This window comes from Mytilus galloprovincialis, chromosome 10 (genome assembly GCF_965363235.1).
Source record: "Mytilus galloprovincialis chromosome 10, xbMytGall1.hap1.1, whole genome shotgun sequence".
NCBI lineage: Eukaryota > Metazoa > Mollusca > Bivalvia > Mytilida > Mytilidae > Mytilus > Mytilus galloprovincialis.
Window position 1 is genome coordinate 37,778,107 of NC_134847.1, and position 72,089 is coordinate 37,850,195.

At 33.8% G+C, this 72,089-nt stretch overlaps 2 protein-coding genes and 1 long non-coding RNA gene across 5 annotated transcripts; 2 read left to right on the forward strand and 1 right to left on the reverse strand.

Moving 5' to 3' along the window:
• Window positions 1-23,668: 23,668 nt before the first annotated feature.
• On the reverse strand, window positions 23,669-40,083 carry LOC143047502 (uncharacterized). Of its 3 annotated transcripts, XR_012969585.1 has the most exons (7): window positions 39,745-40,083; window positions 31,805-31,924; window positions 31,110-31,309; window positions 29,416-29,575; window positions 28,818-28,861; window positions 27,572-27,790; window positions 23,669-23,950 (listed from the first exon to the last, which is right to left on the reverse strand). It is a non-coding gene; the product is annotated as an uncharacterized LOC143047502 (long non-coding RNA). The 3 variants fall into 3 exon arrangements; XR_012969583.1 differs by lacking the exon at window positions 31,805-31,924 and having other exon boundaries at window positions 39,745-40,062; XR_012969584.1 differs by lacking the exon at window positions 39,745-40,083 and having other exon boundaries at window positions 31,805-32,071.
• On the forward strand, window positions 27,370-31,525 carry LOC143047501 (uncharacterized). The gene is made up of 7 exons (XM_076220556.1): window positions 27,370-27,938; window positions 28,669-28,770; window positions 29,125-29,178; window positions 29,528-29,611; window positions 30,338-30,412; window positions 30,535-30,606; window positions 31,125-31,525. Exons 1-7 carry the CDS (start codon window positions 27,491-27,493, stop codon window positions 31,418-31,420), a joined length of 1,131 nt encoding a protein of 376 aa, XP_076076671.1. The 5' UTR covers window positions 27,370-27,490; the 3' UTR covers window positions 31,421-31,525.
• A 24,558-nt stretch (window positions 40,084-64,641) lies between the features above and the next one.
• Window positions 64,642-67,014, forward strand: LOC143049133 (cerebellin-1-like). The gene is made up of 3 exons (XM_076222887.1): window positions 64,642-64,778; window positions 65,805-65,870; window positions 66,567-67,014. The coding sequence occupies exons 1-3, from the start codon at window positions 64,736-64,738 to the stop codon at window positions 66,965-66,967; spliced, it is 510 nt and encodes a 169-aa protein (XP_076079002.1). The 5' UTR covers window positions 64,642-64,735; the 3' UTR covers window positions 66,968-67,014.
• The last annotated feature ends 5,075 nt before the right edge of the window (window positions 67,015-72,089 follow it).

A 72,089-nucleotide genomic window follows, 5' to 3' on the forward strand; every position in this document is an offset into this window, starting at 1 on the left:
CTGATGAGTCTTATGTAGACGAAACGCGCGTCTGGCGTACTAAATTATAATCCTGGTACCTTTGATAAATATTAAATTTAATTTGGTGATCAAAACTAAATATAGTGCAGTTTTTGTTTTAAATCAAGATTAAAGGGCAACCACCACTTTCCATACAAAATTGCAATGAATATTTAATAAAACTTAAATGCCTTTATGGCGAGAAAAAATTTAGCAAAACAGCATGGCCTGTTTTCTCATAAAATGCTCTATCCAAAAAATTGAAATTTATCATTAATTAAACTGTACCGATCAGGTAAAACATTTAAAAAAAAATGTTGGCTTTAATCTAAAAAAATTTTTTTTTAAACAAGGCATAAAAACCATAATAAATGAATAGATAATACGAAAAACATGTATCCTTGAAGATGAATATCTGTAATTGCCCAAAATTAATTGTACATTTAAATTCTGTATACTTGTGGTAGGATTGGTACACGTCAAAGTTGCAATACAGAACATGCGAACAACTGAAATAAGTATTTTGGATAAATAGAAACTTTCAAATTTTAATAAAGGTCTTAGTAATACAATGTCAGAAATACACATTCAATTTGCAAATCGCACCAAAAGCCTTACTGACATTTAAAATGTAGTTCTTAAACCTCTTCTGTAAGGGTATGTGTATAAACGTTCTTGCAGGAAGCTCATCTTTAGCCGGAACATAAGTCGGAACTTGAAAGATTTAATTTGTTCGACACAATCACCAGACCTTTTACATTGTGTTTTTCCCTTACACGAACACACAAGACCATGAAGAAAAACTGCTGACATGGACCTTCAAAGTAAACAGGATGCAATGAATCTTTGATTGAACTCCATTCGTATTCCACTGATGAAAGCAGGGGTAGTTTTGCAAGGCAGGAAACATGCCAAATTTTGGTCTGAAATGAGACACAAAGGATATGCTGTCGAAGTGCCGCTTCCGTGGGTGGCAAACTGACTAGACTTGCTTGATCCTTGCTTGTAGCAATCGTAACTCGCAGTTTTTTAATGTCCTGATGGCAGGCGGCATACTTTATCTGTTATCCGTTAAGCCTTACAACACCATGAACACACAACTGTGACAGAATCTCCTAAATTGTCCAATCACTGAAATACTGTACTGCATCTTTCAACTCGGTATACATTGACTTTTTAATAATAGTAGTTCCAAATTAGGAAGATGTAGTGTCACACCGGTAACGTGTGAGAGCATGTGCCGCTGGAAGATTTCTGCAAATGATTTCAGTGAGAGAAGTTATGATATAAGAAGGAATAGTGTAAGTGCTAAACGCCTTTTCGTCCGTATTCCAACTACATGTAAGTAGTTTGAAAAAAAGAATCGAGCATTGACTGTAAATAATTTTTGAATGATACATGTACCTCCTTCGAAGTTCGGAGTGTTCTTTAAAAAATCTTAAGAAATCCGAATTATACTTGCTACTGATTAAAGGAGGTGGTTCATTTGGTCGCTATATATATAGAACCTATGTTGATACAATAGTATACAGAAACACATAGACATACATAATAATATAATATTATAAGGCGCATGGTGTGGTAACAGCAAATAGAGAAGAAAAGAATGCATATATTTGAAGGCTTACATTTTATCTGAAAGAATCTATTTAATTTTCAATTTACGATTCTAATGAGGTTACACAGCTTTTTAAGTTTTGATTGTTTTGGAATATTCATAATTGCTTTAAACTTTTAGAGTATTAATGTTGGCACAGAATTTTTCATCTAGTATACATTCTTTTCTTTCTCTGAAAAATATGTACATTCTAAAATAAAATGAAATTTATCTCCAATTTTATTTCTAATTACACAAGTTACATGACTGTTCAATTTTCTCTGGGTATGTTTTTCTATCTACCAAATCCAATTGGGAGCTTGTGATTTACGGTTCTAAATCTACAAAGATTGAAAACGTCTTTATCTTTAAGCTTGTTGAAATAGTTCTCAAGAGTAAAACTTTCTTTATAAATGCAATAGTTAACCGTTTTAGGACTGTTACTATTCCAGAAACGTTTGCAGACGAGTACATCAAGCTTCAGGAAATTATTGAAACTTTCAGGGGCTGGTCCACGTAATCGTTATTTGCTTTATTCATTAATTAAACACAAGTCATACTCTGATTTATTTCTTTTTATACTATTCCCTATTCAATGGGGACTTGGACACCCTTTTTAAACAACAAAAACGGTAAGTAAATCTATACATGAAATGGTTGTTTTGTGGGACACTTCACCCATGGCCATTTTACTTGTACCTGGGGGATACTCACTATATATATATATATATATATGATACCGGGACGGGTATGTTCCCAAAGACAGGGTTGCATTTTCAGCTCATTTGTTTGAAATGGGGTTAAGTTTTTTTTCTCTCTGCATTTGAAGGGGTCAGATTTCACCATCTAGAACGGGGTTTTATAAATACAATGTTACACGATTGTTTCAGATAAAGGTGAATGTTAGATACAATTAAAACTTTTAAACTCGCTGCAATTGTTTGCACCTGTCCCAAGTCAGGAATCTGTTCAGTAGTTGTATTTTGTTGATGTGGTTCATAAGTGTTTCTCATCTTTATATAGATTAGACAGCGTTTTTTTTCCCCTTTTGAGTGGTTTTACACTAGTAATTTGTGGGCCATTTATATCTTGCTGATCGGTATGAGCCAGGACTCCATGTTGAATACTGTACTTTGACCTATGATGGTTTACTTTTATAAAATGTGACTTGGATGGAGAGCTGTCTCATTGGCATTCATACCACATCTTTTTATATCCACTAAATTCAAAACAACGTTCAGAAATGCCTAAATAACAAATTTTATATCATATATTTGGGAACCATTCAAGTGACTGACAAATGAAAATATTATTTGAAATTACTGAGGTATACATAATAATTATATAGACGTAAGAAAAACATTTTTATTTTTCAGCGTTTCCCTTCATCAAGGTTCACAAACAAAATACTGGAAAAAGGGGGGGGGGGGGGGGGAGTAATGTTTTTCTTTAAAACAATGGTTCTTAGGAAAATTTGTGGCAGCTTTTGCGACTGAGATTTAAAAAAAAAAAAACCCTATTCAATGATTGATCATGTGGTGTGGAAAATTAACTCCCTTCTTTCAAGGATAGGTTATTGTAATAAGAATTTCCTTTTTGTCTTTTTGAAACATACTAAATTCTATTCTGTATCTTAAATCTAGAAATTACGTTTACAAACTTTGAAACCAATCGTCGTTTAACGATGCATTTTTTTTCATTTGGATTTTATATTCCGAAAATTATTCAAATGTCGGCGCCATGTTTAAACTGGTGTTATTGAGCTCCGACTCGAGAATAAAATTATCTTAAAGTGATGGATTATCTATTTCTTTAGCACAAGTAAGTACTTTTTTAAATAGTATTCGTGCAAATCAAAATGATATTTGACATAGAAAGAAGATTTAAGCAATTTTGTTCCGACCTGAAATCATCTCGAAAAGTGCTAAAGGAATTTAACGTATCTCGATACGACTTCGCATTCAAAAAAAAAAAAAAAAAAAATGAAAATATCAGTATAAAAACGTTTTTTGGGGGCAGAATTCTTTAACTAACGACGGAAGTGATATCAAAGATGACAGTGGAAGCGATAGGCCACTTAATTCTGTTGTTCGACAAATTTATCAAATTGTTTGAAAACTGAATACCTTTTGATTTCTAAATGTCTATGAAAGTTGTATAATCTATCAGCTTCGTAATGGCAGAAATCACACGAATATCGGTTTTTCTGAGAGAAATGTGATGTATCTACCTTTTGCTTTTCCATATTTATCAATCAAATAAACATCTATAAAAAGCCCAGGTAAAACCGAGAACCAATATTCATTTTCGGAATCCTATTTACAAATTGTGAAACGCAAAGATATTATTATCACATATCATTAATGCTTTATGTATGTTGTATTAATAAAATGACCGAGAGTTAAAATCATTCCTCAGTAAAGGACCTAAATATCGTCCCCCGTCAATTATTAATTAGAATAAGTGTCGTTATTACTAATATCATCGACTTGCTATCGATTAACGTGATTGGAATGAGAATTTGCCGCTCTTCGCTTTTCGCAGTATTATCCCGTATGGTTCACAAGAACGAGCGTTCCTAAAGACTTGCAACTGCAGACGACACGGATATTGACACGATATATCTGAACAGCGCAAAGGAATAAGACTTGACTTTTAGAGATGTTAGAGATTTTGCTAGTAATGTGAAATTATATGTCATTGCAATATGAACTTGGAGCTACTGAAAAGCAAACGTATTGATAATAAAAAATATCTTGAATCAGAGATTAAAATTCACTTCAACACATCCCAGAAATTTAGTAATTTAAAGTCATATTTGACACATATAATTGCAATTTTAATTCTCTACATAAACCGAGATGAGCTTCACTGGCTCTTTGAAATCTCTGTAACAGTTGAAAGTTGTCATGCAATTTATGAAATTTATCATTATCTTCAGGCCTGTCAGCAAACTGATCCTGACCATAGTCAGGCTGATCTGTTTGGTTCAGCAGAGCCAGAGGCACTACAGGATGATATTGATGGGACAGAAAATGGATGTGATTGCAAATGCTGTAAACTAAATTATGGAATGCTGAAAAGGATAGCCACTATAAAAAGAATAATATATTATAGCTAAGCTAGAATACAGACAACATTATACAACGGGTTTCTTTCAAATCAATTGTAACGATATAGTCATTTGTAGTGAGACACAAGATACGCTAACGTCATAGTACACAAATTGTACTGAGTACCTAAATACGTCATAGTACACAAATTGCACTGAGTACCTAAATTGCACCTATAAACAGCTGAGAAATTCTTAAAAGTTTACTTCGAGACTGAACCATTTGTATTTGAATTATTTGACAAAATATATTTTGTTTCAATGTCAGTCCAAATGCTGAACACATGTTTTCTTCTTATAAAACTTATATGCAGAACTGTGGTAATTTTTTGTGTCGTATGTCTTTGCCAATATTTACATAAGGCTATACTCAAAATTTGATAAACAACATGATCAAATTTTGATCATATGAACAACTGAGTAAAAAAGACACTAGAAAATATGTGCAAAAGGCTTATACTATGACAAGCCGCTTTACTATTTATTCCAACTTCAACATGTTCAAGTTACAAGATATCTTATAATTAAAGTGTATAACATAAGATATAACAAGATATCTTATAATTAAAGTGTATAACATAAGATATATAAACTATAAAAGATATCTTTTTTTGTGACAGATATGGTTCAACAAATTCCGCAACAACTGGTAAAAAAGAAGAAACAAATGTCTAAAGTCATTAAATCTGATTTGCTTTTACATAAAGCAATTGACACACAAAACGAAGATTGAAATAATGCAATTTTTGGAAAATATGTAGGGACTTCCCTCTCGGCCATGCTAAAAAATGTAAACAAATTCATTTCAAAGATAAAAATACTAAATTTGTCGTGTGTAAATAAACTCATCATAGATACCACGACTAAATTTAGTATATCGCCAGACGCACGTTTCGTCTACAAGAGACTCATCAGTAACCCAACGTTTAAACCTCAACCAGTAAATTTATAAAAGTTCCTCTAACCAGCAAGTACTACGCAGTAATCACATGTACCTCGCTGTTAATCACAAGTACCTCGCAGTCAAACAAGTGCCAAATGATATTATACCGTACCCAATGAACAATAGCCAATCCCAAAATCAATGCTACACTCAATACAAAGATGAAAACCAGTTATCTCAACCTTTATAAAACCAATGCAAATTTACAATAGATATATGTTGTCTTATTTTTTCAATTAGATTGACCTATGTTATATTATAATAAAATAGTCAGCACTTTATATTTAACTTAAGTTTAATATTATCTTTAGTTTTGAATTATTGTAATATGAAAAGTTTGTGACTTCATATTCCCTTAACGCCTTAGACGTTACGCACAGTATTGGTGAACCCTACTAGTTCCGCATTTTTTTCTCCTAATTTGAGCATGTCTTTTAGAATAAATGAAAACTGGTATGATATGTAATGTCTAAAAGACTATAGTTTTATAGTAATGTCTTTGAAATAATAAAATTTTAACATAAAATTAAATCAAATAACCCTAGTGGAAAAAAAACGTCAAAAGATATGAGCGTAACTTGTAACATGGAAATCGAGTTTTTTTAGTAATTTGAATCAGAAAATCTTATTTTTGCACGCAAATTAGCGGGAAATGCTATGCGAAATTTAGCACAATTCGCTATGACGTCATCCGACGTTTTGGGCATTTTTTTTAAATATGCGAGTTAGAAGATGCATTGAAATGTTCAAAAGATGATGTAACATGACATGAAATAGGGAAAAAAAATTACAATGGATTCTACGGTATGAAATTTTATAGAATGCAATAATATATAAACGAAAAAAAAACAAAAAAAAACATATATTCTTAATGTGCTTTTAATACCGTTTACAAATAGTATAAAAAATATGGTTTGAAAGTGGAATGTTCTAATCGAATTTAAATTTTTGCTTGTCTAGTCCATTTTGTTACCGTGTGCTAAATGCACAAATTATGTACGTTTTCGTAAAGATGATAGCTCCCCTTTTCATGGGAAGAGTTTTGTTATCAATAGACACAAGGATTCGTTTTTGCAGGTTATATATAAGGATAATCCTGATCACATACAAACCGAGCATTCCTTTTTTTGTAACATATTTAAGCGGAAGTCAAACTTACGACAGCGGTACAGGCTACAATAATTTAAATCAGAACCCCCCCCCCCCCCCCAAAAAAAAAATGCCTTCTATAATTATAAATACAAAAAAGCTTCGTAAAAATCATCATGGGTTTATTCAATTGAAATGACCTGTCTTCTTTTTATTCAGATCAATCAAAAAATTGAAACAAGCACTTCCAATAACTCCAAATAAACGAGCGGCTGTACTTTCTGCATACGTTGACTGTAATCGAATTTTAAAATCACCAGGAGTTAAAAAAATTCATGATTCGTTTGAAGAAAGCGTAGAAAAAAATGACGATTCGAAAAAAAAACAAGATGTAATTACGTCGGTAAAACACAAGAGAAATGGAGAAGCTAAAGCTCATTAAATATTCTTACTTCGTCTATTAGCGGTGAAAATATATCCGATAGAAAGAGAGCAACGAAAAGTTTGGCAAATATATTAGGCGTAAATAGTAGAACTTTACAGAAAGGGGAAAAAAATTAGAACCAAAGTCTTGCATTTAGAACACTCGTCATTTTTTTACACGACTCGGAAAACCAGATCCGATGCCCTGACAAAACGAACCAAAAGAATTGTTCACGAACCAAATTTTCTGGCTTCAATCAAATGTCAGCAGACCAGCAAATAACAAAAATGACATCAAACGAGTAAGAATTAGCCCCAATGTATATTCCTCTCATTCGTGATATATTTTAGAAAAAACACAGACCGAAGTATTTCTTCAGTTCAAGAATGAATATCCTGATGAAAAGATGGGACAAAGGGCGTTTGAAAAATGCAAGCCGTATTTTGTAAGAACAGCACAGTTTAAGGACAAAGTTACATGCTGTTGTCGACAGCATGTTGAGATGAAGTCGTTTTTTAAATCATGTATGCAATTTCGTAAAAGATTACTGTCCAGGGAAGGAAGCAAAGAGGTAAATAAAGGCAACAGTAGTATACCGCTGTTCAAACTCATAAATCCATGGACAAAAAACAAAATCGGGGTAACAAACTAAAACTGAGGGAAACGCATAAATATAAGAGAACAACGACACAACACTACAATGTAACTAACACACAGAGAAACGGACCAAGCATCTGACAAAATCCCACGAGAATAACAAATATAACATCAAAACCAAATACATGAATTTGGGATAGACAAGTACCGTGACACGTCTTATCGCCATGTCAATTTACACTCAAAAATAAGAGAAAACAGACGACGCAACGTTAAATTGTAACACACACAGAAACGAACTATAATATAACAATGGCCATATTCCTGACTTGGTACAGGACATTTTTAAAGGAAAAAATGGTGGGTTAAACCTGGTTTTGTGGCATGCCAAACCTCGCACTTTAATGGCAATGTTAAATATAACATAGAAATGACAACATAATATTACAGGACTACAATACAAATAAATAGGAAAACGTATTAGACAAAGAAACACATGATTAATGAATAACAAAAAGCATCAGGTTTAAAATTTAATACGCCAAAACACGTAAAATTGTATGAATCTTTGAGTGAGCTTACTTTATGTACTCGTTCAGCAAATACACATCAACATAAGATATCGTGGTTAGATAGGCTGTGCTCTGAATGTGGCGTCTGTAAATTTTTCAAAATATGTTGCCAGGAGAATTAGATGAAAGTGATGTCTAAATTTCTTGGGAACGATACGAATACAAAAATGTTAAAGTTAAAGGTGATAAAATGATAAGGAAATTGGTTCTTGTGAGAAAAAGTTCTTCCCCTGCTGAAATGTTTCAATACTTAAAAAAACTTTTAGAGACATTTCCTGCACATTAATTCCGTGCATGCTGGCAATCTAAGCAAATCAAATCATTGGTTGAAAATCTGCCGATAGGTCATTGTGTGACAGTTCACGATTTTTCTGAGAGTTATAAGTGTACTGAACAGAATGAAATTCAATCCTCTTATTTTCAGAAATAAGAGGTTTCACTACATGTTACAATATTACATAGACATCCAGTTCTCGAATATGACGGAAAAGATAGCACCGCGGGAGAACCAAATATAGTCACTGAACAGTTTTTTGTGATAAGCCCAGACCAAAAACATGATCATCATAATACACATTGTGTGCAAAACTTGGTCTCGGAATATTAGAAATCTATAACTGTGAAATATCGGTAATGCATGAGTTTACTGACGGGTGTAGCTCACAATATAAAAGTCGACATTGTATGGGAGATGTTAGTTATTCCTGCTCCGATTTTAGATATGCAAAGATTCTTCGAAACTATTTCGAAACATCTCATGAGCGTGGTCCACAAGATGCAGCAGGCGGGTTTATAAAGAAACAAGCTTATCTAGCAGTTATTCCTGGTACACATGTGATACACAAGTTCAAGCGACCTATTTGATTACGCGCAGAGTAATTTGTCCACCACGGCAGACTCTTCTAAATGTTCTCGACGAATTTGTCGATATGTAGACTCCGTTAATCGAGATCGGGATCGGAACTTTCTTCCCGTTAAAGAAAACCGAAAAATTCACCAAGTTCGATCATTCGATGACGGAGAGATTTTTGTAAGAAAATTATCTTGTTATTATTGTCAAAGTTGTATTGTTGGAAATTATAGCACCTGTATGAACGATGCACAATTGGGAACATATAATAAAATAAAAATGGTGAAAGAATCGGAACATAATGACTCTGATGCCGATTCCGATAACGACGAAGGGGTTGATGACGAGACTAACATTTGCGACTTTGTTTCATATGGAACAATTTTTGCAGTTAAGGCTGATGACACTGATTGTCCATATTATATTTTAAGAGCAAGCAAAGACCCAATAATTTTAAGAAAAACAGCTACCGACAAATGGGGTGCCTCGTATCATCAGGGAAATAAAGTTATACATGGTTACTACTTTAACACTATTGATAATAACCCATTCAAATTGAAGTTATTAAAACGAATTCCGGCAATCGTTCCGCACTTTCAGTTATATACATTTGTACATTTGTTCAGAGGTTGATATTGATGATAATGGTCTAATCAATTTAAATGAGTCTCTGCATGGCCGAATTCTGCTTAGACCACGAATAAAATGTATTTATAAATGATGTTTCTTTTTTTATCCGTCGCCATTATGGAAATTATCCTTTCAATCATTCAAATATTTATTAAACTTCAAACCTTCAACAATTAATATACTTAAACAATAACACGTACATACAAAATCTATAATTTGTAAACTGCAATTTTTATTGACTCACAGTTGACACAAAAGAAAAAAAAAACTTAAAAAAGATTTAGATGCAAACACAGGCTTCGATAATGTTTTCTCAACGTTCCGTTGATGAACTTTTTTTGACGTTACAAACGTAGCACCAATACTGTGCGCAGTCTATACAATAGGTAAAAGAGAAAGACAGTTAGGTAATGTGAATTTATCTATCGAATAGCATTTGCGTGCCATGGAACCTGACCTGTAGTAGAACAATACTCATTAAATTCGTCTCGAATTTGTCTCGCCGGACAAGAGTTACGACTTCCTTCAAGAGGAACTTTCCGAGTATACGCCGTATACATAAGTTGCGGCGTTAAGAACAATAAAAACACTTGTTTAAAAATGAATAGAAAATCATATCGTGTACTGTAAACCAACTTATTTTCGCGTCGTTTTAGGAAGTCAATTCAATTTTGCGGCTTTTTAATTTACTGATTATAACTCTTCCCCACACAAATTTACCTTAAAAATCCTCACTTCTATTGTCAGTTAGTAGGAACCATTTGACTTCTGTGTAGGGGTGTTGGGGCTATGAATTTGAGGAAAAAATGTTTGATTCCAGTTATTGGAGAAAAAAATAATTTGTTTTTGACCCTGACCAAAAAAAAGTATGAGTTTTACCTTCAGCTACTACTATATGTAATGTTTCAATTGAATGAAAAAATTGTGTTCGACTTGTTGATAAAAAAAGAACAGGTTTGTCCGTGAAAAAATCCATACGTCCCCCACCCCCTCCCGAAAATAGAATGGGATTGTAGTTACGACGTAAGAAAGTATCCGATATCATTTGTGAAACGGTTATTCCATAACGGTCAACCAACTCGTGATGGCGTCCGTGAAATTTATAAAGGGATGATTTCAACTTCTCCATTTGGAACTCTTCGTTTAAACGCTTCCTTGTGAGCAGCAACCCTCTATCAAGAAAATCATGATAGGAAATGCAAGCTCTGGAATATCGTATCAATTGGGAGATATACCCCGTATGCAGGTGCACTGGAATGTTGCTACTTAAAAATGGAAAATTCACAAATGGAAAGCTGAAATCATCTCTTTTGTCGTAAAAGACGCTCATTGTCAATTTCAAGACGTAAGTCAAGATATGACGCCGACTTAACTGTATCTGTAGTATCCTTTATCTCTAGTTCGATGGGATAGATGCGTTCCACATAGTCATTAAATTTTGAATTATTTAGTGAAAGAACAGCATCTGTATAGCGGAAAGTAGAGTTAAAGGATATTGCTAACTGCTTATTTTTCTTCCTAAGAAGTTTCTGCATGAAGTCGGCCTCATTATAATAAAGAAACAAGTCGGCAAGTAGAGGGGCACAGTTTGTTTCCATTGGAATGCCGAGTTTGTTGAAAAACACGTCCTCCGAACGTAACAATTATGTTGTCAATCAAGAAATCAAGCATCTTGATAATATCAGTTTCAGAGAATTGTTCGTTTGAATCAGTGATTCTTTACAAAGTAGTAACTGTCAATTAGCTATATAGCACATAAACACAATTTTACACATATAACTACATGTACATGATGTATGCACCACAAAAGAATAGAACCAGCAAGAACTGTAGAACAGGTTTATAAGACTAAAAGTATTCCTGCAGTGCAGAATGTACATTACCAACAAGAAAACAATCCAATGAAAGAATATATCATCTTAGTGATCTGTGGGAGGTAACCATCACTTAATCCAATGAAAGAATATATCATCTTAGTGATCTGTGGGAGGTAACCATCACTTAATCCAATGAAAGAATATATCATCTTAGTGATCTGTGGGAGGTAACCATCACTTAATCCAATGAAAGAATATATCATCTTAGTGATCTGTGGGAGGTAACCATCACTTAATCCAATGAAAGAATATATCATCTTGGTGATCTGTGGGAGGTAACCATCACTTAATCCAATGAAAGAATATATCATCTTAGTGATCTGTGGGAGGTAACCATCACTTAGTACTTAATAAAAAGATGAATTGACATTTACAAGTTCAAAATAAAATAAATATTTGCCTATGCAGGCTAAAAATTTATCCCATCCTTTTATTGTGTGCAATGGTTAATTTTTACATTCTGTTTTTCTAATGTGATTTGAATATATGCCTTTTTGTGTTTCTTTGTGACTTTTGACGTGGCTGTGTACTTATACATCCCGTCATTGTGTTATGATTGATTCTTGTCTTTCATTTTTGTTTAATTTGCTTTGTCGGTATGTCGGATTGTTTAGCCCAAATTTTTGATTTATTTTTTACCTCTTATGTCCGTTTATGTTTGTTTTGTTCACTCATCGTTTTCATTATAACGGATTTTTAGCAACTTTAATACTCTACTGGTTGGCTATCTATGAAACCATGTTGTATCCACAATGTTTTTATGGAAGCGGTGGTTATTTTTTAATGTAATTAAAGTTGATTTCTTTAAAACAGGAGCGGGAAAATCCAAAGAACTATCATTATCAAATTGGTGTTGCCGAACTAACAATTACATACCCGGCAGAAACAGAGAAAAGATCCGAACTACGGTCTGACAGAAAGTTTCATAGTGACACGAGGAAATCCGTCCGCATCTTGTCGTCCTATGAAAAAGCAATCAAAGACAACAACAACAAACCTCGAGAAGTACATAAATTTGATAATAAAACATAGCGGCACTTTTTTTGTATTTATGAGGAAAACTCATTATAAGGACAATCGAAAAACCCTAAAGTTATGGAAGAAAGTTTCGTCTACCTTATCGCTGTGCATTGTAATAAATGCAGGATCATATGCATTTCTTACATATATCTTTATTTTGCAATAAAGATATATGTAATAAATACAAACGATTATATATTGTATTGTAAAAACACTTGTCCAAAAACTTTACTAAAGGCTTACACACGGATTGCATGATTAATTGAAGAAAAGAAGGGGGTCAATAGATTTATCATGTCATATCTAACCTTTCCAAATTAATAAAATATATGTTAACCGTCATAGTGCATTTAACAGAATGAGAGTAAAATAAAAACAATGTAAAAAAGTGGCCCTGTGGCACTGAACGTAGTCTGAAAAAATGACCCAAAAGTGGCACTGCGCAAATAGATGGTTAAATCAACAACACCTCCTGTTTCAAAGAGACGTTTGCACGACTTTTTATTTTGAAATTGATAACTTTTTATAAAATTTGTTTGAAAGTACAAAACATGATAATGTATGATCTATATAGCGAGGTGATATCTTAATTTGCCTTTATTTGATATGTTTTCAAAGCAGGGAACGTCATGCAACGATGACTCAAATCCCTTCACACAGAAATTTCTACGACACGCTCAATGTACAGGATTTTCAGAATTTCCTATCACAATCAAAACAAAGCTTTTATACATGGATTAAAAATGGTCTTCTAACGATATCAGTAGTATGTTATTTTATTAAACGTCTCCGTTATTGAATACAATAACAGGTGACGGTTACTGAAAATTGACGGTAACTGGGCAAACATTTAAAAAAAATCCTCACATCAACTTTAATTAAGACAAAATTTCCAAAGGTCAACAGTTGTACATTTTTCTTAAATTTTATTAAATGTACAATGCATGCGCTCTGATATCTTACAATTGTGAATGATCATGCAACAAAGGTACATAGTACACAGAATAAAACCTATATTCTTAGAAGGTAAATTAAAATTAACAATTGGGTTGGACAAGTAGCTGTAAATCTGTGTAAATTGTATTTACCAAAACATATAAATAGTACATGTTTACTACATTTCTTTTCTTCAACTAAGTGTGTTGATGAAGACATGCTGGTTAGTTAATATTATATTAAGAAAATTTTAAAGCCGACAAATCTCGATTTTTTCTTCTTCAAAAAGTGTGAACCACGTGTATGTGTCATAATACTAAAGGTTTTAATCATCACTCAAAGTCTTATACTTTAAAATAATGTTATACATGTATTCACATTTAGATCAGATAAAGAGAATACTCATAATTCATTCAAACAATTTAAATATTAATAGAATATGTACTGTCAGGTATTAGTTTAGTCTCACAATGCCAATTAAGATCATTACTAACCGACCGAACTCTGATTCAAACAAAAAATTCTCTGAAACCGATATTATCAAGATGCTTGATTTCTTGATTGACAACATATTTGTAACGTTCGGAGGACGTGTTTTTCAAGACTGTCGGCATCCCAATGGGAACAAACTGTGCTCTCTACTTGCCGACTTGTTTCTTTATTATTATGAGGCTGACTTCATGCAGGAACTTCTTAGGAAGAAAGATAAGAAGTTAGCAATATCCTTTAACTCTACTTTCAGCTATATAGATGACGTTCTTTCACTAAACAATTCAAAATTTGGTGACTATGTGGAACGCATCTATCCCATCGAATTGGAGATTAGGATACTACAGATACAGTTAAGTCGGCTTTATATCTTGACTTACATCTAGAAATTGACAATGAAGGTCGGTTGAAAACAAAACTTTACGACAAAAGAGATGATTTCAGCTTTCCAATTGTGAACTTTCCATTTCTAAGTAGCAACATTCCAGCAGCACCTGCATACGGGGTATATATCTCCCAATTGATACGATATTCCCGTGCTTACATTTCCTATCATGATTTTCTTGATAGAGGGTTACTGCTCACAAGGAAGGTATTAAAACAAGAGTTCCAAATGGAGAAGTTGAAATCATCCCTTTGTAAATTTCACGGACGCCATCACGAGTTGGTTGACCGTTATGGAATAATCGTTTCACAAATGAAATCGGATATGTTTCTTACGTCGTAACTACAATCCCCTTCCCTTTCATGAATGTGACCTACCAAATTAGACAATTTACCGGATTTGTAATCACATAAGCAACACGACGGGTGCCACACGTGGAGCAGGATCTGCTTACCCTTCCGGAGCACCTGAGATCACCCCTAGTTTTTGGTGGGGTTCGTGTTGTTTATTCTTTAGTTTTCTATATTGTGTCATGTGTACTATTGTTTTTCTGTTTGTCTTTTTCATTTTTAGCCATGGCGTTGTCAGTTTGTTATAGATTTATGAGTTTGACTGTCCCTTTGGTATCTTTCGTCCCTCTTTTACAAAAGATTTTGAATTTTTGAACATTTCATTTCTGAGAGACGATACACTGAAATTTGTTAGGCACGTATCAATTAATCTACTGCTTTTGTCGTTTTTAGTACTCAAAAGTTTCCTAATAAAAGTACTTGGTCATCAGAGAAACCGTTTACGAATGGTAACATCAAGACGGGTTTGAGTGCCAAAAAAGTAAAATTACCAAAATACTAAACTCATTTAGGAAAATTAAATACAAAGTCCCTAATCAAAAGCTCAAACACATCAAACGAATGGATAACAACTCTCATTTTTCTGACTTGGTACAGTAATATTCTTATGTAGAAAATCGTGGATTAAACCTGGTTTTAAAGCTAGCATTTTTTAAATCTATCAAACTCGTAAACTCTACAATGGCAATAGAAAAATCTTCAATATCGAACCTGAAGACAAATTTGTCATCATTAAAAAAAAAAACATTAGTACTTCCTAAAAGTAATATCAGGAATTCTATTAATTTTGACCAGCTGCTGTATGGACTGCAACTTTAGTAATAACGTAACATTGTCGATATTTATTACAAAACATATTTATTGATTTATGTCCAAAAACCTCTTTTTATTCTTGTATTTCACCTTTGCTAATGTGCTTTATCGTAAGGACCATATTTTAGTTGTTGTTTTACATAGTTGTTTGTTTTATATGTATTAAGATTACAAAAACAAAAGTTATTTATATCTACTATATATGTTTGTTTAGTTCACACGTTGATCTGATCAACTTATTCAAAATGTATGCGACTGGCATCCAAGTGAGAGAATTATGAAACTAGGTTTGATCAACAATTTATACATTAAGAAATACCTGTACCAATCTTGAATTTTGTTTTGCCTTTTTAGGTGTGTTTGAACTGTCGATTTTGCCATTTGATAAAGTAATATCCGTTTTGAAATGGCCTTGGATTTCGGTATTTTTTTTATTATTATGGGCAGTATTAAATTAATATTTCAATCAGTAAAAATTAAAGAAAGCTATGATCACTTGACGGAGACCCTACCAATGTAGTTCAACAATTTCATACAAATCAGCTCTTCTGGCAAATAACCGAAGCAACCTTTCATTTTACACAAACTTTAAGCCTTCGGGTCTGCATTGAAGACCTGTTGGTGACCTTCTGCTGTTGTCTGTTCTATGGTCAGGTTGTTACCCTTTGACACATTCCCCATTTCCATTCTAAATCTTATTTAAAAATTTGATATGGAGAACTCAATTTCCCTAGTTTGTACTGAACTGCAGTTTTCACAGTATTAATAATAATCATTGTAATAAATTGTTTGTAATTATACTGCTCTATAAGGGCGTCCTTGATTGACAATAAAAATATTGTATTGTATTGTATTAAATTTCAAATTAAAAACGTCAATGTAACTCTTCATTTTAAAGATCGAGCTTACCGCTGCGTCAAGTGATCATAGTTTGCTTTAATTTCTACTAATTAAAATATTAAAACGATAATCTACGATTTTCTACATTTGAAAATGACTGTACCAAGTCAGGAATATGACAGTTCTTGTCCATTCGTTTTTGATGTGTTTTGTCATTTGATTCGCCGTGTGATTATGGACTTTCCGATTGGATTTTCTTCTGAGTTCAGTATTTTTATGATTTTACTTTTTACCGCTTTCAATCCTGTAATTGATATTTATCATTAATACTATGCCAATATTAAAGTTTCACAATGCGTATTTTTACAGTTACAAACATGTCATTTCATTTTAATTGGATTTTGTGAAAATAGTGGAATTCGGTTGTTATTTGATCGTTCAAGGGGAAGTAGTTATAATAAATATGAAAAAAAATGCAATTAAAACTATATCATGCTGAGTGGGGTATGCTTGAAGATATTACGGGAATACCACTATTAAGTAAAGGCAAATTATAAACATAGAGGAATTTAACACGAACATTCAGTGGGTTATACATTGTATTTGTTATTGTAATATATGAATCCTTTCTTTGTTTCGTTTATGTAATAAATAAAAAAAAGAACAGTAAAGTACGAGCAAAAAATCAAATTGTCTTATTTTTCCTGGTGCAAACTAAATGTAGTTTTGGTAAATCTAAAGGTAAAACCATTCGGTTCTTAACTCCTGAAGAACTAGTTAATAATAATGTGCGGTATTTTTATAGACTATGTACTTATTGCTTGTTTTCATTAAAGGAACCGCATAGAATAAGATACGACTTTTATGCAATTGATTGGCCATAGAGATTACGAAGAACTAATAAATGGTTGTTCCGTTAACTTGTCTTTTTTGCGTAAATTGTAATCTAATCCTAATCTGTCAAAGTATATTTGTTCAGGTTAACAGATGTTCCACTGGACACTTTGTTATCATCAATGTCATACATGTACTATATGTTCCTGTTGGAAATAACATTCTATAAACTCATCATAGATACAAGGATTAAAATCTTATATTACGCCAGACACGCGTTTCGTCTATAAAAGACTCATCAGTGACGCTTAAATAAATAAATATTTAATAGGCCAACTAAAGTACGAAGTTAAAGAGCATTGATGACAAAAATAACATTTAATCTACTAGGAATATATACTGTTAATGTTTTTTTCATTTAGAACTTTTTCATGAGCCAAAAAAAGTAAATCACAAAACTATTGAATTCAAAGGAAAATTCAATTGGAAAGTCCCTAATAACAGATTGCAAAATCAAATGACAAAACACATCAGTCGAATGGACAACTGTCATATGCCTGACTTCGTACAGGCACTTGGTTTCAAATGTAGAAAATGGTGGATTGAACCTGGTTTCATAGCCCTAAACCTCTCACTTGTACGACATTCTTATCAAATTCCATAATATCAACGTCAAATATCTTTCAAATATGAAAACAGGAAATTAAAAATAGGACAACCTGGGATTTTAATATTGTAGAAATAAAGAGAGCGTAAATCTTGCAGTAGGATATATAGTCCGTTTGATTTCTATAACTCTTCAGAAAATGATTCTTAAAAGTTCATTTTTACAAATAAATAATGTTTTTCTTCATGTATGTTAATATATTATTTATATGAGCTTGACTATGGATAACACAATTTTGAACTAAAATTCAAAAAAGTTACCCATTAGCCGACTACACGAATGAATTTTATTTTTACAGGATATTCGGTCTGGTAAACATCCTAGCTTTACAGACCAAGTGAAATTTTACCAGACCAACTTTTTTTTACATCTAATTGTATATTATCTGACAAAAAACCACAAACATATGACTTTGTTGTGCCCTACTCCTCCCAAAAATTCACAAATTAAAACAAAATGTTGTAACCAGAGGGTATATTGTTATGAAAGTTGTGTGCACAATTGCTTGAATGCATTTCAGTAAAGAGTAATGTCCCATTTTATTGGATTTTGACAATGTTTGTGAACTAAACATACTTTAGAGTTTCTGTATAAAATATTATTTTCTGTTTCTTTTTTCTTTTTCATATATCTTTTGGTTTTCAATTCTAGTGTTTATATTTCATAGCTAAGTTTTGTGATCTGCTTGGACTTTTATTCATTTATTGTATTTAATCGGTAAACCCGGATTTATCCTTATCCAATCCCAGAATCTGATCCGGTTTTATTTACACTTCCGGTTGTGCCAATGATGGCATCCATTGTTGTTTTTGACAGTCAGATATGTGTTTACCTGGATTTACACATTACTGGTTGGCGATGTTCGGCATAAAGCTAGCTGTTGAACAAAATAAACATCGCTGTGATGAATAATAAAGAGGAAAATGAATTTGAGATCGTTTGGCAATTTTGCTAGAATGTTGGAAAAATCCATGAAAAAAAAAACACCGGACATTCGGACCGGAATTCAACAAAATTTTACGAGACCGATCCATTATTCACCGGATTTATCCGATGGTCCGACGTATTTCGTGTGGTCTGCATTAGGGTCTATGTTACTTCTATTGTTTTAAAACTAAAATAATCAATGGAGTAAGTATGAGTAGTGTAAAAGCCTTTCATTCAAAACAAAAACATTAAACATGTGCTGTAAACCTGTTTCATTGTACCATGTGACATTACTCATTTAAATATTAAAGGAACCATCATCTAAGTTGTTTTTATGATTTTATAAATGAACTTGCATGTATCTACAAAGATGTTATTAGTAACAAAAGTGTAAAAGCATATGTTTTATTTTTTTCCTTACTAATCTTAGTTTTTGTAACCTTAATTTGATTATAAATTTATACCTTCTGAAAGAATATAAGCAAGCTTTTGATGCTTCAAGCATGGTAACAGTAGTAACACAATAGAGAAGCTATAAAAAGTTTTACAGATCATTATTTACAGAATATATTTGATATTTACCTTTTTCTTGAAAACAAAACCCACAGGTTATGACTTACAAAAATGAAAAAAGAATTAGATAAATATAACCCAAAAGACCTTAATTATTAAAAGAGGACGTTTTTAATATTGTTTTTAAATTATGCATTATCTCCCTTACTTATGAATATAGAAAGGAATTAACATACCTCTTACAATTTCTAAAGAAAAAAAGGATATAATTCTAAAAGCGTTTAATTATTTTCTTGCCGAGTGAAAGCGGGAACCTCCATTTTATTTATGGCATAATACCACAAAAAGAACTGCCCACTGTTTGAAAGTTAGTGAAAACTTTATAAAAAAAATATGCTTGGATTAGAAGAAATCTTGAAGTCAAAAAGTGTCTGAACTAAAAAGGACAAAATTGTTCAGTTTGACAAAGATCTGATACAAACTACTGTGCATAATTTAGGAAAAATGAATGTGTGACATTACAGAAATTAAAACAACTTTTGAAAAAAAATCATGATATTAGTTTATCAAAATACAAATAATGGAACACTTTGCAGGAGTTAGGCTTTAAATATAAGAAAGTGGATAAAAACAGCAAAGGTTTAGTTGATAGAAAGGACATTGTTAACCAACTCATACAATATCTTAGGACAATTAAGAAAAAGCGTGGAGAAGGTTATACTGTTGTTTTTTTGGATGAAACCTGGGTTGGTACCAACCATACAACTTCCCATCAATGGACTAGTTCAGAAGATACAGTAAAAACAGACAAATCCCCCTAGGTAAAGGTGAAATAAAATTAACGGTACCAATTTTCTTGCACCAGATGCGCATTTCGACAATACGTGTCTCTTCAGTGATGCTCGTGGCCAAAATTCGTTGTTTTGCATGCTGGATGTGAAAAGTTTTTTTTTAAAGGAATGTGATTTAGTTTTTAAGGGTATCAGTACAGACGGACGCGATTACCATACGGAGACGAACAGCACAAATTTGAACAATGAATTGAAAAACAATTAGTTCCAGTTTTGCCAAAAAAAAAAAAAGACTACTAGTAATGGACAATGCGTCATATTATAGTGTGCGTGTCAGGGTACAAAACCTCCCACATCTAATTCGAGAAAAGGTGACATGGTCGAATTTTTAAATAAACTTGGTGTTGAATTTGACATGAAAAAAACAAACCTAAGATATATGAAATAATTAAATCTAAAAAAATTGACCCTGCGCAGGGACATTAAGGGCGTTTACAGAAATTTTGCTTATTTTTCACATAAAATATACTTCTAGCCTCCACTGTAAAAATATCCAGTTGTTTAACCAAATGATTGATAAAAGCATGTACGATGGTTAAATTAAATATTCTGGAACACATTCCAGACTTTTATTTATAGAAAATATAAATACTCTCAAGTCACGTGACTTAAAACTGAAAGTAGGGCATTTTTTCAGAAAAACCAAAAGGGCAGGTGCAAGATGAATTCGGATCGACTAAACCTTTGGTGTCTTGTCTTTGGAATAAAATACCGGACTGAAAAAGTGCTGTGCCTAGTTTTTAAATTTAGGCTTTGTACATATAAATTTACGGAATGTGCCACATTTTTGTGGATTTATCATTTTTTTGCACTTCTGCTAGAAACCATTCCCCAGCTGAAGCAGTATACCACTAGGCACAGCACTTTTCTGAAAATTCAAAATATTTCCTTTCTGTCAATACCTAAATCAAGTAATTTGGTTTGGCTCTTGCACCTGCCCTTTTCAAATTATTTAATGCATCTGTACGTTCTCGTTTCAGATTGACATAAATGGTGGATAGATTAAACGCTCACATGACCCAGCTTTAGCAGGATCGATAAACGGACAAGCTACGTAAAATTCCCGTACCATAAAGTGCGGGGAAAACAAATGGAACGTAGCGGGAAAAGTTTCAACAGCGCGAAAATACAAGATCTCTCATACACGATGCTTTGAATTTAAAGTCTAATTAATATTTTTTGTAATAAGAGTGTCAGGATTATTTAAAAATTAAACTTTTTGTAACCACATTATAAAAAAATAAAATGTTTTCAATCTATATGGGTTATTCCATTTTCAAGGAGGTGTCGAGTCTTATTTTTAGAATAAAATCATTATAAAAATGACTATTATTCTACGTCTTTTTATCATTTTGTGAAGAATATGAACTAAAAAGTCTTAAAAATGGCCATCACCAGGTTTTTCTTTTGTCATGCATACACCAGTTGGAGCAATGAATGGTTAGTAACCCCCCACAGTTTGGTCCATCCCATCATTATTTTGAAGAAGAAATAGGGTGTAGGTTGTTTAAATGTTATCAATGCAAAATGTTTATTTAAAACACCACCAATTATTCCATACAAGTTGGTTGTTCTTGAAATTAATTAATGCTTGCCTAAAGAATATTTGTGTGCACAATTATGCCCCCAAAAAACTGCTTTTATTACATTTGAAACCGTCCTCCAAAAAGTTTTTTTTTTTTTTAACTCATTGTGCATTGTTGATCAACTTACTTGGGTTCTGGCTGCTAATCAATCTTCAGCATCTAGGTTTTCTGACATGGCATTTAGTTCAGAATTTTTCTGAATGCATTATACCTCTTTTATAATTTATTGTTGCAGAAAATTTATTTCATGAAGCTCAGTGCAAAGTTTACTTTTTTGTTTCAACCTGGCAGAAATGAATTTTTAAAATTCTTCCTATCAACTCCCAATTGTTTAAAGTCATCCCTGATCATGGGCTGGTAGAGTTTAAATAGTACCGTGAGATTACTTATTTACTCCTACGTAGTCCAAATAATCAGTCGCTTGAAGATTTCATAATTATAGCGAAAAAATGGGGGAAATAAATCATTTTTAGTAGTATTATCTATTATTCTATATAATACTACTAAAAATATTTTATTTCCCCCATTTTTTCGCTATAATTATGAAATCTTCAGGCGACTGTGAAATAATAAAGTTATTGTATATTTTCTTTGAAGGTGTCCAAGCAAAATTTAAAATAGCCTTCCATGCCGTCATAGTTATTTTGACCAACAAACTCCAGGTTATTTGTATTGTTTTTGTTTTTTTTGTGTCTGCAGTATCTCGACTAAATAAACCCTCTGGTCTAGTTATGTTCTTTTTTTTGTTACTTTTTCCTGTGACGTCATGTAGGAAGGCGCTACTGAATGAAAAATTGTGTCTCATTTTTAAGCGACATAGTTCAGATATTCCAAGAAATTATTAACTCTTTCTCAATGTGAAACCATTTTAAGGTACTGCTACTGCATATACTAATAGTATAATACTATCAAAAATATTCAATGTCCCCTATTTTTTCGTTACAATTATGAAATTTTCAGGCGACTGTGGTACATTTTATAATTATAAAGAAAAACTAGCGTAAAAGTGATGCCACCCAAATTCAAACTTGATCCAAGATTTGTGGTAATAAGTATCATTATATTACTTTTTTGTAAATAGTTTTATCATAAATTAGGCAGTTTGTTTTCTTAATTTTAGTGTTTCATAATTCTCATATTTGTCTTTTAATCAGCCGATAAACAGAACAAGTTTTCTCATTGTTGAAAGCAGAGTAGTTGCTTTCATTTACTTTAATAGGGCTCTTCACGGTCAGTTCGGCCATATTTTTTAGAAAGAGGTGGAAATAGTATAAAAGTATGGGAAATCCTATGTGTTTCCAGGCAACTTCTCTGCTTGAATGATGTTTTCTCGTATTTCTCACACCATTTTTACCTTCATTATGAAAATCTGCCCCCTAACCAATTTGGCCTAACTAACCGTGTAAAGCCCTATTGAACATAGGTCAGTTGTTGTTTCATTGGCTGTTATACCACATCTACCTATTTTAGTATATAAAGTTAGAGAATGGAAACCAATATGTGGATGTACTTTCAGACAAGGATAAAATTTAATACCCCCTAAGCTGCAATGGGGACATATAATCTCTAATCTGTATACTAATCTTGCCTTGGCATTAGACAATAGTTCTATTCCATTTAATCTTAGTCATCCCTGCTTTAATAATTTTTTGTTACAAGTAATCTTAAAACTTGTATATATTACATCTTACTGATACAATTGTTGCCTTCTGATGATATGAGCTCAGTTTAAATGGAATAACCCTAAAAATAACAATCACTTTAGGTCTTATAAATTTTCTTTTCATTGCAGTTCAATAAAAAATCATACATTAAACCTTCATGTTCCATCACTATTTTGAACAATACACTATGCATGACTATGAGAATATGGATAATGGAGACATGGAAAATAAATTTCAAATCAAGTCAATTAATATAAACTGTGAAGTCAATCTTCTTTTTGATTGCATTCATGGCATTTCTAAGAAGGCAATGTCCAAATGTTTTGTCCACAAATAAATGCTGAATTTTTACTCAAGAAGATCCACCATTGCCTCACTTGATATCTGAAATAAAAATGCAAAATTGAAATGATTTTTTCTGCAAAATTCATAAAATATTTTTTCCCCAGCTACAATCTAGTCAATGGGCAATTTTCAAATACATGCTTTTACTAAGGGCTTTTCAATTAAAATGTATGTGGGAGGGTTAGAAGGGACTTTTAAAATATCTCTACAACCAAAAGCTAATTTTAGGAAATTTGCAAAATAGTATTAAATAGACACATATAAAAAAATTACCATGACTCGCGTTTAATTATAAAGCTTCCCATCAACCCTCCAACATAAATTCTCATGGAATAACCCCAACACTACTAGTGATTATTTTCCATCTCTACCAGTAGCATGATGTATAAAAGAAATTATTGCAACAAAAAGTCAATGGAAAAATACACACATAGCCATATTGTTATCACCATAATCACTATTTCCATTGATTTTGATTTGACCTTTTTATGTCATAATAGTTTTCCCATCGACCAGAGAAAGAACAAAGTGACTTCATTAAAATTGCGCATGAAAATACATGTAGCTAAAAACAAAAATATCTATGGTCTTTCAACTCTATAATGTATCTGTGCTACATCTGACCATGTTATCGCATTACTATGAGATCTTAGCAGAGAAACTATTGCTTATTTTCATTTGTGCCATAATAAATGATGCATGGCAATACATAGTCCACTACCAATTAAAAATTCAAACTTGATCACGTAATGTTTTATTAAAGGTTTAAACTAAAACAAACATTAAATTTGGGTCCAAAAATGCTAACTCTGCACATTATCTTTAAGGAATGACTGTAATATTTTTTCTGTCTATGAAGAAATAACATAAAAAATTTGGTGCACACTGAATAATGCACGTAGCACATTATTCAACAGTGTGCAACACATTTTTTATGTTATTTCGAATATTACTAAACCCAAATTTGTTCTTGATCTGAGTTTTGTGGTAATAATTATTTTGTATATATATGTCCCATTCTGTTTGGTTGGGACAAACTCAAGTTGCAGAACATAATTGTTTTACAAAGGGACATTACTCATGAATTGTTAAAGTGACCCCACCCAAATTCAACCTTGATCTGTATTGTGTGGTAATAAGCAAATGCGTACAAGTTTCATAACATGTCATTTGGCATGTTCGGTTGAGTCAAACTTTAGTTAGCGAATTGAAAATAAAGTTTTGCAATTTTACATTTATAAAAGAGCATAACTCTAGAAGTCAAAGTGACTCGACCAAATTTGAAAAGATCTGTGTTTTGTAGTGATGAAGATTGTGATAAGTTTCTTATCATTTGGTTGAGGCACATTTAAGTAAGAGAACAAACTAAAACTTTTGCAATTCTTCCATTTATACATGAAAACTACTCTAGAACAGTTTAAGTTTGTCTAGTGACATCACCAAAACTCAAACTGAATCAGTGTTTCGTGGTTATAAGCATTATGCGTAATTTTTTTATATCCTTTAGCTGCGGCAGTTAGAGAACAGAAACTAATATATAAAAAAGAAGATGTGGTATGATAACCAATGAGACAACTATCCACAAAAGACCAAAATGACACAAACATTAACAACTGTAGGTCACCATACGGCCTTCAACAATGAGCAAAGCCCATACCGCATAGTCAGCTATAAAAGGCCCCGATAAGACAATGTAAAACAATTCAACGAGAAAACTAACGGCCTCATCTATGTAAAAAAATTAACGAAAACCAAATATGTAACACATGAACAAACGACAACCACTGAATTACAGGCTCCTGGCTTGGTACAGGCACATAAGTTTTATTTTAATTTTTCAATTCATAAAGGAACATAACAATAGAATTGTTAGAGCAAAGCTACTATCATTTCAAGCTTGACCTGTATTTTGTGATAATAAGCAGGATAAGTTTCATAACATTTGATTGAAGCTTACTTCATTTAGATCGGAAATATTTCTTAACTTTTCCATTTATAAAGTCAACTGTTTTCCCCTTACAAACATGACAAAGTGGAACAATTTCCAATTTTTCTGAATTCTTCTCTTCTTTTAGGTTAAATCTTTCCACAATGGATATCTGCAATTATGCAAAAGTTATTTTGACAAGGGCCACAAAGGACATATCTTCATTGCAATGGTGGAAGAAACAAAATTCTGAGAACAATCGCCCTATTCTTACTGACAATTCTCTGAATAACAACACTAACTTTAAACTTGGACTTCAATCACCTGAAACTGAAGACCAGACAAGATCCCTTTTAAAATCTACCGAGAGAACAAGAAAGTTGAAAATTTGGCATGACCACAGCGATATTTTGAACCACAGCTACATTTGCTTTACCGTTTCTTTTCTATACGATGAGGCCAACTTCTATACCGACCAAGAGTTTAGACTTAAACATCCTGACAAAAAGCCCATTAACGTCCAAGCATTAGTAGAAAGACCGAAGCTATATATATTTGGACAGTCCGGAAGCTCAGATGAGGAGCAGACATTGTATACCAGGACGCGACTTGAAGATTTACAACAAATACGTTTACCGACTCAAGTGACTCATGATGACCATAACCTTACAGTTTTTGATGATTTGAGAGTTTTCAGTGGGGATGGGCCAGCTCGTCAATTTGAATCAGGTCAGCAAAGGGGGGGTAATTTTTCCTGTCTTTGTGGAATTCCAGCAGTAGAACATGGCAATTATGTGAGATGTTATTATATGAAACCGCTCAGTCTAGACGAAAGATGCCAACTAGCAACTTCAACAACAAGTATTAGGAAATTAAAGCAAGGCATTTTAAGTCCCTTTCAAAATCTGAAAAAAGCCGATCTAGTAAAAGAATTAAAAGCAAGGAATATAGAGACAACCGATAAAGACCGTAAACAACTACATGAGGACCTTACTCAACTACTTCACGGAATTAGCAGACCACCAGCTTTAATGATACCTGAACCCCATCTTCCAACTGAAAATATCAATATCCCGAGTTACGAAATTTTGTGTACTGAACCGCTGCATGACCTGACTAATGTAATCCAAAATATCATAGCCGAACTTCCCTACCATATCCAGGATAAAGAAGCGCAAAAAGAATTCCAAAATTTCTCACAAACAACAATAGGAGACAAGAATCAAGTTAAAGGCTCCGATGCACGTCTATACCTTGTTAAATTAGCTAAATTTGCAGCAAACCTACATGAACAAAAGAAGATTGATAAAAATACCATCCAGATGATCGAATCCCTCGTTGAAATTACCAACATTTGCTATTCAAAATATGAATGTCGTTCACCAAAACAGATTCTTAGACTTTACAATCAATGTTTCCTATTTGCTGTTACTTGCAGGATAGTTATTGGAATTCCGTCTAACCCTAAAATGTCAAAAAGAAAATTTTTTGGAAGTCACTTTCACAGTGTTATTGTCCATCTACCTGAATGTTTAAGAATTTTCAATTTAAGATCAATTGTAACAGAACAAGAGGAACGCATTTTTGGGGACTTGAGAAGAATTTCGGAAAATACCACAAACAGACAAGCACAATTCATCTGTGACAATGCTATGCTTCGTTTCAACAGTCAGCAAGCTGCTAAAACCGACTACTTCACCATGCAGGAATCTGTAATTCAAAAACAGGCTCACCTTCTTGCTCCACGTCCAAATTCTACAATTCCCGCTCATATTGTCACAAAGCAACCAACACTTCTGCAAGCTCATCTCGAAAGGATTCCAGACTTTTTACTTCCTGGTAACAACATTTGGTGGCATTCTACCAACAACAACTTAATTTTTCATGATGGCCCTGATGAACCATGTTACCGTAATCAGGGTCCCGAGATGTCCCACTTCAGATCATCATCCCTGAAAGATGAAAACACAAAACTGAAAGTAATTTGGCAGACTATCATGACCCGATTCCAGGAAAATCAACTAATTCTACCATTACGCAGACTCAAGACATTTGATGTTTATGGAAATCCATCCTTTGTAACTGTCAACAAAACTGAAGGTAGGAAAATATCATTCTAGTGCAATTAGTTTTGTAACAATAATTTTCATTGGACGTTGACAAATATTTTAAGGGGTTAGATTACACATTCTACAAGTCCCAAACTAAAAAAGCTACCATTTTGAATTCTGACTTTTTTTGGTGTATGTAATTTCTCAAATAAGTAAACAAGGTAGTCACATTCAGAGCCTTAAAATCTTCATTTTGTCTATATTGAAACCATTCTGAATCGTACGAAAAGTAAAAATATGTTTAGTTTTCATGTTTGACATCCAGAGTATACGGCACTCACACCACATCTTCCTATATCTATATATGACGTCGCATTGTTAAGATGCTAAAGACCATGCAATAGTTTCGCAGACTTTTTCATTTTTGGCATTTTCAAGCCAAAATCTATATAAAAGAACAAAAAACTCTGCTCCTTGTTGTTTATAGGTAAACTCAATTTGCGACAGTAAAATCTACGTTTTACGAAAGCCTAGCTTAAAATACAATACAGTTATCTCCTAGTTTATTGCTCAATAAATTAAACCTTTGTTTTTTCGTTCACTACTCCAATAAAGAAATAACTATTTGATTCATCTGTATATTCAAAAAGTACAAGTGAATCACAGCAGGTGATGCAGTTTTCTTATTCTGAATGTATCTGAGGTCAAATTGTCTGCTTAATAATAACCAGTTTAAAATTTGTTGATCTTAATTTCCTTTATTATTGCATATTCAACAGAAAATGATTTGGAAGACGAAATACAAACCCCTTCATGTGATATAGATACTGTCAGAGCTGATGACGCAATTATAAATGAACCAGAAAATGAAGAGAAAAAAGGTAATTTGTTATTCTATAATTTTAACAACCATAGTATTAAAATATACCTGATTTGTATGTTGCCTTTCAAAAGCTACATATTTCTTCAAATCTGAAAAATAAAAACTCAAAAAGATGAATTTAAAATCTAACTTTTTCATAATGATACACGATCACCTACTAGCAATTAGAATAATTTATATTCTTTAATCAGCAACAACTTGACTGGATATAAAATAACATATGAACAGTGTATGGCATGAGCAAGTAGTAGAATATTGATCTTGAAGAATTTTGTTAATTTTAAAAACATTTTTTTACTTTGCTATATTTCTAAGGGAACTTGCATTCAACTATTAATTTCTTTTATTACAGATTCTAAGTCTGAGTCAACAGAAGACTATATTCCAGATATTCCTATCTTGCAAGGTAATGTAGATTGTTTGACATGGTTGTTAAATGTGGAAAATTTTTGTCATTGCATTTAATTTATTTTTATTGTATTATATATATTTCCCAAATTTAAAGGCAACTTCATGTTTAAAGTATACATGGGTATCTTCAACCTAGGTGAGTTGGGGTATAAATGAGATTCAAAGTTTATTGATTAAAAGTTTTTAACCAAAATAGACAACAAGTTAATGTATTCAATACTCTTTCACCAACCTTGACTTCCTTGTTTGAAAACTGGTAAATATATTCATTGCAAGACATCTGTACATCTGTAAAGAATCAATCTCATTGGTCAGAATACATGTGCATCATTTTCTTATAATAGACCAACCAGAAGTACCAGCAATAGACCATGACAGGAACCAGAACAACACTGAAACCAAGGAGAAATACAAATCATACATTAAAGGTAAATAATTTTGTTAACCACACATCTGATATCATTTTAGGCAAAACAGTTAATGTTGTACCTCATCTGTTTAGAATGATTCATCTCATTTGTTATCATGTATACATGTAGACTCCAGACGGTAATTAAAGAACTAGATAAATAGTATATATATACACGTCTATATTTGGTGAAGACTCAATATTGCTGTCAAGATTTCACATCCCCTTTTTTTTTATTTCTATTTTGTTTTCAGATAAAAATGCTCACTTTAACATATTTAACTTACTGCCCAATTGCAAACAATGGTATAACATGTATAATGTACATGTATCAATCATATATTATTAAATAATTATAAATTTTAACATTCTTATTTGTTTCTGTTGATTTCTGTCTCATTAACATAAAAAAGAACAACTTCAACTCTGAACAACATCATTCAAAATTTGTATTATCTTGTACTAGAAAGTACATAATTTTGCTACTAACCATAACAAAATATATTTCACAATTTGTAGACCAATTATAAACATCCTAAACATGATAAATCTAATAAACAACTGATAAACAGGTTTTGATGAGTGCAGGAATGAGAGCTCGAATGACCTAAATAGATAAAACTTCTATGTCATTTGATCTCTAGTTGGGAGTCGTCTCAATAGCAATCATACATCTTCTTATTTTTATATTTCTAATTCATTCAGATACAAACAAATGACAAATACATGTATGTTTTAATTTCAGTTTTAAGATGGAGTGTACAACCAAGCAACATTGATGTCCAAGGAAGTCTGCTCATCAAACCAAAACAATTACCAGGTAATTACATAATCTTCATATTCTAATTATAAACATTCGGATATATTGAAGACTATGTTTTTTTATAAGTTGTCATTGTTGTTGATCATTCCATTTTCCAAAATATTTTTTTTTAATTTCAGCTAACAATTTCAAGAAACAACCAACTTGCAAAAGGAAACTATTTCAGTCTGAAGTTTCCAATCAAGAAATTGGTAAGTATTAGTAAGTTAACCTGAACTTTGGTATTATATGTTCATAACAGCAAAATATAAAGTAAAATAATATTTCCACATGGTTGTATTCAAAACAATTTAGTATTGTAAAATTTAATAAAGAAATAATATGATGTATGTTGTTAATCAGTATTGTTTGGTGTGTGAATGTGTGCTATTTGTATAGGTTATAATTATTATTACATTGATAAAATGTTGTTGAAAACTCTCTTACAGCTAATTTCCTACTGTATATAATGTAGAGCAAAACTTTGTTTAGCTTGCTTACTTTGTATATTGTACAATCATATTATCATAACACATAATTAAATTCAGATATAATATACATACAGGTTAAACTATGGCTATATATATTGTTTAAAGATGTCAATCTTATTCACAAAGCTTGTATAAACAATTATACAAAGCAAGCAAGCCAACCAAAGTTTTACTTTGCAAGCATTAGGAAATCAGCTGTAAATGTTAATATACTAAATACATACTTTTTTATGCTTCAGCATCAAGTAGAAAGAAGACAACATTTGATCTGGTCGTCCAACTTCTTGGTCCATCATCAGATGTGGATGACTGCATTAAGTACAGGAAATTGAAGCAAAAACACCCTGGTCATAAATCCTTCATATCAGCTTTTGATCAATCTTTCTCTAAGCTACAGATTGAGGTCAGCAAGAGGTACTTCGCCCTGAAAGATGAAATAGCAAAAGATGATGGAAAAGAGAACAGAGGGAGTCTGTTAGCTGACAAAGAGATTGCTCAAAAGCTGCTGGATCACTGGGGAGTGTACTACTTTTAATGTCCAGTGCACTAAATAATAATTCTTGAATGTTACATATAAATTAACTTTACCAAATTTCTTAACTACTTAAGGAGATGTGGTATGATTGACAATAATATGATTATCTTTATTTAACCAAAATAGCATGGATGTAAAAGCAGCTATCGTTCACTGTACAGCTTAGGAGATTTATAAAATATATATGTACAATGCTCTAAATTTTACAAATTATACAATTTAGTTTCAATTCATATTTCAAGTTCCGATCTTTAAAATTCTTGTTTTAGTCTCATGACAGGTGTTAAATGTCAACTAACAAATATTACATAGATATAGGAAGATGTGGTGTGAGTGCTAATGAGACAACTCATCATCTAAATAACAATTTAAAAAAAAGTAAACCATTATAGGTCCTTGTATGGCCTTCAACATTGACCCTTGGCTCACACCGAACAACAAGCTGTAAAGGGCCCCAAAATCATTAGTGTAAAACCATTTAAACTGGAAAACCAACGGTCTAATCTATATAAAAGAACAAAAACATGTATAAATTACATAAACAAACGACAAAGTTCTACTGTACATTTTTACATCAGATTCCTGACTTGGGAGAAGACTATATAAGTTTGATTAACTTGTGTCTCATCCCTTTTGCACATTGAAGCAAATAAAATAATATTTAATATACAATTGTATAATGAGCACTTTCATATGTTAAATGATGCACTGGACATTTTAATATAAGTGTGCACCCTTAGTGACTTGGATCACAAGGCTATTTTCGTATATATATATATATAGGCAAAATTCATAAAAAGGGGAAAGGGGGCAGGTTGTTAAGAGGGGTACCCTGGTAACACTTTTAAATAAGGGATAATTAGAAACAAAAAAGACTGAATATGCCATTAGGTGTGTTGCACTCACCAAAAAAAATCCTGATGTACAAGGGCTGGAATATTTGACTAACAGAAATTTAACAGTATAAATCAATGAAATCAAATAATTTGGAGACAAAAATTAAGGAAATGTGATATAATTGCAAATGACACAATTATTCTTCATAGACAAACAGACGAGAATGTATTACATTCCATTCATATAATCATGATTAGAATAAGTAAATGTGATATGATTGCAAATGACACAATTTAAGATCATCATGATCATTGTTTAAAAGGGGGGCTTCAACATTCAACAATGAGCAAAACCAATATCATGAAGTAATTGCAAGATACAATTGAACCTGGCATGAAAAAATTGAGATATGATTGAAATGAGCAAACCTAAAGCCCATTTACGATACGCCAAATTCCAAAAATTCGTCCGACAGCAACCCATGTGACCAACATGCAATTACAAAAAGACAAAATAAATGGCAGATGAGAAATGTGTTAATTGCCACTTTAAATTCACAATTTGATCTTCAACATGAGCATTTAATATAAACTTGTTTATACTTCATTTATTTTCAAAGCCTGCCCCTGTTTTATTAAATAGATCTTGTGGTTAATATGAAAGGATTTATGAAGGGGGCCTCTTCAATAGACAGACATGGCTGATGCTGTATTCATCTTTCGTATCAACTGTTTGAAATACATGTAAATACGGAAATCTAAATACATGTAAATACATTTTGTAATCAAGTCCAGATATTTAAATCTACAGAAATAACTTATCTAGAATTACATGTATATATTGAGACTCATTGGTGAAAAAAAATAGGAACTTTGTAAGTTAAATAAATGTCAAGATTTTAAAATAGTTTCATGCAATTGCAAGTTTCAGTCATATTCAATGTCAATGGTACCAGTAAATTTCAGTTTAGTTCAATAATAAGCATGGTTAGAGACTTTGTCCTGGACCCCCTTTTTTTTGGGGGGGGGGAGGGGAACAGTGATTACAGCATCAGCCTCATTACCTGTACTTAAGTTACTGTCACGAGTACAACCAGAGATTTATACCAAGCTTCCAATAACATCAGGATGATACCACTCCAGGATATAAAAGAAATTTACCTTTTATGACTGAAAAATATACTGGATATGACAATGCTTCAATCGATAATCCCAGGGGTGTTGAAATTTTAAGTTCAACCCATAGGACACGTTCATCCATGCAACGGGACAAGTATTTTTTTAAACAAGTTATAACATCTGAATTCAAGAGTCCTTCCTTCAACTATCTGACTAGTATACCATGGGTCAGTGTGGTTTTTCCGCGCTATACCTTTCATTTATAAAATAATAGGCAAAGTCATTGATAGGGTTCTGAAAGAATTAAGGGTCAGTGTGGGTTTTCTACGCTAAACCCTTGTTGCTATATTCTTTGATGAGAAAGAAATGTTGGAAGCGAGACAAATATCATGAAATACCAAGTCCAAGCTATACATATATACCTAGAATTTATAGGACACGTTTATACAGACTTGCCAGATTAAAGCATATGCAAAATGGATGCAACTATTGCCTTTTAGTGCAAGACACCCCTGGGATATATGACAACATAATTTACCGGATATGACACAGCAATTTACTGGATTTGACACAGACAACAATTAATGAATATGACTTGACTCAATAATGTCACACTGACTATAAATCATTATAGTAATTATAATTATATCCCCTTTGAAAAGAAAAGTAAAGTTAGTCTTAATTTTAGGTATCCAGGTGATGGTTTAAATATCTGGTCATCTAAAATGTGTATAGGAAACAGTATCATAGTAGGTTGGCCATAGGGTTGGTCATGTGATTTATTATGATCTGTACCGTTTTGAAATAATTATGACAAGTGTTTTAGCTTCTCATCTAGGATTTTATAAATATTTTGCTAAATTTCTAGTTGTTCATAAATAAAAAATGGTAATGTCTACAATCATTGATAATATTTAAACATGTTAAATTTTTGTACACTTTTTGTTTAAGAAATAAAAGATAGAAAAATTAATAAAATTATTCAAAGTACAAATATATATATATAAAAGTACATGTAGTTTAAATACCAGAAAATGTAAAAAGGGCTAACATTAAAATCATAATGACAGGCGTTATAACTACAATATCAACAAATTTCCATTTAAATTGCAATTAAAATTTTGTTTTGCTTCAAAGAAGGTGTACTGGTGCCAAGGAAGGTCAAATAAACAGTGGTTTCAAAGAAGAAGTAAAATAAACAGTGGTTTCAAAGAAGAAGTAAAATAAACAGTGGTTTCAAAGAAGATGTAAATGGCATTTAAGGGTTTTCTTGCTGTGTAAAATTCTCCCCAGATTCATTTTTTGCCATATTTTGTATTGCATTATTTAATCAGTCCAAAGCCAGCACCTTCAGGAAATTCTAAAATTAAATTAAACTGAAAAAGTGTATGATTTAGAAGCATTTAATATGTGAACAGTTTGGAAAAGCAGTAATAACTCCTTTACAAAAAATTATAAGCCTTTTTTAATCCCTGCAACAGAATGTACACCTGAATTAATAATTAATATTGATCAATATAATCATGTCCATTTTTGTTTGGAAAATTTTGTCATAAATTGAAAAGTTCATTCATATAAAAAATCGGAAAACTCAACTTTAATATTCATAATTTATAAAACTTGTCATTACACAGCAAATTTTTTTCTGTAATTATTAATTTCTCCTATTGGACTGAAATTTTGCAATGCGGTGGTGGGTGGGTAATGCAGCCAAGATTGTTTAACATCTTGCCAGTCACAAGCCTGGAAGGAAGGTCACATACAAATTATTTAAAAACAAAGCTCTTGAGATAATTCATGTACATGATGCATGTGATGTATGTCTAGACATTTTGTTTTTAAAATAACTTCAATCGATCATTGAGTGACCTTCAAAATGCAGAGTGAACCACCACAAAAAGTTATAAACAAGTTTTGACATTGTTTGCATCTCACAACTTTACGAAAGAAATGTCTATTCAGTTGTCGCCAAAATTTGTTAAAGCAAATGTGTATTCAGTTGTTGCCAAAATTTTTTAATTGTAAAGATCAAACAGTAACTCATTGCACAATAAAGTAGTGGTACCATGCGTACCACAAGTATAATGTGTAATGTACATTTTTTAAGTGGCGTAACATTTATATTTTCCTATTTGAGTAGTTCATTGTGGAGTTCACTTTGTGACCTGTGTTAAGACAAGGTTAGATTTTTTTCCAAATATAACAATTATTTAAAAGATTAAAAGAAGAAACGAAAGGCTTTAAGTGCTGAATATTAATTGCAGGATATATACACATAAAAAAGATGTGGTATGATTGCACATGATAAGTCAAAGTACGGCCTTTAACATAGAGCAAAGCATAGACTAGTTAACTATTAAAGGCCTCAAAATTACTATTGTGAAAAAATTTAATTCTCCCCAGCTACGTGTATTTCCTACAGCATACTGGTAAAAATTGAAATTTGAAATAACATCATGTGTCTACAAATCTATAACATCATATCCTCAACACAATACATGTATAATGTAAGAATATCAATTCAGATAGCATCATATTCAGAAATATAGCATTACATTACTATATGATGCTTAAAGGTTTGTATTTTCCAACATATACAGTCTACAGAGAACAGTTATCAGGCCCGTAGCAAGGTTTTCAAGAGGGGGTTCGTTGGACTCAAAAACTTGACTTTAACAGTCACAATTCAAACCAAACATTGACTTTAACAGTGCTTATTTGTTTTCAAGGGGGGGGGGGGGGGGGTTCGTCCGAGCCCCCCTGGCTAAGGGTATGGTTATCAATAGGTTTTGGGAGTGCAAGTTTTTGAGAAGCATTTGAAAAGGTATAAAACTTGTTGTTTGTAAACATTTTTAATTCATTCGGAATGCATGGTTAAATATGACTGCCTGAATAAGTATTTTAGTGACGATACTATTTTCTAGAGTTCTAGTAGATTTTATCTAACAGCTAACTGTCTATGAGTCTGGATGGAGGAACATCAATTCTGTATTATTCTAATTTTCTCTTATTTTTAATTCATTTGGAATGCATGGTTAAATATGACTGCCTTAATAAGTATTTTAGTGACGATACTATTTTCTAGAGTTCTAGTAGATTTTATCTAACAGCTAACTGTCTATGAGTCTGGAGGGAGGAACATCAATTTTCATAATTTGGGGCCCACTGACTGCTCAAGACGGGCCTGTACCTGTCACGCTTCAGGGATTCCCTAAATAAGCCACCAAAAAATTTCCTCAAAAAGGGGGGGGGGGCTTATTTCGCCACAGAGGACAGTATTTCTTATGCTTGATATTTTTGCACAGCAGTGTTCCTTCAACATGAGGATTTTAATTAACAAAATAGTTTTTGTTTAAACACAAACTGAAAGAGATAAGTCACAACACATTATTTTAAGCAATAGCCTAGTTTTTACATGTAGAAAAAATTAAGCAAATGGAATTATTTTCATAAATTTCTACTGTCAATACTTCATCAAGATGTTCAAGGTTGGTTTCCTTCCTGGTAGTATCCATTAAATATAAATTGATAAAGCAGATCAAAATACTGCATTGAAATCTAATGTTAAGAATGATGTTATCGTGTGCATGCACATTGCTGGTTCTAAAATAAAATCAGACACTGTGAAATTTCGAAACTGAACTACTAGACCAGTAAAATCACTGTTTGAATCTGTTTCCCTATCTGAATTTATAATATTAAATGTGTCTTAAATATGTCTTACTTGTTTAAAAGTTTTAATATTTAAATCTTTAAATTATTATTGACCCTGAGCTGTTGACAGAGATTTTCCAACTCATATGCTCTTTTATTTCCAAATTTTCAGTTATAAAATTCGCAATATATATTGTCTGGGACTATTTTACTAATGCATCGTTGGGCGATTTTAATGTCAGATGTATCATAGTTTTTGTTTACATATCTTTTGAATCTTTTTTGAAATTCATGCAGTTATTCCTTCTCATAATCCAGGTTTTTGTTTTTACAATTTAAACTTCTTTCATGGGGCATGTCAAACATCCCTTGTACACTGTACATGCTGTATACTCACTTTTTTAGCTCAAAAATAATGGTCTTCAGCATTTTTTCATCTGACAAGTTTTTCTACCCTTTCCAGTCACTAGAAAGTGTTACAATTTAAATTTAGACGCAACACATAAATAGTAATTGGAAAGGTACTGCCATTGCATGTGTTATGCAGAAACAAATTGAATATATTTTAAAAAAAAAATAATGTAGGAGTTGAAACTATCCATATTAAGCAAAACGACCAAAGACGAAGATTTGCTTATTTACAGAATGCATATGCCAGTTTCGGTTTTAAAAATAAATGACAGTTTACAAAAAAGTCAAAGTAAACAGTGAGTTATTGATTTGTACCATTGTGAAATTATGAGGTCGTCTGGAAATGAAGTTTCTGATAATCTACTTGTTCCCAAAACCTGAAATAATTCCATCGTCTGCTTTAAAATGCTTTTTAAATGAATGTGACTGTTTTTAGCCTGAAATATATGCCATACTGACCAGCATGTTTATGATAACTATACATGTAAATGAAAACTGCTTCTTCCAAACAACTGTTTACTTTCAGTTTATGTTTATAGTGACTTTTGATGTAAAAACTAGAGACATTCCGAAGTCCTGTATTTGTGTCAACTCGGCCAATATAGAATAAGTTGGCCAATACAGAAAAGTCTATATTGGCCGAGTTTACACCTTATATTGCATAGGCAGTTTTCATCATATTAAGTCCAATAACAGTGAAGGAAGTTAAATAATCAATTATATTATTATATGTCTATACCCAGTTGCAAATTGTCAGACATGAAAAATTAATAAGAAATCAAGAGAAAACCTAGTTGGCAATTCCTTGTAGAGGGGGGATAGGACCTTTATCTGGACTCTGGGATCGACTGTTTTTAAGCTCATGATTTCTGGATTGACCCTTTCATGACCTGATAATTCTTTTTTTTAAATTTCGGGATCAGGACCCCTCCTACCCCATCTCATTGTACGAATAGGAACCAGACATCACTGAATGAGTAGACTTGGTACAGGCACATACATAATGTGGCTACCCTCCTTTAAAATATATACTTTTCTGACACTTTGGACTTAAAACAGAATTGAATATTAATTTATACCTTGTAGTTACAAATTAAATGATGTACATAACATATGAGTGTGTAGTCCAAATACTAAGGACGTCTTGAAAGGCTATAACTTTAAGCTTTCATGTATTAAAACAACTCTTATTGGTGTAAGGCGTCAAAACACAAAAAGTATAATAGCCTTTCATTTGAATTAATGGATATGTGAGCAATGGCATTGAATGAGATAAATATGCACCAAAAATGTAATATGGAACTATGTCACCTTACAGTGGGTCTCATTGGGGTCTAAGCGTGAAGTGGAATTGCAGATTTTTAGTAAGCAGGACATGTGAAAATTTATACAAATTATTGTGCCGTGAAAACGGGAATTGAAGTCTGGCAGGACCCGGGTAATTACAAAAAAAATAATTGCTTACGTACATAGTGTAAGTGGGATATGGGAATCAGACAAAATAGTAAGCAGGATCCGGGATCAGAACACCCAATAAGACCCCTTGTACAGTTTAGATAAACAATCATCAAAACCATTACTGTAGGTACAGCAAATTATAAGCTAGAATATACATATCAGCAAAAAACGTGAGGATCAACTATGTTATTCATGTCAGAATACAATTAACATTCACTAAATTATATATAGGCTCCAAGCTTTGTTCAGACACATAAAACATGTGGCTGTGCCAGGATTAATCCTCTGTCTGCACACCCAGACTATCAGTACCCTCAGATGTTGAATTTGGACCAAGGAGAAAGTAAAAACTTCATCAGGAGACCTTGTCCATGTTGTCATAGATGTAAGGAGATGTGGTATGATTGCCAAACCTGTTTTCATGTAAGCTTCCAGATTTATAAATGAGATGATCAATCTTAAAATCGAGAATCAATCCCAGCCATGTACAGGATTAGGTCCTCATGCAGTCACAAGATGCGATATGCGTAGAATGTTCAACAATAAAGAATTTCACGATGAAAAGTTGTGAATTGGGTCTGAACAATGGACAATGTGCGAGAATGACACTCTAGCGCACATATTTATTTCTTCCGATGGTGCATTTTTAGAAATGGGATTAAATAAATACGATTTCATGTATTTTTCTCCGTGTAGTTTGGTTCTAACCACGTGTGTACAATGTTTTCCAAAGCTTAATTTGTCTTTTACTCATTTCTAACCTTTTTTTAGATCCTGAAAAGAATGAAATTGAAAGCAAATAACTTATAGTTCTTTAGACTGACACATTTGTTAGCTGTCACTTACTTATATTCATATATTTCCACACATTAGAGAAAATAATTGCTGGTGCAAGGTGCTTTCATTTCTGCCGACTGCAAGCATCTAAAGATAGCGATCCGGCTTCTGATTGGTTGGCTTTCTAAAATAGGCGGAGTCTATAAGCCGACGATCAAGGCAGCAAAAACATCTATTGCAACCGTTTACAATATAATTTAAGCAAAAAAATACCGTATTTGTGATTCAATAATTAAATTGCATCATATCGGTATATGTTTTTCATCCGATTGCATGCGAGTAATTTGTATTCATCAAATTGTATCGATAGACGCTGGTTACGGAATCCGCCATTGATGAATACATAATGAGGTAATAGCAGAGTTACCTCCTCTTGACAAAAACTCCTCGAAAATGCCTTAACATCGCTGCGTGTATACAAGATTGATGAAGTTTTGAAAAAGAAAAGACTTAAAGTTCTAAGACTCCCACTATATCACTAGTACTGCGAGTTAAACACTATTGAACTTATTTGGGGAATTTTAAAGGGATTTGATGGTCAGGAAAACTGTACATTTAAACAAAATGATGTGAAATCCCTTATTCACAAAGGGTTTGAACAGATAAATAGTATAACATGGTTAAATTCATGCAATCATGTAAAAACAATATTGAACCAAAATATTGGCAAAAGGATGCTATACAGGATGAAATTCAAAAAAATATAATTCATATTGAATCAGACTCTGAAGTTGAAAACGAAAGTGAGAATGATGATTTAAGTGATGGAGATGAAACTGATGATTACGAATGGCCTTAATAATAAATTTGTTGTGAGTATTTTGTGTTTGGTTCCCCTAAAATTAACCAATGTAAGCAGATAAAACTTTCCATAAACATATGGAGGTATAAGTAACTATAACAATAAAATTGAGAATGGAAATGGGGAATGTGTCAAAGAGACAGCAACCTGACCATAGAACAGACAACAGCAGAAAGTCACCAACAGGTTTTTAATCGGCAGCGAGGAAATTTACACACCCGGAGGCGTCCTTTAGCTGGCCCCGGAACAATTATACATGTTATACTAGTTCAGTGATAATGAATAATCAGTTTAAAATCATTCATTTTTCACAAAATTTCATTTGTAAACTAAATTTTGCAAAATGTTTGGGTTACTCATAATAGAACAATAAAAAATACAAAATCATTTATACAGAAAGCTCCGTAATCACATGATTTAATTGAATGCTGGTCAGAGTTATTCAAATTAGTAAAGTCACATGATACAATGAAACAGGTTTACAGCACATGTCTAATATTTTTGTTTTGAATGGAAGGCTGTTATACTACTCATACTTACTCCATTGAGTATTTTATTTTTAAAACAACAGAAGTAACATAGAGACCTAAAGGGTAACTTTTTTGATTTTTGGTTCAAAATTATGTTATTCATAGTCAGAGTATGTATATATCATACATTAAAATACATGAAGAAAAAATTACTTATTTGTAAAAACGAACTTTTAAGAATCATTTTCTGAAGATTTATAGAAATCAAACGGACTATAAATATTACGAAGATCATCTAAAGCTAAAACTGAAATACTTTTATATACGTATGGAATTATATAGTCGAATATTAGCTAAATAAAATGAAGTGTTTGTGAAATTAGAACCTTTTGACGAGCTAGTTCTAATAAATATAAAAATGATTTAAAACATGAGTGTCCAATTCGGATATGTACAACAACTTACACATTTAAAATAAAATTGCGAATAGAAATGGGGAATGTGTTAAAAAGACAACAATTCGACCAAGTGCATGAGCGATTAAGCTTGCTTTAAAACCAGGTTAATTTCACCATTTTCTACTAATGAAAATGCCTTTACCAAGTAAGGAATATGACAGTTATCTATTCGGGACTTTCCGTTTTATATTTTCCTCGGAGTTCGGTATTTTTTGTGATAAGCCATATCTATTAATTTCATATACTTGCATACTTTCGTACAATAATTCACTACCTTGTTTTATCTATATGCAATGTTGGTTACATTTAAATTTTATAAAGGTAAGCTGGAAAATGAAAACAAGATTGTATTTAAGAACTTTACGACGAAACTAAGAATATCAGAACTTTTAACTTTAATTGAAAAGTTCACTAAAAGAATCATCAGACGAATAATGGTTACATGTATAACAATTGTGCTTTTGATCAGTTAAGTTGCTTTGCTTTCGTTATTTTGTGACCGCAAAAGTTCGACATAGAATTTTCTCAGTTTGCATGTACGAAACGAATATCAAACGTTAAATGCAATCAGTTCAGTCATATTACATTTCGAATGTCGTTTTATCGTTTAGAAGGAAGCAATTTTTTTGAAGATGACATATTAATTGTATCGTGCTGTGTAAACATTGCTTGCAGATATTAAGGAAAACTATATAGTATGATAATTGAATTTAAATACTGAGAAATAGATCGAATCTTCTTTAATTACTATTCACCACCCATAAAGTACATATTTCCCTATATAAACGATAAAACTGTTTAGGCGTTCGTAGTCCATTGCCATTGGATACTGGAATCGCCTAAAGCTTTTCTTTTGGTATGATTTTGAATGCATAAGAGGCGATAACTAAGACGATTACAGGTTAGTATCACTAAGACAAGCTTAAGAAATGCTATTCCGCGGTGTTGAATGGTAACGGACTTATCGGTTTTTTTTTCGGCGTTTTCAGGTGACAATATTTTGCGTATAAGAGGGACGAATGATACCAAAGGGACAGTCAAACTCATAAATCTAAAACAAACTGACAACGTTAGGCTAAAAATGAAAAGGTGGTTATTTCTTTCAATTTGTATTAAAGCAGAATTGATATTTCCAAATAAGCTTGATGTTACTAAATGGGGAAATTATTTATTTTGCTGGATATCTAGTCATATATTCATGGGAAGCTACGATTTATTTAAAATTGTTTCCACCAATGCAATGTGGTACTCCAACTTGAAAACAAACATTTTTTCGTGGAAAGATGACCAATTGAAGCGTGTTTTAAGCTTGTTGTTTTCTTCTCCAAGTAAATATTTGGTTATTATTCATTAAATATAGACATTAATTTTTCCCTTTCGGAACTGTTTCATGCACTATTTAGGTCTTAAATGATAGTAAATATGGAAAATTTGTGGCATCGGACTCTTTGTGTTTTTGGCACCGGACTTTTCGTGCGCAAATGAATTTGGAAATTCATATCTTCTCAATCAGTCTATTTTTTTTTCTCCGCCTGCATGGTTGTTTAACACTTCTTACTTTATACATTAATCACACAATGATATATACTTTATTAATCCACAAGAAAATGTGTGGGATTCTATCAGTATCTCGGTCTTATAGCAGGGAGGGTTCTAGTACAAATAATTATGATGTCTTGGAAGGCTATTCTAAATGCTTACTTCGACGCCCTTCTGCGACGATGTAAGGCGTCAAAGAATGCCTTTCAAGACGTGATAGTTATTTGAACTAATAGGTATAAAAAAAAGATGTGGTATGATTGCCAATCAGACAACTCTACACAAGAAACCAAAATGAAACAGTAATTACCAATTATATGTCACCAATGAGCAAGGCCCATACCGCGTAGTCAGCTATAAAAGGCCCCGAAATGACAATGTAAAACAATTCAAACGAGAAAACAAATAGTCTTATTTATATAAAAAAAAATTAACGGAAAACAAATGTGACACATACACAAACGACAACAACTGAATAACAGGCTCTTGACTTGGGACAGGCACATACATACATACATAATGTGGCGGGGTTAAACATGTTAGTTGGGACAGTGGTATAATAGTACACCATAAGAACGAACTATAAAATTCAGTTGAAAAAGGCTTAATTCAACAGGTGGACAAAAATGCAAGTGGACGTGGCTGGGTACTTAAACATTCCAACTACAAAAAGACACAAAGAACAGATCTGCGGGTACTCGGTGTTAATAGACAACTCGTTTAAAGTCACTAACAACTATTACAAAAATCATGCATCTACATGTAACACGCACTAAATGGGTTCATAATTTAAGTTGTCATAGTTATTCATCAACAATCGTTTTTCAGGACTGACACATAAAGCTTTACTCATACATGCATCATAATAAATATTTCTATTACGCCGGAATGAACGTGTCTTTTCGAAACATCCGTCAAAAGACCTTCACATGTTAATCTGGGATAGGGCAGAAATAGACCATTTGTGTTTTGTTTGGCATTATATCTTTATGCTGAGCCTGACTCAGCTAGTATAACCATGGGATTGTATCGCAATCTCGGCAAATTACAAAGAATAACAACTTGTGTGTGAAGATTGTAGATTATAATTCCACCAGAAATGATACAGGGGTTTTACAAAGTGTGTAATGTTTGTTAAATTGACGGTGATTTGTCACAATATCCACAGGAGCAGATTTGTCGTGGCATCCATTTGCAATAGACAGGTGAGGAAGAGCAAGTAAACGGTAGTGAAAATACGGATAAGTCCAGATTATTTCCGGAAAATATGAATGTCTGAAAATTCAATCCAATAAACTTTATAGTAAATATAGTTGCGTATGTGATCCAGAATACTCCCCGTCTGAAATCTACCTGATATCACTATTCCAGAAAGTATAATTCCAAATGTGAATGTCACTATATTAATCCAAAATATATACATATAATTACACAGGTTTGTTCTCTATGAGAAGAATCATGTCCACGATAGGGCGTGTGTAGGTTGTGGCTTTTCCATTAACGATTACTCGCACTTCTGCTTTTCGGACATGTTCGTCTGAACTTTTAATAGAGTTCACTATAATTCCAACGGGCCATTGGGTACGGCAAATGTTTTTGTCCTTTAGAAGAATGACGTCTCCTTCGATGAGATCACGGCGATCTTCGGTCCATTTTCGTCGTTGTTGTAGTAACGGCAGGTACTCCTTCCTCCAACGGGACCAGAAAACACTGGCTAGAGCCTGTACTCGTCAGAGATCTCGTTTGTCGAATTCCCCAAGATGGTCTGAAGTGAAAATGTAGTCGGTTTTCTGCGTCAATAACATAGCCGGAGTTAATATTAACGGATTCTCTGGATCTGTTGATACCGGTACCAGAGGTCTAGAGTTCACTATTGCTGAAACTTCTGCCATTAGTGTGTTGAGCACGTCATGTGTTAGGCTTCTTCCGGTTGCGTTAAGAAGCATAGAATCAAGAATTCTCCTATTGATACCAATCATTCTTTCCCAGGCTCCCCCCATGTGGGACGAATGCGGCGCATTGAAGATCCAAGTTGTACCAGAATTGTACAGAAAGTTATTGAAGGGTCCATCTTCAACGTTGATTGAGTCAATATTTAAATCGTCGATTGCGCCGATAAAGTTCGATCCACGGTCAGATCGGAAAATCTTAACTTGGCCTCTTATAGCGGTGAATCTCCTGACAGCGTTTATGAAGGCTGAAGAGCTCATTTCCTCGATTAATTCGATGTGAATAGCTCTTGTCACTAAGCATGTGAATAAAATTGCCCAACGCTTTGAGTTGGCTTATCCACCACGTGTTTTACGTGAAACAATTGTCCAGGGTCCAAAGGTGTCTATTCCAACGTTAGTAAACGGAGGTGAAGGTTCAAGACGGTCCTCTGGCAAATCAGACATGATTTGATACTCTGTTTTTCCTCTGAGTTTGCGGCATGTCACACATTTGTGAATAATAGATGAGATCAAGCGTTTTGCTCCTACGATCCAAAATCCTGCGGATCGAATCGCTCCATCTGTGAAATGGCGACCTTGATGTTTTATCTTGTTGTGGTGGTGTCGAACTAATAATATCGCTATATGATGGCGTCCAGGGACGATCAATGGTTTCTTTTCACGGAGGTTTAAGTCAGATTTGGCGATACGGCCTCCTACTCGTAATAGTCCTCGTTCGTCCAAAAACGGATTAAGGTTAGCTATCGGACTCCGCTTATGAATTTGTTCCTGACGTTTAATGCAATCTATTTCATCTCCGTAAACTTCATATTGAGCAGATATTAAGATGAAATTTTCGGCATTCGAAAAGCCTTCCAGAGAAGTCACTGGTGCTGTCTGTTTTGACCCGTGTAAACGGGAGAAACGTTCCAAAAAGGCTATCGCTCGCACAAGTGATGTCCAGTTGGAGAATCTGTTGAATCTATCAGTTCCGATACCTTTTTGCTCAAGTGTGGCAAATGTTTTTGCAACATTAACAGTTGCACGTATTTCTCCATCTTCCTCTGGGTCTATTAGCTGATATATGTCCTCAGAATTCTTTTGTACTGAGAAAAGAAGTTGTCTTGGTCCTAATAACCATTCGCTGCTATGAATTTCGTGAGCAGGTACGGACCTTGTTCCCGAGTCTGCGGGATTACGGTTAGTTGGTACATAATTCCATTGACTTGGAGAGGTAAATTTTCTTATTTTCTCTACTCTATTGGCGACATAGATAAAGAACCTTCTTGTCTCGTTACTGATGTAGCCTAGGACTACTTTACTGTCTGTGTAGAATATTACGGTGTCTATATGTAAATCTAAATTATCCATGATGGTCTGTGTTATCTCGACTGCTAATACTGCAGCAGATAGTTCAAGGCGTGGAATAGTATGACCACTTGCTGGTGCAACTTTAGCTTTCCCAAGAATGAAACCTATGTTTGGTTCATCACTACTGTTGGTCGTGCGTAGATATGCAACAGCTGCTATGGCTTTTTCTGATGCATCAGAGAAGACATGTAACTCCTTTGTGGTGGTTTTGCTGAGATACGGCACGTAGGTACGTGGAATGCGCAATGTTTCGATAGCAATTAGAGTATCTCTCCAAGATTTCCACTCATCTGCTGTCTCATCAGTGAGAGGTTGGTCACAATCGATGGTTTCTGATACTATTTTCCTTAATAGGAGTTTCCCTTGTATAATCACCGGAGCCAAAAATCCCAGAGGATCGTAGAGACTGTTTATCGTTGATAAAATTCCTCTCCGAGTGATCGGTTTGTTTTCTGATGATAATTGAAACAAGAAGTTATCAGTGTTTACGTCCCAGCTGAGACCAAGACTACGTTGTAGGGGTTTACTGTCGCATTCTAGGTCTAGATCTTTAAGATTTGAAGCCAAATCACTGGCATGAAATGCAGACATAACTTCCGCACAATTAGAGGCAAACTTGTGAAGTCGTAAGTTTCCATATTTTGCTAATGCTTGCTGTGTGTCCTTCATGAGCTTAACAGCTTCCTCTTTAGTAGGACATGACGTTAGACCGTCGTCGACATAGAAGTCTCTTGTCACAAAGCTAGTCACGTGACTGCCAAACTCTAGTTCTGATGCTTGAGCTGTTTTTCGGAGTCCAAGCGTAGCAACGGCAGGTGACGGACTATTTCCGAAAACTTGAACTCTCATGCGGTATTCGACAAGGTTCTTCTGTAGGTCATTGTCTTTATGCCATAAAAATCTCAGGTAATTTCGGTGGTCTTTTCTGACAACAAAGCAGTGAAACATATGTAGAACGTCTGCAGTTACTGCGACCATTTCTTTCCTGAAACGCAGCAGTACTCCCAAGAGATCATTGGTCAAGTCTGGACCTGTAAGCAGGACGCTGTTAAGTGAAACTCCGTTACATTTGGCGGAAGAATCAAACACACCTCTGATCTGATCGGGTTTCTTCGGATGATAAACACCAAACAATGGCAAATACCAGCACTCCTCATGTTCATGCAATGGTGGGGCGAGCTCTGCATGATTATTGTCTACATGTAGGATCTTACTCATAAATGTAAGAAAGTGTTCCCACTTAACTGGGTTTCTATTCAGACTGGTGTCTAACATATTAGCACGATGAAGAGCTTGTTTTCTGTTGCTTGGCAATGGCTGTCTTGGCACTCGGAACGGCAACGGTGCTACCCAACTTCCATCCGAGTCTCTCACAAATTCGTTGTCCATCTGCTTCATGAACATTTTGTCCTCATATGAATGTCCAGGCTTATCATCGTCCCTTGTTTTTTCAAAGAGTGGCGATTGTAAATCTTTCGTTACAGGGTCTGTGTAATTTTCCCGGATGTCAAACTTGCTTGTGCATGGTTGAAAGGTTGAAGGTTGTCCTGTAGGTAAAATGTTGGTTATTTTGACATTTAACTCGAGAGGTACATGCTGCTTGTTAATGCAGGTTTCTCCTATCACTACCCAACCTAGTTTCAATTGTTGTGCGTATGGAGTTCTGGATGGTCCTATGCGCTGGTCGAGGACATGGTGTGCCTCTAAAGGTCTCTGCCAATTAATAGAAGAATTTGGCAATTTTCTTCTATTGGTGGAATGCTACCCCTAAGTTCTTTTAAATGAGGGTGATGCATTGTTACTTCAGGAGTAGGTATTTCGTCCCTATTATTGGGAATATGATCACATTCAATCAGTACAGGAAGGTCAAACTTGTCATTACCATTGATTGATTCCATGACAAAACCTCTTCCTCTTTTCCCGGAAGTGACTACTTTGCCGGAGCATGTTGATAGAGTATAGTTCTCCGGTTTATCTTTGACGTCGAAAAGATTAAAAAATTCGGGCGATGCTAGTGACCGGTTGCTTTGGTCATCAATGATGGCATACATGCGAATAACTTTGTACTGGTTATCTTTGTGATAAACATTCACAGGAAGTATTTTAGCACACGATTTCCCGCTATATGTATCTTTGCAGATCTCAGTACAGATAGAGTTGACTGAGGTTGACTTAGTTTCAGCCGATTCTGTAGGCTCCCCGCCGTAGGCTTGCTTAGGTGAGTTAGACTGAGAACTTGCAGGTTGCTGTGGTCTAGTGATGTGTAGTGCGGTAGTGTGTTGTTTACTTCCACATTCTTTACAACTTATGCGTGCATTGCATTCCCGGCTCCTGTGTGTGGTAGAATCACAACACTTGTAACATACATTGTTTTCTTTTAAAAGACCTTTGCGCTCCTCTATTGACTTGGCTCGGAACGCTCGACATTCATTTAAGGAATGCTTTGTATTGTGCAGAATACAAAGACCTTGTTTGCTGGCGTCTCCAGATTGCTGCTCAACAGCTGTTTTATGAGCACCAACTTTAGTCTTAGGGTAAGACGTAGACCTTGGCGCAGCACCCTTTGTATTTGGTGTGGCCTTTGACCCAAAGATGAACCCAGGATCGTTCTTTGTTTTGCTTATTTCCCTGATGTAGGCAGAGAATTCTGTGAAAGGTGGAAAGGCAACTTCATATTTGGACTTGTATCTTGTAGCCCTCGTTGTCCACTTTTCTTGGAGACCGTACGGTAATTTTTCAACAATAGGATTTATCCCGGACGAAGAATCAAAATATGCTAGCAAACATCCCAGCTTGGGATTTTCCTTGTGATATTCTATTTCTGATAGAATGTCAGACAGTTCGTAGAGACGTGCGTTGTCCGTATTCGTCAAGGTAGGGAATTTGGCAAGTTTATTCATGAGAGAGGCTTCCAACATTTCTGGAGCACCATACCGCTCGTCAAGCCTCTTCCATAATCTCTGTATACCTATGGTAGGATTATTGGCGTTCGACGCTCTTATGCTAATGGCATGTTTAGCGGACTCTGGACCGAGCCACTTGATCAGTAAATCGATCTGTTCTGAGTCAGAGACTTGTAACTCATCCGTCACGTTCTTGAAGCTTGCTTTCCAAGTATGGAAGGATTCTGCCCGATCGTTAAAGCTTGTTAACCGGGAGAAAAGCTGGTCCTTACGTAAGAGGAATCTAGTTATCTCCGATGTGAGGTTGATTTGTTGCTGGTGTGCAACAGGGATCTCTTCTATTACGCCTTGTTTTTGGTGTGAAACAGGGATCTCTTCTATAAATTCTTGTTTTGTGCGTAAGACAGGGATCACTTCTTTAACACCCTGTTTTTGGTGTTCAGTAGGGCTCTCATCTGAAAGGCCTAGTTTTTGTATGCCAGTTACTAATCCCAGATCTGGGATTAAGGTAACTTCCGGTGACTTAGTATCGGAAGGCAAGACAGCAGATGTCTGTGACAGCAAGTTCAATGCCACGGATGGCACGAACGCTGGTGCTTCGTGACTCAACTCGATCTTATCAGGAATTTGTTTTTTCTTTTGAGGACCTGTTACTTCCTTTACAACAGTTGATACAGGAAGTTTATTGACAAAATCTTGCACACGCTGGAGCGGGTCTTCCTTTTCGTTAGGGAGATCGCTAAACGCTTGGCTATCATCGTATTCCAGGATACGAGCCTCGGCTTCTGCGGCTGCAGCTTCTCTCTGTGATTCAAGAAGGTTAAATTTGGCTTTAAGCTCGACCTTTTCCCGGCTTACTCGTGCGGCTTCTTGTTGCATTTGAGCCTTACGTTGAGCGACTTCTTGTTCCATTTCTGTCTTTTTACGTGTGGCTTCCTGTTCCATTTCAATTTGTCTGGACAGGGCTTGTTCCTCTAACATTGCTTCCTGTTGTAGGATAAGGGCATGTTTTTCTACAAAGGCTATTTTAGACTTGGCAGCCTCTGCCTTGGCACGCTTTCTCCGTGCTAGGCTTGACATGTCTGACACGTTAGAGCTACCACTGCGTGAGGTTTTCTTACCTTTTGACCCTGAGGTCCTTGTTTTAGTTGATTTAGCCTTAGTGAGGGCAAGGCGATGCTCGTGTAAAGAGTCCATGGCCAGTTCCACTTTGGACAGACGGAGATCCAATGTAAGGTTACATGCGTCTATGTCTTTTTGACTGTCCAACGTTCTGGTCCTTTTTAGAAAGTCCAGATATTCGTCTGTGAGCCTACGATAATTTGTACAGGCTTTTACAAGATTGTCCTGGGCTGTTAAGACTTGCTGAAGTTCATTGGGAGGTGTGGTGATTTCCGATAACTGGGTCGTTATATCTGACCAAAGGACCTCTAATTCCTCACAGAACTTGTTACGTCTTTCTATGTAGGTTCCTTTACCTTTTTCGGTGAGATCCCGTACTCGCCTAGTCTCGGGATTTTCATCTAAATGTGTGGTATTAGACGGATTTTGTAATAGTTCAAGATCTGGGACATTTCCCTCTGGGGGCTCTATCTCTTCTTGTTGTTCCACATGACTGGGATCCATGTTGACTCAACGTTTTTGTGTTGCTACCTAGTACACACAAGTTATGTAGTCCACTGTCAGTGTAAAGGTATGAACGTTGTTATGTTGTCGTTCCTTGTCTGGATATGTAAAGACAGGTTGTCGTCAATTTACTATGCTGAGCCTGACTCAGCTAGTATAACCATGGGACTGTATCGCAATCTCGGCAAATTACAAAGAATAACAACTTGTGTGTGAAGATTGTAGATTATAATTCCACCAGAAATGATACAGGAGTTTTACAGAGTGTGTAACGTTTGTTAAATTGACGGTGATTTGTCACAATATCCACAGGAGCAGATTTGTCGTGGCATCCATTTGCAATAGACAGGTGAGGAAGAGCAAGTAAACGGTAGTGAAAATACGGATAAGTCCAGATTATTTCCGGAAAATATGAATGTCTGAAAATTAAATCCAATAAACTTTATAGTAAATATAGTTGCGTATGTGATCCAGAATAATCTTTATTTTTCATTTTCCAAACCAACAAAAAATACGAAAACACCATTTTTTACCCTGGTAAAAAAATATAAACACAAAAAGTCCTGTGATAAACCTCAACAGTTCGGTGCAAAAAAAAAAAAAAAACCCGCCAATTTAGGGAAACCCGATTAGTCCGCTGCCAACCAATTTTGATAAAGCTTTAATATACGATATTTTAAGTTTTTGAATGCACAAAAGTGGTTCTAATTTAATATGTATTATGTATGAAATAAAGGAGCACAAAAAGTCCACATTCTAGTACATTGTGTATTTGAACGAAAAACACACCAGTAGTAGTTGTGTTCGGCCTGTTGTTCTGTTTAGTGTGGAGTTTTTTTTTTGAAAAAGCCAAGAGAGGTACCGAAGCAAAATAATTTTTTTTAGTTAGACCATCGGTACCTTCCGTGATCATTTAAACATAAACACTAGCGACTTATTTTCGTCTATTTGGCTCATTTTGTGTCTCACTGTCTGAAAACAAAACCCGAACCCGATTAGTGCGGAAACGCCGACAAAAACCCGATAAGTCTGTTACCATTCTACACCGTGTATTCGCAAAGGATGCAGTAGGTGTTACCCTTGACCATTCGTCCGTCCAATTTTTATATTCGCTCTTTACCTAATACACAATGCTAAGAAACTAAGAAACTAGCAAACAGGGATTATGTCGGTTATGTATATACGAGAATCAATGTACTTATTCAAACCTACTGGCGTTTTATTTCTTTGAAAATTATTTGCATTTGTTCTGTATGTAGTCTCATTACAGATTGCTCTACATTTAATGTACAGGTAATATGCAATTATAATCTGGAGATGCAAAATGTAATTTACCGATGATCAAATTTCAATAACCCATTGAGAAGATCTAATTCAGGGTAATGCAACAAACTGACGAAAACCATGGAAAAAACTCCCTGGTTCATAGCTAATTAAGCCTCTCACTTATATGATCATGACAGACGCAAAACAATTAACAACATTATATTGACACCGATGTGTGGACAAAACTAACGACATAATAGATAAAAATGTTGAGAATGTGGGTACACAGCACAGCAGTCAACATTGGGTTATTATCTTAATCACTGTAATATGTAACAAATATGTAAAACATTGACCATGGCACAACAACACAATGACGGGATGTACAGAGCCACGTCAAACAATTTTTGTAACACAACACACGATATGGAATATAGTCCAAGCATATTGTCAAACATGAGAGATAATAATACAAAAAATATCATAGAACACTGACGGGATGTTTGAGTACAGAGCCACGTCATTGTAACAAAGAAACACGGAAATGCATAAGGAACATTCCTTGGAAAAAATTTAAACTCTTGTAAGCTGACCTTGGGAGTTATTATTTAATGTATTCATTTTTATTAAAAAGTTTCATTGCAATATAACGGTTACGTGTATCCGTCTAATCTTTGAACTTTAACCATAGTACTTCCAGTAAGTATGCAGTAGTAGTGTAGAAATATAATTCTGCACCACCAAGTAGTTCAAGTTCTAGTAAAGAACAAGACTGTACTTTTCAGAGGACCTCGAATCCATCAAAGGACCAATCTTTAAACAGGTCAGGGTCAGGCCACTATGCTCACACCTGACCCAAAAGGAAGAGAGCCATAATGAGCTTGTTGTTAAAACTGTTGGTAGAAGTTTAGATATACATGTAGTTGTAAGTTTCATACAAATCAGGGCTACCATTGACAGTGCTGTTTTAAAAGGATCTGGACTTCAACTACTTGCGGATATATTTGCCAATTCAGGGCAATTCACTATGCGTGTCATATATTTGATCGGTACAATCAACCTTGGCCTGCATGGTCTGATTTTATGCAGCGCAATGATTGACTTGGTTCGCTCAACCGTTGTTTTAAATGGAAAATCAATTCCTTTACAACTAATAGATGGAAGAGTTCGGTCTATGTTACAAGTGCTTATGGATACACCTGTTCTAAACTCATTTTTTGTTTAAAACGGTGAAAAGGAAATCCTTGCCTGAGGACGATAATGATACTCTCCCCATACAGAACCATCTACCTGTCTTAATATCACACGTCATGGAAATTACACCACAATACACTGTAAACATTGTCAATAATACTGCTATTGAAATCTCTCCTATAGCAACATACCTTTCTAGTAAGATGGTCAGTGATGAAAATAAGTACGTGGACATAACAGATGAAACATCAGATAACCATGAAGTCCGTGGCGAGGGAGTGTTCCACCAGAAATCTGCGGGGGCCCAAGGTCCCGCAACATCTCTTGTCACCGCATATAGTTCAGCAGCAATTGACAGTAAATTGATAAATTCATATTGAAGCTTACCACATCAGTGTTTAGTGTGTGGATTAGTGACACAGGCCAAAATGGGTTGCCACGTCTTGAAGACAACTTTGTCATGGTATTTTCAACCAAACACGACCTGCTGGAGCTGTGAACATCTACTTCTTTGGTGCCAGCTTATGCTGGGTTCACTTCATCAAATTAGCACAATACTATTTAAATATTCCTCTCTTGAAGATCTCTTAGATTGCATTTTACAGAGAGAACTTTACACTTTCATGAAGTACAAATTGTAACCTCACGAATTTCCGTTCGTACGTATATATACGTTGGCACGTAAACTACCCGTGATTGCCATTGCCATGAGTTGTTTTATGAATGTTCCGTTTTCTGTGTTAATGTTAACAGTAAATGACAGTATATAACATATCTTTTAGATACCAAACCAAGGATTTATAACAGTATCATAGTTTCTGGCGTGTTATTCGTCATCTTATTATTTCGTTTATTAGATTATGTTTCCAGAGAGGAAGAGACATTTTATTCTGATGACCGTTTGTTTTGCGTATGTCATATACTTTGATTCAGACATTACTACATTGTTTTGTATATGGATTAATTTTGACAGACAAAGCTTTATTTCTAATAATTATAGTTACCCCATTACTCGTGTCAGCACAAAAAGTGCTGACTACTGGGCGTGCGATACCCTCTGGGGAAATAAATCTCCACAAGCAGTGGTATCGACCCAGTGGTTGTAAATAAACTCATCATAGATACCAGTAATAAAATTTGTATATACGCCAGACGCGCGATTTGTCTACAAAAGACTTATCAGGGACGCTCGAATCCAAAAATGTTAAAAAGGCCAAATAAAGTACGAAGTTGAAGAGCATTGAGGACCAAAATTCCTAAAAGTGAAATGAAGACATTCAATGAGCTATTCCCAATTATTTTGGGTTACCATTTAATTATGTGATTTATTGTGTTGAAATACCACTAAGATCCGAATAATTACATAGTACATAAAAGTCATCTATATGGCAAATATTTAAACGTAAGGAAATGTTTGCCGATTTGCCAAAATTGTTAAGACTTTATATGCAGAGAATTCAGATGAATTAGCCAACTGTTGCAATTCACAAGGAAGCACATCTTTATATCAAATAATCTAGTCACAGGCATTTAAGCATACGACAAAAAAGACAAAACATGCATGACAAAGTAAATGAAAGTACTCCTGGGGCTAAGAGAAAAAAGACTTGTGAAAAAGGGAAATTTCAACCTTAATCTTAAGCAAAAGAAATACAAGAAGGTGTTACATATGCTTCATCTATAGTTGCATCAGCAAAATTCGATGATTTTTAAAACATTCTTGATCCTGAACAAGAACACTGCAACAGCTGCTGAACACGCCAAAAGTCCCTTCAAGAGTTTGTTATGATCCGAGCATATATATATAATAATAATGTAGGAAATATATGAAACTCACCAGGTTTGTTATACAGCAATTAATACATAATATACAGTTGTAATAGAAATAATCAATGCAATCAATAATTGAATTATTTTTACCCCGGCAGATCATGATTGCATTGAAAGTAGTACTTTTACGCTCTCAACCATACATCAGACAAACTTAAAAATTATGATTCAAGATTTTTAAACTCTATCTTTTTTAAACGCCTGTGTTTTAAACGGGACGAATTACGATATACAGTTTTCTGACCGTCTCTGTATGTCGTCAACGTGTCGTACATCAACTACAACCTTCCTTCACGATTTCCTATTTAATTTTGGTAAATTGTTTGTATCTTTGGATGTAAGCTCCCTCTCGATTTTCGAAAATTCAATTTTAACGTTATAGATCAATAAAAAAAGGGTGGAGGTGGTGTTACAGTTTTCCGAAAATCAATCACTGTTATTTAAATATCTTCTTTAAAAGCACAGAAACCACATGTGCATGAAGTTGTACATGACACTGCAATACCATTAATCCCTGATACTCATTTAAATCTTATAGTCATCATTGCAATTTATTAGTGTAAAAGAATAATTTATTTTGTAAACAATGAATTTAACTGAACAAAATTAACCTTTCATATCTAAATATTTGCGACTGTACATCAAGTAATCAACAAACAATAGTTAATGAATGTGTTGCAAATTTTTATGCTAAATATATAAAAACAACTGACTTTGAACGACTCAATGCTAATAAATGAGCACGTAGTTGGAGCACTGAGAAAACTTGCTCTATTCTATTTAAAACTGGCAAGATAAAACTAAATGTATACTATTTGTAGATTAGTTCAAATTCCGTCATCTAAAATTTAACCTATAAAAACGATATCGATGAAAAATTAATATAGAGCTCTCGCAAGTGAAGATAATTTTTGATTGCGCTATTTTTTAGTAACCTCCACCATAATAGAGGGGGCACTATGTTTTACCCTTGTTCATCTGTTTGTCCGTACATGCCAACATTGGTTTCTATTCTCTAACTTTAGTTTGCCTCGACCTAATGTTATGAAACTCAAACACGATGATCAAGTAAGAGCTTGGATAACATCACCTTAACAATTTCACAGTTATACTTCTTTACAAACGGATTAATTGCTTTATTTTTCGTTTCCTTTCTCTCTCACTTTAGTTTGCCTCATTCAAATGGTATGAAACTTATATGAAATGCTTAAGCTTATTCCGACAAAACATTGATCGTGTTTGAACTTTGGTCGCCTCACTTTTACTGTTTTACAGTTATGCCCCTTTACAAATGGAAAAATTTCGTTTTTGTTTTCAAAGTTTTCCTTAAGCAAATGTTATGAACCTAATACAAAACGCTTATTACCACAAAACACAGATTAATCACACATTTTTTGTTGTGTCACTTTAACCGGTCTATATCGTATTTATCCAAACGGAGGCATCATCTGTGTCCAGACTAAGCACATATTTTCGTAGTGTCACCTATACCGTTCTCGAGATATGTACATTGTGTATCCTTATAATCTTATATCCCAACGGGGACATCATATGTGTCCCATGGTCACATTCCCCATTTATCTTATTATGTACATAGATACTATTGGAAGAACGTCTCCTACAACGGTGGTAACGTCTTTGCTATTTACAATTATTTCAGCATTCAGATTTCCTTTCTTCGTCTGTTCTGTCCGCTTGGAATGTTTTCTGAATTTTTCCTTTGTCTTCCTAATTTTTCTTTTGATGATTGCGTCTCTTCTCGCAGTCACCTCCTTCCTTCGCTCTTCCTTGTAGTTTTACCTATGAAAAAGAAATACATAATTTCCGGTAATTCAATATTTTGCAAATAAAGAAATAGAATGATAGATAAATAAATGAACTAATATCAGCAGTGTACATTTTCTGTTTCTAATCTTCACATGCCTTAGCAAAGTTTATTTCACATGCCAGAACTTTTTAAACGACAAAAACAATGTGCATGTAGGGGCTCGGTTATATACAAACAGAAGGAAAATACAGGTTAATTGTTTGTAAAAACACTGCAAATCTGAAGTCAGTGGAATACATGTAAAGGGAGCGCAGCACAACTTATTGAGGTGAAAATTGAATATTAAAATTGTTGTATAATGAGTATAATACAAAGGCTCGAAGTACTAATTTAAAACTTTCTGGCATATTAGTTGTCCATTATTCCTTGTTAAATTGACTTCTGGTGATAAATATAAGAAATATTATACATGTTTACTTTAACATACAGTATTAAAGATTGAGAAAAGGTCACATACAATTGAAATTAGGCCAATGATATTAAAAATGGACCTGGCGTAAAACTGTTTCATTTAATAAAAACTTTTTACTGATATCTTAATTTTGAAATTATGAAAAAAAAACACTTTTAGATTGAAAAAGAAATCAAGACTTCATCACAATTTGTACATATAACTGATCCGCGGGGAAATTCTGCAACAGGACGAAGATGAAAGTATAATGTTAACTCTAACTTCATGTGGATTTTCATCCTAACGAAACTTTAAATCTTTGACACCTATAAAATGTTTTGAAACACGTTTCACATTTTAAACTAGTAGGCCGTATGGTGACCTATAATTGCTTATTTCTGTGTCATTTTGATCTCGTGTGGACAGTTGTCTCATTAGCAATCATACCATATCTGTTTTTTTTTAATTGTAGTCAGCTTTTAGAAACAGATTATGTAAATGCATGATTTATGCGAACACATTGACCATCGTTTAGGGTTGCCGTGTACTATGTGTCCATCCAATGACACTCTTTAAAACTCAAATGACCTTTTATAACTACTAATCATACTATTGTTAGAAATAATGACATAATAGAGTGACTATGACTGGTTTGATAACTTCAATTATAGGTATTTATATTTGATAATGAATACATAAATGTTAGTTTCATGACTTTTGAAGGCCGTAAATGATAATTTATAAGCAGACATCTGCAAATTTCAGATAATAATTGAAGGCTATGTGACCACTAGACGAATTAATAGCTCATTGCATCACCCACTTAATCAATATTGTATACTTGAGCTCTTCCAAAGATCTATTATTTAACAGCAATTCACCGTAATTAACAAAAATATCCTAAAGGGGTCTATTAACACGCATCGTGTCAGATGTCGATGAAAAGTTAACTACATCATTGTTAAAGTACTTTATATAAGAACAAACATGGAAACAAGTACTGTGTTCTCATGTTGTCAAGTAACCACGAAAACAGTTTTACGTTAAAATAAGACCCTTCCCCTATCGAAACAATGGGCAGACTTTTCAACTTCCTCACAGAAATTCCAGCACCTTATTTCTTTAAAACAAATATCTGAACTGTCAATTGTTTAAAAGAACTATAGGTTTAAATTTTACTAACAACCGTTGTTTTGCAAAAGGTCTTGTCATGAGAGGCAAAACGCGAATAATGTTAATTTCATGGGGAAACGTAGATGGTACTAACTTTGAATGATATTTAAAAGAAAGTGCATGATCAGTAAGTTCTGTGTATAGCATCATTAACTATTCAAAAGATTTTCAAAGGACAAATTGTATACAAAAATTATGTTAATACATAAATCCAATCCTGATTTAAATAAATATATCTGAAGACATGGTTAATAGGGTAACCAAATTTGAATTAGTAATTCGACTTTACTCGGAAGATCAAACTGAAACTTGCCAATTTGTTAACCTTGCTGACACAAAGCAGTCATATTAGACTCTTGTTGTATCCTTTCTTGTAACGAAAAAAAAAGGATTTAAAGTGAAATCAATATTTTAATAATTCTGAATCATTAGGTGGTCTGAACAAATCTGCATGTTGTTCATTTCTACCGTATAAGGGACGACATCATAAGATCGATGTAGGAAAAAAAAACATAAATCAAATAGTTTGGGGTCCGGGGGGAGGGGTGGGGTTAAACCTCTGCATGTTTTGTATATCTAAAATTGATTTTTTATATATATCCCTATTGGTCAATCAATTTTTCCCAAATTAAGTTAAAAAAGTGTGTGTGTGGGGGGGGGGGGGGGGGGGGGGGGGGGGGGGGGGGTGTTCAGTGAAGAAATAATGTGAATTAAGTATTTTATCCTACATTGAACTTTTGATGTCGTCCCTAACAAGTTAGTATATCAATTTTCAGCGTGACAGATTTGAATTTTCAATACTAGAAACATTGATTTATTTGTACAATACGCCATTTTCAACACTACTGTACCATGTGTACGGTGAAGATTGAAGTCAAGCGCCACTACCACGTATTGGATACGATATTGGCAAGCTAATGGTACAGTTTATTCAGCTACTTCGACAACAGCTTGTATTTGCTTTAGCATTAAATCAGTAGTTGCCGATCGCTTTTAATATTATTTTTTCTTTAGCTATCGTTAAACAATTGCGGTTGTTAAAATAAACATTTCAGAATTGTCTTTTCCAATCAATATGTTTTGGGAACAGTTATAGAGTCCGTTATAAGATAAAAATGATATTTGATATGGTGAGACATTCAGCCCTCAATGACACGGGCAAGGGTGTAAACAAGAGTATTACTAAACTGTATATTAAGTAACAGAGTCTGTGAAAATACCATTTCAACGATACGTACGCTGATATTGTTGAACGAAGAATACTGCTTTCTCAAAAGTTGCTAAGACAGGGCTATGAATCAATCAAATTAAGGTCATAACTCAAGAAATTTTAAAATGGTGTCAGAAATCATATCTGATATTCTTCCTCAGTCATAATAACCCTGCATCATTACCGGACTGAACAAAGAAATAACACGACGGGTGCGGTATGCGGTGCAGGAAATGCTTACACTTCCGGAGCACCTGATTTCACTCTCGGTTTGTAGTGCAGTTCGTGTTGTTTCTTAATTATTATTTATAACTGTTCATGTTACAGTGAATGTCCTTTGGTTTTTGTGAGTCTTTGTTTACTCCTTGGTTTTGATTGTTATTGTCATATTCGAGGCATGTTTTCCCTTATGTTTAATTTCGGTCATGACATTAAAAGAGCTTTTGGACACCTTCTTTGGAGGACAGCAATCAGCACTTTAGTGTTGACAACCATGTTCTGCTTTTCTTGCATATTGAAACTACAGTTAAGTTTAGCTACTATCCAGCGTTGATGAAATTTATATACATCTTTACAATTATATGTTTAGTCAGTTTTATTGTGGATATGTTTAGTCAGTTTTATTGTGGACATGAGTTCTGAAACCGTTTTATAAGTATATGTGGCAGTTAGTTCTGCAAGTTTGAGTGCCAAGACCTAGAGGTATTAAACACCTGGTACGTGTACGCTCTTTGTACCATTATTTTGTATCTAATTTATTTACCGGATTTGCTATAACATAAGCAACACGACGGGTGCCACATATGGAGCAGGATCTGATTTCCATTCCGGAGCACCTGATATCACCCCTAGTTATTGGTGGGGTTCGTGTTGCTTATTCTTTAGTTTTCTATGTTGTGTCATGTGTTCAATTGTTTGTCTGTTTGTCTTCTTTCATTTTTAGCCAGGCGTTGTCAGTTTATTTACGATTTATGAGTTTGACTGTCCCTCTTTTATTAAACCTCATTTATTGAACCTTTTTCATGCAAACGCAGAACTGAGCAAATCGTCGGTATCTGCATGTTGTGTTGTCAGCTTGTGACTTTCTCTCACAGACTATTCAATTTAAAATTTCAGCACATTCTTTAAATAGTTAATGCCTTTATAAAACTGTTTTAAAATGAGGACGAACCTTGTTTTAATCCAACTTTTACCACCAGCTGTAGTGTATATACACATTACATCTACCATGTTGTGATGAATCGTCAGAGATTTCAATATGAAAAGGTTCTTTTAATTTTTTTATCCTCATTTTCTGGCTAAGAATTCTGTTTTCAGGATTGCTAGAATATTCAGAAAGACTGAAGTCAAATGCTTGCGTAGGTTATTTTTTTTAAATCACCGTCCCTTAAGCCTCGATCACACCTTAACGGATAGCTCGAACGGATGACTAACGGATAATTTTTTTTCAATCCGTTCATGTCCGTTCTTATCCGTTAGACGTCCGTCCATGTCCGTCTAGCGTACGTTTTATCCATCGACGTCCGTTTTGTCCGGTGGAAAATGTTTAGCATGTTCAAAACTTTGAACGGACGTCCAACGGATGAAATGTCCGTCGAACGTCCGGTAGGCGTCCGTTTCGTTTTGTATCCGTTATACATCTGTTGGAGGTCTCGCAGATAAATTTACCAACGAACTTCTAACGGACGTCTAACGGATTGAACGAATGTGAAACGGACTTCTACCGGACGTATAACGGATAAAATGGATCTTAAACAAATAAACGCCAATAAAAAATTTCGCGTCAGAAATGTCAATTAAATTTTTTAAGGTTCATGAATTCTTATTATTCATAATCGATCTTAAAGTAAGGGCACCTCTTCACAGATATTGCACTTTGGTGGCATTTTGAAGAACAAACCATAACCAGTTACACAGAAAAATTTTGAATATTTATGCGATTAACATGCATTATTAGTGTCGTCTTTAAGCCTCGGTCAAAATTTACCGGATAGTCCGAACGGACGCCTAACGGATAGTTTTTTTCAATCCGTTCATGTCCGTTAGACGTCCGTTCTTATCCGTTAGACGTCCGTCCATAGCTGTTGTATGTCCGTTAAGCGTACGTTTTATCCGTCGACGTCCGGTCTGTCCGCTGGAAAACTTTAAACGGACGTCCAACGGATAAAATGTCCGTTGAACGTCCGTTTTGTACAGTACTCGTCCGTTTTGTTTCCGTTTTATATCCGTTATGTGTCCGTTATACATCCGTTGGAGGTCTGAAAGATAAATTCACCAACGGACTTCTACCGGACGTTCAACGGATGAGAAACGGACTTCTACCGGACGTATAACGGATACAACAGATGATGAACGGATCTGAAACGGATAAATGCCAATTGAAAATTTCGCGTCAGAAATGCCAATTATTGGTATGTCAGATTTCTTAAGGTTCATGAATTCTTATTATTCATAATCGATCTTAGAGTATAGGCACGTCAACACGATCAAGCAGTTCTTATTCAGGCCAGACACTGCCCTTTGGCGGAATTTTGAAGAAGAAACCAAAACCAGTTACACAGAAACATTTTGAATATTTATGCGATTTACATGTATTATCATTGTCGCCTTTGATTTTTCCGTATATCTTGTTCATCAGTTTTATCCGTTACGCTTCCGTTATGTGTCCGTTTTATGCGGTACTCGTCCGTTGGCTGTACGTGTACGTTCGACATTCGTTCTGTCCGATACGTGTCCGTTTCTCGTACGTTACATATCCGGTGTGTGTCCGTTATGCATCCGTTACACGTCAGTTTTTTACGGTCAAAACATCAACGGACTCCCAACAGATAACTATTTTGTCAACGGACAACTTTTATTTTCATCCGTTATGCGTCCGTTCGTGCAATCCGGTAAGGTGCGACCGAAGCTTTAATTTTACCGTATCTTTTGTTCATCCGTTTTATCCGGTACGCTTCCGTTAGGTGTCCGTTTTATGCCGTACTCGTCCGTTGGATGTACGTTCGACATCCGTTCTGTCCGTTACGTTTTTGTTTCTTGTACGTTGCATATCCGGTGTGTGTCCGTTATGCAGTCGTTACGCGTTCTTTTATTCTATCAGTACATCAACAGACTCACAACGGATGACAATTTTGTCAACAGAAAAACTTTTATTTTCATCCGTTAGGCGTCCGTTCATGCTACCCGGTATGGTGACCGAGGCTTTATCAAACTAACCTGACGTGTCTTTGTAGTTGTACATTTCGCAATCAAAAATGGACGCCCTACTTTCACAAGGAATTTCTTGCCAATCTGAAGACCTCTTTTACCCAGGCACCCTTGTAGAGAGAGTACATACCGTACGAAAACTTTTTCAGCAGTTTTTGGTCTATATCTGGAATATAGTTATAGATGATGAATTTCAAACAGCAGCAATGTTCAGGAAAGTAAGATCTACATATAGGTCAAATAGTTCAAATGACCCTTTAAGGAGTTATTGCCCTTGATATTTAATTTATAAAATTGAGAATGGAAATGGGGAACTTTTAACTTCTTGGGGTAGATTTTTGTATTATTTTACACAAATCTTCTCCACCTTTTCTATCGGGGCTAATAGAATGGAAGTTAGCCACAATCTTCAGTAGGGTATCTTGATGGAAAAATGTTTCGAACAAGACTCTAGTTTTCCTAGACACATTTCTTTTTACAAAATTAGGAATAATTTCTATTTAGGGAGGGAATTTAGGGTCAAATTAAGGGGATGGCTCAGGAAATCCGTATGGAGCCACATATGTGGTTAATGTATACACCTTTCATTTAATGAATGACATTTTCGAACTGACTTTTTTAGAGATCAAAATTTTTTTAGTTATGCATGGACTTTTAAATAATTGATAAAAATATACAATGCCGATTAATCCATTAGCAGAATTATTTGTCTCACGTCGGAGGTAGATTCTTAACTGATGTTGGACTGGAGTTTTTTTATTTTTAAAAAAAGAAGAAACACATGTGCCAGATGAATCGGAGAGGAAAAGACAGTTAAATCATAGACTTTTTATAAAGTCGTTTGTGGAAATTGAAGACATAAATGGGATTGTACAACAAAACGACGATTGGAAGCTGCTTTTCCTATTGAAATAACAGAAGTTCGGTCACAAAGTTATACCATAGATATTGATGAGTTAGCTTAGGCATTGACAAACTGGAGATGGGAACTTGTTTTAATACACGAATTTTAGAAATGACACAGTTGCTTTTTTTACTTTCTTCGTTATCTTGTCAATACAAAAAAATAATAATCAAGCCATCTATTTATGTTTAATTTATTACCCACCTACGGGCAGTCCATCTATCACGATAATGACCAGTTATTCAAAAACTATTATGTTTATTTCATTGAGGAACCATGTTTCAGAAAATTCTCATAGATTCAAAATGTCCAAAGCAAACTCGAGTAGTTGTACGATTTCTATGGCAAAGAGTTAAAACCAGTCGTAGTGATAATGCCATTCATTTAAATGCATTTTTTCAGTATATGAATACTAAATCAAGTTTTCTATAATTTTATAATTTACCAAAACATATGGTAAACAATTCAACAACTTAAATATAATATTGAAAACAGGAAAATATTTTATTGAAGGGACATCTCTCTAAACAGAGAATCAACGCCCCACCGGTCATTAACAGGGAAACCACGCCCCAGCGGTCATTAACAGATGGAAACCCGCCCCAACGGTCATTAATAGACGGAAACCACGCCCCATCGGTCATTATCATGTGAAAATCCGTTAACGACCGGTTTTCTGGTCCATTTCGTTCTGTTAATGACCGATGTAATTTAACACTGAAGAATAATGAATGTCATGTGGTCCCTTTTTATCCAATAAGAGAAGCTTATTCTGAAGCGATATGAAATAACTATAAATAATACAAGTACATATGTAATATTGGACCAGTCTGAAATTGAAACAATACGCTAGCAATCAAATGTGTGTTTAGTGTAATCCTGATAGGTACATTTGTGATGTATTTCGAGGTGGGAGCAGGCGGATCAGATTTGGGACTTGGTAAATATTAAACTAGATTAGAGTTTAAAATATAATCTTACTTTATATCGTAATCCTGTATGCGATAAATAAAAAATGATTGCTTAATTTCGAGTAGCATCCCTTTCTGCATATTTATGATGACATAGAAGTACGCAGAAAATTATTTTACTTTATAGCTGAAATAAATTCTTCAATAGTCAATTTTGTTTTATTTAACATGATTTATATGCTTTATGCAAACTCACAAAATATATTGAATAGACTTGTTTGATAAAATGATTTCCTCATCAACATACTAATGGTAAACTCAGAAATTATTGCGTGCGTTAATTACTGTGTTTTACGAAGAATGGACACTAATGCGAGGTTAATTATTGCGACTTCAGGAAATTCTGCATACGGATGGATTAATCAAATATCTGAATGCGAATTCTAACTATATTGCGATATTAAGCCAGTCTCACAATTAGAACTTGTAAAAACCTTGTAATAATATCTGAATTTTCAGTATGCAATTGATAACGACAATTAAATTTACGCAAATATGTAGAATTACATAAGGGTACATATAACACATGTTGTAGATTAATATTGCAGGTTTAAAAGGGCATGTTTATATACAATAAAATTATATATTATATGTAACTATAGTATGGACAAAAAGTATAATTACTAAGTGCATTTCGTCAAGTTATTCAAGAACCTTTTGTTTAATAGTTTGTCTCCACTAATATATTGAATAAATTGTTTGATAAAATGATTTCCTCATCAACATAATAATGGTAAACTCAGAAATTATTGTGTGCGTTAATTACTGTGTTTTACGAAGAATGGACACTGATGCGAGGTTAATTATTGGGACTTCAGGGAATTCTGCATACGGATGGATTGATCAAATATACAATAAAATTATATAAGAAACTATAGTATGGACAAAAAGTGTAATTACCAAGTGCATTTCGTCAAGTTATTCAAGAACCTTTTGTTTAATAGTTTGTCTTCAAAAATATAGATGTATATTTAAAGACTAACTATTTTTTTTAGAAAACAATTTTTGTGACAACCTATTAGATAAGATTGATGCTATTAAATCTGGATCCACCAATGAAGGTAATGTTGAATAAATAAATGCATATCAACCTACAAATAAGTATCGAAAATCTTCTTAATATATAAAACTAAATAAAATTTTATTGATTCAAGATTTTTTTTTTTCATTAAAAATCGTCAATTTAATATTTTGTGTTTTAATTTTATTTAAATAAAAGGCAACAGTAGTATACCGCTGTAAGAGATTCATAAAAAAACAAAAAAATCCGGGTCACAAACTAAAACTGAGGGAAACACATCAAATATAACAGAATTACGACACAACAGAAACACAACATTAAAATGTAACACACAGAGAAACGAATTAAAATATAACAATGGCCTTTTCCTGACTTGGTACAGGACATTTTAATACAAACAAATGGTGGGTTGAACCAAGTTGTGTGGCATGCCATACCTGCCGCTTTTATGGCAATGTTAAATATAAAATTAAAATGACAACATTACATGAAAGGACTAAACTACAAATAAATGGGAGAACATAAGCGACAGAGAAACACACGAATAATAGAAAACAAAAGGTGTTTGGGTTTAAAATTTAATACGCCAGACGTGCATTTTGTCCACACACATACATTGTTTAAAAGTTAAAAGTATGTTTATAATGTTTCATTTGTTAAAAAAAAATATGCAAAGTTGAGGGAACATTCCTCCTCCTAACTGCAATGTAATTCTTTACATCCCTGACCATTTCAGGTGGAAACAATAGACCCGCCTTCACAGCAATTCTTAATACCCACCCCCTGACGTTGAGCGGAAAAAATGACATTGCTAAGTTTGATAACGTAATTTTGAATCGTGGTAATGGTTATGATCCGAAAACAGGAAAGTTTACTGCTCCAAAGTCTGGTCTGTATCAGTTTTCCTTCACAATAATGTCCAACAATGGAGCCGCATTGCATATGGTTGTTGCTCTAAATGGAAAATCTATAGTTAAGCTGTATGGATCAAAAATCCATGGTGGGACGGAAACTGCAAATCCAGTCCTGGAGCTCAAAGAAGGAGACAGCGTGTATTTGACACATGAGACCTCTACTTCTCAGCAAATGGTTGGTGATCACTATTCTTATGTGTCTGGATATTATATAGGAGAATGAGATAGGTTGATCAAGGTTCAAATATTCAAACTAAATCTTTTAACTACTTTTGTTTATAATAATATTCAATATTGAGAATTTAATAGCTAACATATTGCAATCAACAAATATTTGTATAACGTAGCTATCTCAAATTAAATTGAAATTTCTTTTCTGCATACAAAAGTTGCTATTAAAAAATAGTGTAGTTAGATCGTTCTTGTTTATGTAAAAAGTGAATTATCAGTTCGAATTCAGTGCTTAAACTGACATAATTGATAATACACCTTTATCAAGTTCCTGATCATTAACGTATTACTGTATAAATCATAAGGAAACGCATTGGCCAACGCAGATAAATTTGCCTTGCGAAGATTTGTCACTTCCTTTTGTTATGCATCTTGCTTGCCGGTCTTTATATCTATTTTCAAATATGTAGGTCAGATGTGAGCGGTCCCGGTGAGACTTAATGAAGAAATGCCTTTCAGACACATGCAATCTATATTATAAAGTCTTAGTAGTTTTATTTTCAAATGCTTGAATCTACGAATTACATGTACAGATTTTTGAAAACGAATTTTCTTTTATTTCATAATGTATACACATTGGAAATGATTTGAATTTCAACCAAAGATGAAGAACTGGATCTTTCATCAATGTATAGGATACCTTAACTATATAAGTGTCCTTACAAACAAAAGTATATTGCTGGGTCCCCCAAATGCTCCACGAAACGTCTTCCTAAATTATTAACATCAATTTTATCAGCAATCAAAGCCGGATATCTTTGACACAGAATAAATACACACTAAGACTCTTTCAACTAGCAATAGTATTAACACATTTGACATTTCATCACTTTACACGCCAAGTATTCCCCATTCCAGACAAAAAGACAAATTAAAAAGAGTGTGTATTGATTTGTTTCATTAAAAAAATTGGCCAACGTAGAACAGGTATCATGTTTAAGGGAGGGATACATCCTGTTTTGTAAAAAATCACTTGGATTCAAACCAAAAATTATTTGAAATTGATCAGGACATAATCCGGATGCTTGATTGACAACATGTTTGTTACGTTTGGAGGACGTTTTTTTTCAACAAACGGCATTCACATGGGAACTAATTGTGCCTCTCTTTTTGCCGACTTATTCCTTTATTCTATTGAGGCTGACTTCATACAGAAACGTCGTTGGAAGAAAGAGAAAGAAGTTAGCAATATCCGTTACCTTTACTTTCTCAATAAATAATTCAAAATTTGGTGGCTATGTTGAACGCATTTTTACCATCAAACTAAAGATAAAGTATACAACAGAAAGTTAGGTCTGCCTCATATTTTGACTTACATATAGAAAAGAGGGGCGCAAGATATCAGAGAGACAGTCAAACTCATATATCGAATACAAACAAACAATGCAATGGCTAAAACAAATCCCACAGACTAAGCAAAACGAAACCCTCTTCATCTCAGGTCATCCGTTAGGATATGCAGACTCATGAGGGTCTGTTAAATATAAAATTTTACGACAAAAGAGATGACTTTAGCTTCCCAATTGTAAACTTGCCATATCTATGCAGCAACATTCGAACAGCGCCTGCATACGGAATATAGATCTCCAAATTGATTAAGATGTTTCCGGGCTTGTGTACCATTTCACATTTTTCTTAATAGAGGATTGCTGCTCACAAGGAAGTTATTAAACCATAAGTTTCATATTGTGAATAGCCATTCATTAAGTAACCCTCAATGACATGTCGATATCACAAAATAGTTGCATGCGAAACATTGGATACTTTTTCCATCTGGTGTCATGTTAGTATTATGTTCCTAATATATGATATACAATTTTGAATATTTGTCAAAATTTAGTTATGTATATAGAAGTTGTTTGGTAGCTGCATACCGAGTCAACACTTAAGTTTGTGGTATATATTTCTTTGTGCATCCGAATTTTAGCTTTTCATGATGTTGTAGGGTCCATCATTTAATGTTCGATTCGGACTCATAGATTTGTCCAGTGTTATTATTGTACTTTGTACTTAATCGAGAAATTTGTATGTTTGTTTTGGATTGTATTCTCGAACTGTGCTGTATGTGATTAAACTAAGAATGGAAATGGGCAATGTGTCAAAGAGACATCAACCTGACCCAAGAGCAGGATGTATGCTTACACAGACAGTTGCGGGTGCAATATCCAGATTATTGTCACGTTAACCGTTTATGTTTATACGGATGATTTGCCAATCTGAGAATATACCTGGAACAATCTGAGGTTTGTTTGGCATGAACAAGGTTTAAACTTTTGATTTGTTTCAGACAAAAAAAATGAAGTAAGGACAATGCTAATTGTTTGCCATTCAACCCTTTGTTCAAATAATCGAGCGTCTGATTTTGTGTGATTGGCTAGACATTTCCTTTTTTTTTTTTTATTTACCATCGCTTTCGGTTTTTTGTTTAACTTTTTTATAAGTAAGCGAAGAAAGCGGTAATTTAGTTGCTTATTAGGTTTCTTCATATTAAAAACCGTTTTGTGTTTTTTTTTTTGCACTTTGTATTAAATTGATTAAAATAAACTTATCACTGCTGTCTATATCTATGTAGAAATAAGTTATGTACTTTGAACAATAGTTAGATTCAGTGCAAAACCTTTTCCCAATATAAACGATCTTTTATAAATCTTAACTATGAATTTGTCAGATCTAATGACACAACAGAATGGTTATCCATGATTTGGTTTACTCAATCACAGGCATTCAAATGAATACATAAAGACTGGTTTCATAATTACATAAGTCTGTAAATGATGATTAATCAACAGACAAGTGCAGTTATCAGATAATAATTAAAGGATCGGTAACTTCTAGACAATTTAATATACCGTTTTATCACAATGTCTAAATCAATTTTGTATACTTGAGCTGTTTCATAGGTCTATTATTGAAGCGTTAAAACAAGTTTATTTCGTACGTTTGATTCAATAATAAACAACAGATCAAAGTAATATGACATGCATTTACCCTTGAAACGCAGTTTTATTAAAACATGTGGGAATATCGTTTCTTTGAAAAGAAAATCCTTTATGTATCCACATCGATCATTAGAAAAGTTCTGCTATAAAATTGTCTTGCTATACATTTTTTCGCCGACATTATTTCGTACTAAGTGACCTTAACCATGAACTTGAAATTAAATTTGACAACCGTAGAGCCGTTGTGTTAGTGAGTACTTTGTAAATTTTAATATTTGTATAATCTTAAATGAAAAAAAAAAGTGTTATACACCAAATCATCATTGAAATTGTACTCATTTATGTACATGTATCAACATTTCCTGAAATACACTTGTCTATATTTATGTCCCAAGGGAGAGAAGCCATACCTGAAAAATACAATGTTAAAAAGTCATATTTTTTTTACAGGAAAAATCTTAATCAATTGTTCCATTTACTACTACTATCCAGTATTGAAGAAAGTATAAGCTATCAATGATGTATATCAACACCAAATCATCATTGACATTGTGTTCATGCATGTTAAAAAAGTCATATTTTTTTCACAGGAAAAATCTTAATCAATTGTTCCATTTACCATGTTTACTTCTACTATCCAGTATTGAAGAAAGTATAAGCTATCAATGATGTATATCAACACCAAATCATCATTGAAATTGTGTTCATGTATGTACATGTATCAGCATATCATGAAATATACATGTCTCCTTGGTTTTGATTGTTATTGTTTATATTTATGTCCATAGGGAGAGAAGCCATAACTGTTAAGAAGTTATAAATTTTTATCAGGTCAATTTTCACATTTACCGCTATCCAGTATTGAAGAAAGTAAGCTATCAATACTGTATATATGGAACATATAAATATATATAAAGAGTTGCCACCATCAATTCGTGCCCGAGGGTATCACCAGCCCAGTAGTCAACACTTGACATGAATATCAATAATGTGGTCATTTTAATAAATTTTCTGTTCACAAAACTTTCAATTTTCGACAAACTAAGAATGTTCTTATCCCAGGCATAGATTACCTTATCCGTATTTGGTACAACTTTTTGGAATTTTGGATCCTCAATGCTCTTTGTAATTGTTTGGCTTTTTAAATATTTTGATATGAGCGTCACTGATGAGTCTTGTGTAGACGAAACGCGCGTCTGAAGTATAAATTTTAATCCTAGTACCTTTGATAACTATTGGGAATATGACGAATACAAATGCATTTTACTAGAAACATGGGTTAGATCCTGTAAAATATATATTTACGACTGTTCAATCAATTAACTAATAACAGTTTCTTATTTAAAGGGTTAACGTTCCCACTGTCAATTTGAATTTGATGTCTCCAAATGCATTCTTGAAGAGAATTCAAAGCCGAACCAATAAAGTTTATTTTCAACTGTACAATTATACGTGCTGCCGTTAATTGACGATTTGACAGTTGCAAATGCCGTTTTCACTGGTAACTTGTAGCGGACAGAAGAAAACAGATATCTGTGAAAGTCAAACCAAATTTGACGAATATAACTCTTCAACTTAACTTTTAAATAATGTAGCATAAGTCGAATTAATTTTGTGTAAAAAAAAGTCTTCTAAATTCTAATTTGAACAGTGGTTATTGTAAGACAAAAAGAAATTGATTTGTAGATTGGTTATTTGCAAGACAAAGAGATGTAAATTTTGAGGACCTTGGCCAAATCAGTTGGGGATTTTTTATGCTGAGGTCAGACGTACGCGCGCCAATTTTGATTCCAAGAGTACATTTGTTGGAATAAGGTCATCCATCAACAGGTATTTGAGAGCTCCCCTTGTTTATATCACCTAAATACATGATCTATGCACTAACGGACAAAAACAAATGAAATTTTAGCTAATCGTATCAAATGTTTGCAGCAATGTTTAAAAAGCATCAACACGATAGTTTAGACAAAGCCAACCATCACCTCTCTATATCTGAAGGAGATTTATAAAAGTTGAGGGTATCAAATGTCTTGTCAATGAAAACTACGAAAGGTTCATAAAGGAAAGTTTGGTTTGGCGACATGTTATGTTTTAGTCGTCGTGGTAGAGAAAATCAAAGACAGTTCACTGAAGATACACTAGAATTGAAAACTGATGACCGTGGCAATGAATTTG

What these genes read in the sequence shown, in the direction of transcription:
- LOC143047501 (XM_076220556.1), top strand. Translation starts at nt 27,491, where the DNA reads ATGCTTCGTTTCAACAGTCAGCAAGCTGCTAAAACCGACTACTTCACC. An exon ending in AGAAAATGAAGAGAAAAAAG is followed by an intron (nt 28,771 to 29,124) that starts GTAATTTGTTAT and finishes CTTTTATTACAG; the next exon opens with ATTCTAAGTCTGAGTCAACA. An exon ending in ATACAAATCATACATTAAAG is followed by an intron (nt 29,612 to 30,337) that starts GTAAATAATTTT and finishes TTTTAATTTCAG; the next exon opens with TTTTAAGATGGAGTGTACAA.
- LOC143049133 (XM_076222887.1), top strand. Translation starts at nt 64,736, where the DNA reads ATGTATTTCGAGGTGGGAGCAGGCGGATCAGATTTGGGACTTG. An exon ending in CGGATCAGATTTGGGACTTG is followed by an intron (nt 64,779 to 65,804) that starts GTAAATATTAAA and finishes TATTTTTTTTAG; the next exon opens with AAAACAATTTTTGTGACAAC. An exon ending in ATCTGGATCCACCAATGAAG is followed by an intron (nt 65,871 to 66,566) that starts GTAATGTTGAAT and finishes TGACCATTTCAG; the next exon opens with GTGGAAACAATAGACCCGCC.